This window comes from Pseudorasbora parva, chromosome 2, assembly GCF_024679245.1.
Source record: "Pseudorasbora parva isolate DD20220531a chromosome 2, ASM2467924v1, whole genome shotgun sequence".
In the NCBI taxonomy this organism is placed as follows: domain Eukaryota; kingdom Metazoa; phylum Chordata; class Actinopteri; order Cypriniformes; family Gobionidae; genus Pseudorasbora; species Pseudorasbora parva.
The window spans coordinates 10266227-10338315 of NC_090173.1; the positions used below are offsets into that span (position 1 = coordinate 10266227).

A 72089-nucleotide genomic window follows, 5' to 3' on the forward strand; every position below is an offset into this window, starting at 1 on the left:
AATGAAGTAATCAGTTTAAACTATTTGCAAATATTTTATTTTAAAAGAGTTCACTCTTATTCGTATGTCTAATATTTATGCTAGAAAATGCAAACGTTTTATGCCTCGTCGTCACATTCATTTATGAATTATGATCGCATTTTTTATTTTATTTTTTTCAATTGAAAATGGCGAAACTTCACAAAAAGTGAAAGAGTATTTTGCAGTCAGTTACTGTCGGTAGCTGAACATTTCTATCATAAAGCAGTTGTCTAAGACTTGCATCAACTTACATCTTTCCACAAACTCTTGTTGAGTTGTGACAGTGACAGTATTGGTAAGACCGGCCTTCTTTGATTTGATGGCCACTCAGGTAGAGCAGCCTACAAAATAATCAGCTAATAAATAATTATTAAAAATAATCATATGATAATTAATCAAAAATTTAACTTAAACTTTGTGTCATCTTAAAAACAATCAGTTTTACTCATTATACATTAGAATGATAAATTAAGACAAATAAAATAATACAATTATTTTATTTTATTAACACAGACAGATGTTATATATATATATATATATATATATATATATATATATATATATATATATATATATATATATATATATATATATATATATATATATATATATTATTTTTATTTATTTTTATTCATAGCTCAGACAAAATAAGTCCCCACCCCCAAACTCCGCCCATGGTCATGACGTGAAGTACTGGAAAAAGAGCAGATTCTTATTGGCTGACACTGACATGCATTTTGCATAATATTAAACAGTTATTTAAAGCCGCAATGTGGCAGCACAAACGAATATAGCAAAAGAGACCGTGGAAAGAAGACATTCTAGCAGAAAACATCAGCGGCCTTTCTGGAATCCAGATTCCCTCAGGTTTGGCTTTTATGTATAATTATAATTATTAATTTAGCAGACGCGTTTATCAAAACGAAACATTTTTGGTTCCTAGGAAATTACGAGAATGTTAATTGGGACGAAGTAGCAAAAAAAACCTAAAAACTAAAAAAACCCTTTTAGGATAGCTGAACCATTTCTTCTTACTAGAGTAGGCTAAGGGAGAATTTGCTCGGTAAAATAAAATGGATCTCTCTGAGCAAACCGTAAACCCGTAGCTTTCTTCAGTGTCCGAACAAGTGTCATGATTTTTCATTCCAAATAATATCGTTAACAAACTCGGCGGTCTGTCTTTCCTATTAATGTGTAACTTTCTGCCTGCAAGTTTCCCATTGCCTTATCTAACTTTCATCAACAATGCCCCCCCCCCCCCCCCCCCCCCCCCAGATGGTTTAACAATAACTTTAATTGCATTCTATATATCTTTGATTGTTTTAGTAATATTCTAAATTATAAGAATATTGAATTTCCATAATTTTCCAAGGAATACAACACGTTAATAAAAGCAATCCCAGAATTTTTAATCCAAATAATTAAAAATCACCTTCAATAAAGGTAACAGTGTTTATACGGCTTTATGCTTGGGTGGTACTGACATACAAATAAAAAAAGTTATGTTGTGGCAACCGGAGAAGAAAAATTCCTGGATGGTTGTCATAATGTAACTTTGTAACGTTTCCTTCTTGAAAACGTCAAGGATCAATAGTTGTGTGGTGGTAATCAGTTGGTCTTTTGTTTTTTGTTTTTCATTTGTTTTTTCAATAGGCGGACATGCTGTAGTTTATCCTATTTTATGTCCTCACCTGACCCAATCCTTAGACAAAGCAATTATGTGGCTAAAATAAATTTTAAAAAGAGGAGATCGGACAACCCTGTCTGACTCCATGATAGATGTCAAACCGTTTGGACGTGTCAATATTAATGACCACTGAGCAGTCAATACATAAAACATGGTTACAGTATCTATAAATCATTTGCCATATCCAAATAACTATAGAGTGCGGAAAATAAATCTGTGTTCTATGGAGTGGAAAGCATTGTGAAAGTCAAGAACAAGTATGAGACCATCTTTGAATCAGGGCTGGATTTCCCGATAATGTTGTCTCTTAGCGCACTACGAAGACTCTAAAGGTATAACTTAACTAAAGGTATTCAATTTCTAGGCGTGTTGCCCGAACTATACCTTAGGAGGAAGCTTGAGGTATAGGCTACCTTCTTAAGTAACATTACCAGGTGCTGTCCGTGGCAGTGGAGCTGAATTAGTTTATCAATGGCTCAAAAAACGATTATTAACTCTATGCAAGGGCTATTTAACTGCGTTGTGTGTGAAAGCGGTGTACTTTATAATAGAAGAACTTCAGAAATAGTTGCATTTGCTTTTATCGGGACTCGTGAGATCTTTTAAAGGGATAGTTCACCCAAAAATGAAAATGTGATGTTTCTCTGCTTACCCCCAGTGCATCCAAGATTTAGGTGTGTTTGTTTCTTCAGTAGAACACAAATGAAGATTTGTAACTTTGCATTCTGCCAGTCATAATGGATGTGAATGTGTAACAACTCTATGAGAGTAAAAAAAATGAGAGAAAATATAAACAAGAACCCTGCGACACATTGTTGTCTTAAAACATGAACCGATCGGTTTCTGTGAGAAACACAACAGTATTTGTAATTTTTTGTACCTCATATCCACAACGAATCTCATCTAGTGTTCACATCCACTATTAATTCCATCTCGTAAGATCAAACTGGCGCGATTATATATATATATATATATATATATATATATATATATATATATATATATATATATATATATATATATAGAGAGAGAGAGAGAGAGAGAGAGAGAGAGAGAGAGAGAGAGATAGAGAGAGAGAGAGAGAGAGAGAGGGGGGGGGGGGGAGGGAGAGAGAGAGAGAGGGAGAGAGAGACACACACACAGAGAGAGAGAGAGAGAGAGAGAGAGAGAGAGAGAGAGAGAGAGATTCCTCATTAGTGCCTGCGTGGATCAGTCGAATGAGGCATCTACATGTATATCTATGATCGCACCTAATTGACCTTACCAGAAGGAAGTAATAGCGGATGGGAACACTAGATGAGATTCGTCGTGGATATGAGGTAAAAAAAAATACCATAAATACTGTTGGGTTTCTCACAGAAACTGATCGGTTCGTGTCTTAAGACATCAATGTGTCATCACGAGCAGCAGGGTTTTTGTGCATGTTCTCTAAGCATGTTTTTTTACTCAATTGTTACCCATTCACATGCATTATGACTGGCAGACTGCAACGGCTGAAGTTAAAAATCTTCATTTGTGTTCTACTGAAGAAACAAACACACCTACATCTTGGATGCCCTGGGGGTAAGCAGATAAACATCACACTTTCATTTTTGGGTGAACTAACCCTTTAAATAGCTGTCAGCATGTGTGTATGTTATCATAATATATTTAGCCATAGACTTCATTTACTCCACCAGCAGCGTTCATTGCCCACATCCCATTATTGGTGTAAATAACTAATTTCTGTTATTGGATGACCTAATAAAAGCGCAACATGCAAAACATAATCAACAGGCCTACTATAGCGGAGAAAAAAGAAAGAAAGGGAAGAACAGCCGGTAGCTGAATTTCGGGGCTGAGCTCTGTCAGGTTTTTCTTGACCAACAAGATTTAAAAGCTGCTGAATTTGCTGCCGTGGCAGGCAAACATTTTTTAATTGCAGCTTCTGAAATGGTAGCCAGGGGAATAAAGTTTTCACAGATGAAACATAGAAATGGCGTCTTTGATTTAGCACAACTATTCGCTGAATCACTTTTGATCAACCTCCCCCCACCTGCTATTTTTTTGAACACACCCCTTTCAACTAATTGCCCAATTGCACAGCCTAAAAACCTTGATTATTCTGGTTAGTCACATTGTACTGCTATTATTTTGAACAAGACTGTATATATATATATATATATATATATATATATATATATATATATATATATATATATATATATATATATATATATATATATATATATATATATATATATATATTCGGTAGGGCGCTAACGGTCCAATACGCGCTTGTAAATTGCGTTTTTTCGGTTTTGCATTTAATTAATTATTTCTATTTCTCTTTGTTTGAAATATTCCTCTCAGTTTATTTGGCCTCTTTTTGAGTGTGCCTGTGAGTCTGCGCGCTTAAAGCCTTAAAGCCTCAAAGTAGCCGCGTTTTAAAGCCTTGCCGGTTAAACATTTCATTCGCGTTTTACATGCACCGAGCGCGCGCTTCTGTCAAACACACGTGATTACTGGTATTTGAAGTCTTACTGCGCTAATACTGTCAATTACAAACACACACACACACACACACACACACACACACACACACACACACACACACACACACACACACACACACACACACACACACACACACACACACACACACACACACACACACACAAAGAAGTTGTTTTTGAGATGCGAGCAAGTCTTAGCAGCACAGTGATCGTGAACACTGGTACTTAAAGGGACAGCTCACCTCCAAAATTATGTAAATTTACATTTCAGCCTACATTTATTCATTCAATTTCGTAGGCCTATTTAAATGCTGCTGTACATCTCTAAGCTGCCACTGTAAATCTTTATATATATTTATTTTATATTATTCAACAGCAATGTGTACAAGGTTTTTTGAGGTTAAGTTTAAGTAAGGTTTTTCAAGTCTTTTAAGTAAATTTTTAAAAAAAAGTATTAAAATAAAAACATTTTCTTCTTAACCTCTTTCTGTTCCAGTTGCCTAAGAATAGAATAGCAAAAAACCTAACCGAAAACCGTAGTTAAAAACCAAAGCATACGAATTATAGTCTACTAGAAAAATAGTATGTAGCGGGATCTTACCCAAAAATTCGCATTTGTGAAAAAAAAAAAAAAAAAAAAAAAACTAACAAGAATCATAAACAGATTAACATTGTACTGAATATGATAATTTGGATGATGATAAAGAAAAATAATACTAAAGGTGTTAATACCTATTTTGGTATTTGTTATTTTCTGAGAGATATGTACAACTCATTCCAAAAAGCTTTAACACAAACACATTCACAAAAAAGATGACCAATTCAACATCACAGAAAGTGCATTTATCTTCTGTGTTTTGGGTATATTTATTGACTATTACAGGGGTAGCATATATATATATATATATATATATATATATATATATATATATATATATATATATATATATATATATAATATTTTAAATATTACAATGATGTTACCTATATGTAATATTTACAGTTGTAAGTCGCTTTGGATAAAAACGTCTGCTAAGTGCATAAATGTAAATGTATTTTCTTCTATCTAGTTTGTGTACAAATATTTGTGTGGAAGAGACCAGAGCACACTCCAATTAATATTGTGTAATGCCTTCCATTTGAAAGATGAAGCTGGAATAGATTTTCTGTTCATAAGATTATGAACAAAATGGTTATTGAATTTTTCATCAACCAAAATCCCTTCAATTTAAATAGAAATGATATACAAAGATATTTTACTATAGGTTTACTCTCCTTTCAAGAGTTTTATACCTCTAGGAATGGCATTGAATACAATAATACATTTCCTTACCAACGCCCCCAAAAAAATATTTCTGGAGAAATCTGGAAATGAATAAAACTGACCATTGTCATCCATCAGCTGATTAACAATATATATGTTATTTGAATACCATCTCTCATTTATTTATGTAAATAATATTCTGTTTATTCCAAATAAAACAACGGTGAGGTGAAAAATTATGTTTGTAAACTATGAAAACGAAACATGAAATTTTGCTAATTTAATGGGTAGTTTACCAAGTGAGAAGGGGCACTGTAACAATAATGCAATACCTCCAATTTTCTTAAAAACAGAATGAGGAAATACGTTCCATATAGAGTTAAACACATTAAATAGGCTAAAGTCAACAACTTCAAGACCTCCATAACTAATCTTATTTCTTAGAACCTCCTTTTCATTTCGTATGATTTATTTTTCCACATGATATTGGACATCATTATAACTAATGATATAATAGGGAACATAATGACTCGGGACAATCCATTACAGAAAAGAGATTTATAGACTCTTGATAGACCTTCTGCCTTAGATAATAAAACTCGACCAGCAGAGACAAATCTCTTGCCACCCAAGAAATGAATATAATATAACCATATTTGAATTCAAGGATACTTTTACTCCCAAATAATCAATAACATATTTAATTTGAATTCCACTGATCGCTGTTTTATCAACATTTTTTAAAGACAATATTTCACATTTTGAAACATTGAGAGGCCAGAGACCGGAGAAAATTCTTGAACCTGAGAAAATTCTCTCCGATGCTTTAGGAACTTCCGATTGATCTTTTAGGGAAATTGTGCCGTTTTTTTTTTTTATTTCTTTATCATGAATTGTAATACCTTTAATCATATTATTCTGGTTGACCATTAAATTTAAAATCTGAGTAACTGTAAAAAAAGAAAGGGTGAGATAGGGCACCCCTGTCTTATTCCTCTGTGAATAGGAAATGTAGGTGTTGTTCCAGAGAAACGTTTAACACAACTACTTCCTCTTACATATAATGTTCTAACTGCATTGATAAAATACTTAAAGTAAAAAAATATGTAATACACTAAAAATGAAATTATGACTAACTGTATTGAAGGCTTTTTGGAAATCTAAAAACATAACTAAGCAGGATCCAAAACCAAATCCCAATAATCAATCAGATCAAGAACTAACCTGACATTGTTTGATGTGTGTCGTCCCTTCATAAATCCTGACTGGCACTCATCCATCAAATCATCCAGGCCGTATTTTAGTCGTTTTGCTGGAACAGATATAATTTTGTAGTCGTTATTTAACAATATGATTGTTTGATTGATAACTGGCCACCAGTTATACTCACAGTCAGCACCATCAATTTTTATTTTCTTAATCCCATTTACCTCCGCCCTTCTTTTTTCAAGTTTTTCAATTTTTTTTCCCATCTCTAACCACTTCTTTCTCAATCTAATAAAGGCCCCTTGGCTTTTTCTTTATATATTTTGTTATGTTTATTTTGGAGTTTATTCAAATGGCCTGATCCTCAACAGTTAAAGTGGCTTTCTTCATAAAATTATTAATTTCAGCTGAAATTTTTTAATTAATTCTGCCCTTCTTTCAATAGATTTTTTATTTTTATTTTACCATGGTCCTACACTGTTAAACTTACCAGGTTTTTCATAGGTAAAATACTGGCAACAATGTTGCCAGCTAGTTACTGTAAAGAATCTGTTACAGTGACTAACTGGCAACAGTGTTGCCAGTTTTATACCGTAAATCATGCATTGCAGTTGATAACTGGCAGCAGTGGTTTCAGTTAATTACTTCACTGCATATACATTCAAATAATTTATAATTTAGTACTCATTGTGGTACTCTTAAACCTATGAAGCATTCTGTCATGTTACTTCAATAAAAAAAAGAACATTTAAATCTTTACACAAATTGACTTTATTACTTAGATGTTTATCTATTGCCCAACATAACAGAATTACAAAAAACGAATGAAAAAATAATAACAATAATTATTATTTGCTCCTTCATAACAATAATATCAACAAACATAATATGAAAACACACAAATATTTTCAAGAGATGTCAAATCCTGCCTCCAACCAAATAAAAATTAACTCGGATCCAACACTACATCTCAGGCACTAATGACCCTCAGGTTATTCATGTTAACACAAATTAAATGACCTTCTTATATCCGTACAAGTAAAACATTAACAAAAATGCTTTCAGTTTGTTGTATGTTTTCCGCTCAAATTCAGAGCCACTACAAAAATGTATGTACATGTGAATTTATGTTTTGAATCTTTCTTAATAGATGACAGTTTTTACGGCTATAGTTCCAGCTTTGGAAGCACACTTTGTCCCTCAGGATTAATCCTCATTAAAAACCTGTTGAGCGAATCAGACAACAGCTAGTTCAGAAATGGAGTAACAAATCAAACAGTTCAGGAAAATAAACATACTACGAAACAATATAAATAAAAATAAAATGCACAACTGGGGCAAACTCATTTTACATTATTGCACATGTACCTTTCAATGAGTTCTAATGTGGCACTGGCTGACTCTTATTGGTATTCAATGTTAAATACATAGAAGACACTGAAAACACATGCAGTGCCACTGAGAAATCTAACTGATCATCAATGCAATGAGTGTCACTTTCATCCATTTAGATGAATTTAGAAGGCTATCTTGTGAAATTTGTTCTCACCATAAAAACTACCAAAACACATGAATTATTTACCATATATTTCATACTTACCAAGCATGATGAGCCTTGATGTGACTGGTAGATGTAGATCATTTTCCACTGACATTCGGGTTACAGTTTTCTTTGGAAAGAAATTTGCCCTATGGAGATGTTTTGTATAAAAAAGTTAGTTGGTGAAAAGGCAAATTGCAAAGTTTGCATCTGTACATTGTGGCAAATCCTGACTAACTAAGAAAAATGAAAGCAATGATAAAACAAGGTTTATCAACAAGAGTTCATTTGCTGATAAATGCAGTTACTCCAGGAAAACAAATTCTACACAAAGGGATATTACTTAGTGAGTTGTGAGGAGAGGCTAAAAAAAAAAAACTTGCTAAATCATGAAGCTATTTCAAACCATGCAAACCATCTAACTTTACATTATGTATTTTAAAAACACAAATATTTGAATTGTTTACTTACTTGTAGCTGTGCGATTAAGTTTCAGTCTAAAAACATACAAATCTACTATTGGAGTTCTCAACACAGCACGTAGCAGTAGCAAACAAACTCCAAATGTTTGACACCTGCTCGTTTAGGCTCAAACATCCAGCCCTTGTGTATGTATTTGTGTGCTCACATGCATGCATGCGTATGTGCGTGTTAATGCATTAATCCTTGTTTTCTGACTGAAGATGTAAACAGTTTGAAATAAACGGTGACGTAATGCATCATGGGAATGTAGACCAGTAATTTACCAGTAAATGTTACAGTTATTTCCCTTCATGGGTGCTAAAAGTAATGTACTGTATTTTATTATTAGTGCAGCAAAACCTCACCTCATATTACAGTAAAATACCTTCCAATGATGTTAAAGCTAAATACTGGCGATTTTACAGTTATTTACACAGAAATCTACAGCAAGGTTTAACAGTGTAACAGTACATCCTCTTTGAAATTTCAAACGTTCCCATTGTTTATTAAAAACCCCATAATTGATTTTGGATAAGTCTTTCTATATTGGATTTCAAGTCTTCAAAATTTAGCAATGAATTATTGAGCTTCCAGTAACCTCCACTAATTATATATGATCCTTACACTCAGACAATGCAACTTTAAGGCTAATACTTTTGTGGTCAGTAGGAGCAGCAGGCAATATAGATGTTTCTAAAATACAAGGTTCTAAGTCTGAGGAAACCAATCAAAGGTCAATACGTGACTGAAAATTCTTCTGAAAGCCTGTCAATACCAAGAATACCACAACGTAACAAGTTACGGAGCCACAATGAAAGTTTGGTCACCAAGTTATGTAATAGTCTCATATTTTTGTTAGCTGTGTAGAGACCGATGCGTCAAAATGAAATAAATAAATTAGAGAGATGTTTGGCAATAGTGCGGTCAACAGCAGTGCAACTGCAGGCAGCATCAGGTTACTTTTTCCCTCCTCTCTTACTATAGATCATGTAGTCTATGAACAGCACTATAGTAAAATCCAGTAGAGGCTCCTGACCATACATTTAAGTGGGGCAGATTCTGGGTCGTATTGTAGACTAAATATATACAGTTTTGACAGATGTTTAGTGTCTTTGCCGTAATTCAGCCTGAGAGTGGCGCTCAATGTTGATTAGAGAGCTCGACATCGAATGTTATCTTAGAATGCACACATTAATGTATTTATTGTGTCTGAATATGGATTAATAATGTTATGAGGGGGAAAATTCAGGAGTAGAAATCCTCAATTCTCAGAACAAATAAATAACCATGAGCCCATGGGGAATTGGGTTAATAAAAACTATTTACTGGCTTTTTTAAATCTATTTTATTTTTTTATTTTTTATTTTTTATTAAAACTTGTTTTATTGTTTTTTTTTTTGCAATCATTTCTGGATTGTAGAGATGTCGTATGCCTCATATTTATTTACACAGGCTATTTACAAGAGGACATTTAAACTGATTTATGCTTTCACTTTTTTGATGATGATTTATTTTTTGTAAACGAATTTGTAAACGAAGAGTCCACATTTAACTCAATAAAGCCCCTTTCACACTGCGATTCCGGCAAATACACGGATAATGCGACCCGGCATTTGTTCCCGTCCTGATGTGACGTATAATGGCGAGCGATCTCAGCTTCAGCGCGGATAGTAAGGAGCTCCGTGGTCTCGACTTGTGTCCAGTTTGCACACATTTCTGCTTGTTTAATTTGAGTTTCTTTTGTATACGAACACTCTCTGCGTTTAAAACACCGACTAGCTCTTCTGGCACTGCAGGGTTGTATTATTGAAAAAAACAAGCTCTAGGAGTCCCACGATAACTACGTACACATTGCGGCATTAGTTTTGGCTTTTGTTCACACAGCGCTCTTCCCGGATCGAACCCCACAATGTTACTAGGTCCCCGACCCGGGTTCAGTTCGGTAATCAATTCCGGGACGTGGTTGCTTTCACACAGAAGGCGACCCGGCAATGTACCGGGAATATTATGTGTCCGATGTGCAGTGTGAAAGGGGCTTAAATGGCAAAACAGTTGACACATCCGGATAACTCCGCTTAGTCGACTAAGATGGCTTAGTCAAACTAGTGAGTCATTGTAGCCAGGATATGGGAAAGACCGGATTTTGTTTGTCAGTATTTGCAGAGGAAGTGTGGTACTGGGGGCATTTGCTTTGAGCCACCAGAGCCCTGCTTTTCTGACCTCTGCCTCAAATCCCATGCCTTTTTTTCCACAAATCCGATTCCAAAAAAGTTGTGATGCTGTACAAATTGTGAATGAAAACAAAATGCAATGATGTGAAAGTTTCACATTTCAATATTTTATTCAGAATACAATATAGATGCCATATTAAATGTTCAAACTGAGAATGTCATATTAAATGTTCAAACTTATTTTAAATTTCATGGCATCAACACATCTCAAAAAAGTTGGGACAAGGCCAAGTTTACCACTGTGTGGCATCCCCTCTTCTTTTTATAACAGTCTGCAAACGTCTGGGGACTGAGGAGACAAGTTGCTCAAGTTTAGGAATAGGAATGTTATCCCATTCTTGTCTAATTCAGGCCTCTAGTTTCTCAACTGTCTTAGGTCTTCTTTGTCCCATCTTCCTCTTTATGATGTGCCAAATGTTTCTATGGGTGAAAGATCTGGACTGCAGGCTGGCTATTTCAGTACCCGGATCCTTCTCCAAAACAGCCATGCTGTTGTAATTGATGCAGTATGTGGTCTGGCATTGTCAAGGTCTTCCCTGAAAGAGAAGACATCTGGATGAGACCATATGTTGTTCTAGAACTTTGATATACCTTTCAGCATTGATGGTGCCTATCCAGATGTGTAAGCTGCCCATGACACACGCACTCGTGCAACCCCATACCATCAGAGATGCAGCTTCTGAACTGAGCGCTGATAACAACTTGAGATGTCATTGTCCTCTTTAGTCCAGATGACATGGCGTCTCAGTTTTACAGAAAGAACTTCAAATTTAGTTGTGTCTGACCACAGAACAGTTTTCCCACTTTGCCACAGTCCATTTTAAATGACCCTTGGCCCAGAGAAAAGAAAGCCTGGGTATCTGACTGGGAGATGATCATATTTAGACTTGTTTTCTATTTGTATCACATTCCTGTACCATGAGCTGTATGATGTATTATCTCTCTCATTGGTTAAATCTATACTACACCCCTTGTACTTTTTAAATAACATTTCTTCTCATGCTAAATAAAAGGGAGACTTTATACTCTCCCTTAACGCTGAGTAACTCTTCATTCAATTTCCAATTAAGAGGACTGGGATGAAGCACGCCTCAGGGGCAATAATCTAACAATTTGGGGGGCTTTTTCTTGGGATTTCTCCAGACAGGTAAGCAATAAAATGCTTAAGTGCATCTTACTGTCTGTTGAGTAATTGATCCTTGATTTAATTTTATATGAAGCTTGTCGGGGGCCAAGTTCTTTGATAGCATTTTCTTGCTAACTGACTATCTCTCAAACAAGTTCTGTAACAGAAACTCGACAGTATTACATGCTGGATGATCTGACAAAAAATCATATACGCTTTGCTGACGTGGAAAAATACAGCATTGTCTGGAACTACTCTCATGTAACGTAAAAACAGATTTACATTGGAAAAATGTGGGGCGCTGTTGAGCTAGGGAGGGCTCAGAGACCAGCTGCCCTACTAAGTGCAATCATTAATATAGCCAACCTATCAACCGAAGCCATAACTGTCATAACAGCACTAAATGTCTCATCTATCTATCTCACTTTACAACTTAAAATGACCTAGAAGCTCAGAAAATATTTTTTGAAATAATGATGAACACAATTATGAGTTAACAATTTAAGACTGATTAAGTTTATAAAGTTCTATGTTTTCAAATGGCTGAATATTTTAGTAGGTCTCTGCCCAACCTTCCCATACAGACAAGCTGTGGCTGGTAAAACCCCAGGACATCCCTAGTCTGAAAGTTCACTGCTCACTCCTGCATTGTCTACCGTTAATATTCCATTCATTTTTATAACAGGACAGCAGCGACTTTGACAGTTACTGAGTTAGACAGTAGAATAGGCTTAATGAAGCCAAGTGCTTGGGTTCTATGACGGTCCACGTTATGTCATTTGCATCACCACGATTGTCCGCTGACGACCACTCACACAGCCCGTGTACAGCCCATTGTGAGTGTGCAGAGTGCACTGTAAAGCTGCTTTTAAAACAACCGTTATTGCATATAACACTATATAAATTAAGGTAACTTGACTTGTCTTACTGTATATGCTGAAAATGTTACAAAATAAACCATGTTAAAAATATTCAAGCTGTTAATGCTGAGAAAAAAAATAGTAGTAAACAAGATAAACTAATAAATAATTGGATGTCATATATTGAAACATTGTCTTTTTATGTAGAATAATTGCTTTGGGGAATATGGATGGCAGGAAGAGCTGTGAACCTGACCAGGATCTGAGCACTGATGAGGAGATGAGAAGACCAGAGTCATCATGTGACGGTAATTTAATATCAATGTGTATGAACAGAAACTTACATTTGGATAACATCATCTTATATATTAATATGTGGCCATATTCAAAGATTTTTTTTTCTATGATAAAATAATTTGTATTCCTTTAACTGTTGCAGGTGCAGGAGCAGAAGCTGCAGGAGAAGGAATGGCACGTCAACAATCGCCACTACCTGCAAAACCATGGAAACGAGTAGCATTAATATCAACAGTTATAATAGCACTGATAGCTGCAGTAGTTGCAGAAGTAGTAAATAAGGCAGGAACAACAGGAGTTGATGCAGCAGTAGTGGGGGCAATAGCTGGAGGTGTAGCAGAAACAGCAGCAGCAATATTGCAATCATTACTAGGAACACACTCACACATAGGAACAGCACTAATTGGAGCAATAGCAGGAGCTGCAACATTAGCAATAGCAAGACCACGATTACAATGGTTAATAATTACAAAAAAGTGGGCAAAAGATACAGTAAAGTGCGGGGGTACTGAAGCAGCAAAAGTACTAGCAGACCAAAAAGGACTTGGCAGGAGAGGAATTAATGGATCACAACTGGATGGACAATCACAGACACCAGCAGCAGTGATGGTAAGAATTCAGATTTTTACAGAATAACTGCGCTCACATGAACTGCACTATAAAATAAATTCTGAGTCTTTAAGTTGTAGTTTGTGGAACTAAGTAAGTGATATATGAACACAATCCTAATAACAAGCTTCCTTTTCAGAGTCCTAATTAATTTTTTATTTCTAAGTCTGCAGAAAAGGTTGTAAATATTTTGTTCCCTGTCAGTCGGTCACTATGACATACATCGTGACCGACGTATTGGGATCACTTCTGGGAGCCCCTATCAGCTTCGAGATATAGAAAACGGGCCAATGAACATTGGCGTGCATGCTTTGCATATCGCACCCTGCCCCGCTGCACGGGTATAAAGCGGAAGCGATCGCCACGCACTGTTGTCATTCACTTCGGAGCCGAACAGCGTCGATGAAGCATCTGACTGCCTTCTATCTAGCAAGAGAGAGAGAGATAGCGTGTGCCAGGGGAAATCGCTCGTGTTGGCCAGACGGCACAAGACAGCGCGACCGCGATCTCACTGCTGCTGAGAGAGCTGCTGTTTTCACAGCAAACCTGAGAAACTGAGCAATTAGCACTACACACACACACACACACACACACACACACACACACACACGACACACAGTTAGTTCGGTGGGAGTGTTCCTTTTCTGGTGAGAGCAGAAACAGGCTGCACACAAAACCTGTTATTCTGCCGCGTCGATCCCTGGGTGCTTCAGCACTAAAAGAGCAGATTTCCTCACAAAAAGAGCTACACGGGTGACGTGCCGTCCTTTTCAGGATGTCTTTCCACCCGTGCGTTTCTGGATGCGGTCGTTCCCTGTCGCCCGCTGATGGTCACAAGCGCTGCATCACGTGCCTGGTCTTAGAGCACGCTGAGGCGGCGTTTGTGGATAGCTCGTGTTCTCACTGTGGGAACATGACTATTTCGGCACATAGGTCGAGACTGACCTACCTTCGGTAGGGTGGAGTCCCCCTACCCATAGCTCGATTTAGGTCTATTCCTGCCCAGCAGAATAGGCCTACTTCAATGGATGGCCGGGGTGACCTGAGGATCACGGTTAGGGCAAATCCGTTGAGTGAACCTCCGCGGGACACTAATCCTTCACAAGCGCCGCAACCGGTGGTGCTTCCGGAGGATCCCGTCGGCCCCTCTCATGGGCATCCGATGATGTCCTTTGGGGCACCCGCGGACGAACAGATGTCGATCGCTGCATCGGAGGGGGAGTTTCAGTCCTCTGGGGATGAAGATTCGGCTGTACTTCCTCCCTCTGGAAGAGTGGCAACGGTCGAGTCGGACCTGGAGTTGACCGCTATGCTTTCCCAGGCCGCCGAAAAGGTCGGGCTTGAGTGGAACCCTCCACCACGTCCCGAACCTACGAGGTTAGACGATTGGTTTCTCGGGGCGGGCCGCGTTGGCTGCCTTCTCAGCGTCCCGCCCTGGTGCCTTTCTTCCCGGAGGTGCATGGTCGTGGAAAGCACAGTTTGGTGCCCGCGGACGACCTGGTGGCTCCTCCCTCATCACTACCCTTGATGGCGGGCAGGCCAGGGGGTATGAGGGTCTCCCGCCGGTGGAGCTGGCCATCGCGATGCAACTGTGTCCGGCGACCGCTTTCAACTGGCGCGGGGACCCGAAGCACCCGTCCAGGGCCTGTAGGTTCTATTCCGGTCTGACCGCGAAGGCCTACAGGTCCTGTGGCCAGGCCGTGTCCGCCCTGCATGCCATGACGTAGCTTCAGGTGCACCAAGCACAGGCACTCATGGACATGCACAAGGGTAGTCAAGGCCCAGAGCTCCTGGTAGCTGGAGTTTGTTTATTAAGCGAGCAGGGCAACCACCCAGTAGAGCATTACAATAATCTAGCCTTGAGCTCATGAACGCATGTACTAACTGTTCAGCATTTTGCATTGAAAGCATGTGCCGTAATTTAGATATATTTTTAAGATGGTAGAATGTAGATTTACAGATGCTAGAAACGTGGCTTTCAAATGAAAGATTGGTATCAAAGAGCACACCCAGGTTCCTCACTGACGACGAGGGCTTGACAGAGCAGTCATCAAGTGTTAGACAGTATTCTAGGTTACTACTTGTGTAGCTTTTCTGTCCAATAATTAAAAATTCAGTTTTATCTGAATTAAGTTGCAGGAAATTACTATTCATCCAATTTTTTATATCAGCTATGCATTCCGTTAATCTTGTGAATTGGTAGGTTTCGTCAGGGCGTGAGGAAATATAGAGCTGAGTATTGTCAGCATAACAAAGAAAACTAACGCCATGCTTCCTAATGATATCTCCCAGTGGTAGCATATACAGGGTGAAAAGCAACGGTCCTAACACTGAGCCTTGCGGTACCCCATACTGAACTTGTGATTGGTGTGACATCTCTTCATTTACTGCTACAAACTGATAACGGTCAGATAAGTACGATTTAAACCATGCCAAAGCAGTTCCACTAATGCCAACATAATTTTCGATTCTATTCAGAAGAATATTGTGATCGATAGTATCGAATGCAGCGCTAAGATCGAGTAACACTAATAGAGAGATACAACCACGATCAGATGATAAGAGTAAATCATTTGTAATAGGAGCAGTCTCAGTACTATGATACGGTCTAAATCCTGACTGGAAATCCTCACATATACCATTTCTTTCTAAAAAGGATTATAATTGTGAAGACACAGCCTTTTCTAGTATTTGTGATAGAAACTGTAGATTCGAGATTGGCCTGTAATTGACTAATTCTTTAGGATCAAGTTGCGCTTTTTTAATAAGTGGTTTAATTATAGCCAACTTAAAAGTTTTCGGTACATATCCTAATGTCAAGGATGAATTAATAATAATAAGCAGAAGATCTATGCATCTTTTTTTGTAGCCTAGTCGGTATAGGGTCAAGCATACATGTTGTTGATTTTGATGATTTAACAAGTTTAGCCAATTCTTCTCCTCCTATAGCAGTAAATGACTGTAATTTTTCCTGAGTGACACTACAATGCTCTGTCTGAAGTGATAATATAGTAGACGGCTGCATGGTTATAATTGTATTCCTAATAATATCAATCTTACTAGTAAAAGAAGTTCATAAAGTCATTACTGTTGTGTTGATTACTAACATCAGAAGTTGAAGCTTTATTTTTTGATAATTTAGCCACTGTATCGAATAAATACTTAGGGTTGTGTTTGTTTTCTTCTAAAAGAGTTGAGTAATAAGCAGATCTAGCAGTTTTTATGGCCTTTCTATATGCCATCATGCTCTCTTTCCACAAATTGCGAAAAACCTCCTGTTTTGTTTTCTTCCAGCTGCGCTCCATTTTTCTGGCTGCTGTTTTAAGGGCCCGAGTGTGCTCATTATTTGCTTTAATTTTCTTTAAGCGCCAGGGAGCAACTATGTCTAAAGTGCTAGTAAAGAGAGAGTCAATAGTTTCTGTTGCAGCATCAAGTTCCTCTTGGCTATCTGTAATGCTGAGGAGATGGAACTGATGAGGAAGATTGTGTACAAAGCAATCTTTAGTCGCAGCGGTTATCGTCCTGCCATATTTGAAGCGAGGGGATGGCTTTGCAGCCTTAGGTAAATTAAGTATACATAATATTAGGTAATGATCTGAGATGTCATCGCTCTGCTGCAGAATTTTAACAGTATCAACATTTATTCCATGTGACATTATTAGATCTAAAGTATGATTAAGGCGATGAGTGGGTCCCGATACGTGTTGTCTAACTCCAATAGAGTTTAAAATGTCTTTAAATGCCAATCCCGATGCGTCTATTTCATTGTCTACGTGGATATTAAAATCACCAACAATTAGTACTTTATCTACAGCTAATACTAACTCTGATACAAAACCAGCAAATTCTTTGATAAAGTCTGTATTGTGCCCTGGTGGCCTGTTTACAGTAGCCAACACAAATGTCAAACGGGATTTATCATTTACACAACACAATGTTACATAAAGCACCAAAACTTCAAAGGAATTATATTTGAAACTAGACTTCTGAGTAATACTGAAAATATTATTATAAATTACAGCAACACCTCCCCCTTTACCTTTCAGATGTGGCTCGTGTGTATAACAATAATCTCGGGGGGTGCACTCATTTAAAGTAATGTAGTTGTCAGGTTTTAGCCAGGTTTCTGTCAAACACAGCACATCTAAGTTATGATCTATAATCATATCATTGACAATAAGCGTTTTTGGAAAAAGGGATTGAATATTCAGCAACCCAAGCTTTATCAATTGTTCATCCGTATTATATCTGTTGTTTATATGTTGGACATCAATTACATTTTTTTTTTTCTGTTGAATGGGTTTGATGTTTTTTTGTATTTACTAATTCGGGGAACGGACACAGTCTCTATGTGATAACAGGGTTGCCAACTCTCACGCATCTGGCGTGATTCTCACGCTTTCAGGCTCTGTCTCACGCTCTCACTCCGCCCAACTCAATCTCACGCCAAATTGCCAAACCTGCTTTTGATATTAAACAAAGCTATAAGCTTTAATTTTTTAAAATGTGTTTTAATGAAATTCAAACAATAAATAGCGTTTTGGCGCTAATGTGGCATAATGTTAAAGCCAGAGGCGTTGAAAAGCGGAGTTGCATGCTCTCGTCTCCCTGCGGCGCGCGCTGGTCACGTGGCCCATGAGCGCTCAATACTTCTAGCGCTGTGCCAATGAATTTAAATGGCTTAAGCGGATACACAGCAGTTTCACCATATAGATGTTTGCTGCAAGTTTTGGTAAACAGTACAGCATAGTGTTAGTGTTTATTGATTATTAAGTCAGCCAAATTCACTGGATCGTTTTATTATGGAGAGTGATAGAGTGATAGGTTATTCTTGTATTTAGCCCTCAGGTATTCCTTACTAATAGGTCACACTCATACTCATTAAATTATATTTATTGAATATTTTGAGGAGATCTTTTGGTTCTAAATACTATTTGTGCAACAATTATTGTCAATAAATGACCACTTAAAATATTTTTCTTCTAATATTTGTATTTCTTCTAAAACTTATATTACAATTAGTGTAGTAATTAATATTAAAATAGAGAATTCCAATTCAAAAAGGGAAATTGGAGTCATTTTGTGGCTAAAAAATATTAATGTGTATTTGTAATGCCATTAGGTGCCTTATGGCTCTTTAATAAATATACATGTATCTAATCTAGTTGCTCAAAAATATATTGCAGTCTTTGCATTCTAATAAATATTTAGATATGATGATCAAACACTAGATTTCTTTAAATGTGAAATTTCAAAACTTAAATAACTTGCATCCTAATCTTTTTAATGAATAATGATACTTATATAAGCAGTCACAAGTGAATATTAAGGAATGGCACATATAATTTGACCGAAAGAAATGTTTAAACTAGTGCCAAAACAAACATATTATTATGTACAGTATATATAGCCTACTAGATATAAACTGATACTGAATCTAGATCAAAAGCATTTTTTTTTTTTTTTTTTTTCAAATCTGTGATTTTTTTTTTTTACCACCAAAGTAATGTACTTAAATAAAAGGTAGGATTTTTCTCTGTTGGATGTTGTTTTTTTTAAAAAAGGAGAATTTTTAGAAGTCCACGACCACATCTTTAACAGGGGTGCCAATAATTGTGGAGGGCACTGTATGTTATTTAGGAATTAAGACACGATGTCATATTTAATTAATAGCAATTAATACATTATTTAATCTATTAACCATATAAAATCTTCATTAGTTGCTGATGCAGTAATCATTAATAAATGGGTTAGTTCTTCATGAGTCATACATTAATTCGTGATTATCTGTGCATCAGTTAAGCATGAATTCATGCATATTAGTGCAACCATATTGTAAAGTGTCACCAATTTGGTATTAAGCAAAGTATTATTACAACAGCATTGTAAATAATAGTAGATATACACTGCTGCTTTTTAACATATTTCCCATTATGAATTATGAAACAGCTTAGTTGGTTGCTCTGTTGGGTCGATCCAACGTGTGACTTTCCGTCTTCTGTGTAACACAAAAAGATATTGAACAGACAACATTTTCCATCTTCAAAAAATGTCTCCTTTAAAGAGACGTGGGTATCTTTATATGATTTAATTCAGGGTTTTATTTACATACAAACATAAACACATACGTATAGCATGCCAAATACGGTGACACCCTTTTCACATGTGAAATGAGATAAAATACTATATTGAATCACATATAGTTCTGAATTTTTGAGATTAAGTCTCATTGCTTTGACAGATTCATGAAACAGTCAGCTCAAAAATGTGACACTCAAACTGTTCATATCAGCAATCATAGAGACAAGTGATATTTCCAAACAGCATTATAGCTTGCTTGAACATTTCTGCTGAATTTATCACATTTGTATTCAGTTTATGAGCTGTAAAATGACATTAGATAAAGTAATGAGGTGATGAGGTAAAGGCATCAGTATAGAGGTAGACGGTTTACTCAACCCCTTTGATGTATTGCTCTTTTATCAGAAAATTTAAGTTAAAAACGAATTATTTTGTTGTTTAGTTCCAATAAAGTCTGTTTTTTTTTTTAACTGGGGAGAACGACCACACTGATCCTTCATTTTTTAGAAATGTGAAATCAGTGGCGTAAATTTGTTTTAAAAAGTGGGTGGGGCATAAATTGCGTATCATAGGCACGCGAAAAACTGCGTACTATATGCACGCCAAAGCTCATGTTGAAGTATGAGGGGCGCTCATACGTCAAAATGAGCTTCGGCGTGCATATGGTACGCAGTTTGTCACGTGCATATGATTTGCACTATATGGCCTATCAAGGGGGGTAGCATTGCTGATACAATGTTATATCAGATGTAAATTATGTACAATAACAATTGCAGAAAAATTTGTATTAAGATGTCCGGAAATCAATTAAATAGTTCATTTATTGATATAGATCTCATTTAATTATTGCCTCTAAGCACAATATAGCGTAGTGCCAAGATTTTTCACGTGAATAAAGGCATATAGATTTGCACACTTTGCTTATAATCCCTTGTCTAGTCTGTTAAATTTCTCGTTTCTAATCTGCCCACGTAGCCTATTTTATCTCTCATCAAAACCAAATATCAGTGGTTGTACATCAAGAGCAGGGACAGTTTTTGTGCATTTTGTTTCGTGATCTGACCGGAGCAAATAGAAAGTCTCTGCAACGGACTGAAGTGTTAGATTAAAGCGCTCGTCTGTGTGGAGACTGCATGAACCACGAGAGAAATCTGCAGCACTGATAACAGCGGCAACGAGCGCCAGATCGCCTCTTATTTAACAAACAAAAAAAATGATACTCTTTTAGTTAACCAGAGATGTTTTGTTTGTATTAGTTAGGTTCATCCATAAAGCAAGATGTTTTAAAAAAGTGGTGGGGACATGTACCACCCGTAAATTATTATGTTGTTTTCCTATATAATTTGTAACTTGCACCATTGTAATCATTTCGGCAGACAGGAGAACGTCCACAGTTAGAGGAACATCCACAGACAGACAAACCTCTGAAGACAGATGAACCTCCACAGACAGACAAACCTCTGAAGAGAGATGAACCTCCACAGACGGACGAACCTCTGAAGACAGACGAACCTCTGAAGACAGATGAACCTTTGAAGAAAGATGAACCTCTGAAGAGAGATGAACCTCCACAGACAGATGAACCTCCACAGACAGATGAACCTCCACAGACAGACAAACCTCTGAAGACAGATGAACCTCCACAGACAGACAAACCTCTGCAGACAGATGAACCTCCACAGACAGATGAAATTCCAAAGAAAGATGAAATTCCAAAGAAAGATGAACCTCCTCCACAGACAGATGAAATTCCAAAGAAAGATGAAATTCCAAAGAAAGATGAACCTCCAGAGACAGATGAAATTCCAAAGAAAGATGAACCTCTGCAGACAGATGGACCTCCACAGACAGACAAACCTCTGAAGACAGATGAACCTCCACAGACAGAAAAAGAGCAATCTCCTATAAAATCAGGTAAACATATTTATTTATTCATTCATTTTTAAGCAATTTATCTAGGAAAATGTAATCACTAAGACAGAATTAATCATATCATTGTTGGTGTTAGTGCAAAAACTGCTGAGTTTTAGTCCCAACTCAAGATCCTTTCCTGATTCAGTTGTCTTCACTCAGTCCATTGGGGTGATGAAGTTTCTGAAACTAAATCGGTCTGATCTCATTCTTTTCCCAATATCATGCATTCTACTTGGGCAGGTGCCCAGTGGCACCGAAAGTGGATACTCACCTTCTCTGGCTATTGGGGAATCTTAATAATCATTGGTTCTTCATCTCATAAACACTGGTTACCATGCTATCCTCTTATTCTTAATAATTTTGTAAAAGGAAAAATTGCTTTGCAAAATAATGTTTGAATGGAAGGAATTGACTTCCATTGAATGTGTGGTTATGTAATCAGAATACTTTTTTTCAAGTAATTAGTAAAGTAATGCACTGCTTTTAAAATTTACAACAAAATAGTTACTTCTTCAAATAAGTAACGGAAGTTACTTTGTTCTCTTTCGAGAGAGATCTGTGTCGGAACAACACTTTGGCCCCGTCCCAAATGGCACACTTCATGTGCACTTTCGGTCTTCTGGACTTACAATGGACATTGCCTGCGCGTGTCCGTTAAATCCACAAGACTGTAGAGTGCCCCATCCGTCATTTAAGCCAGATTAATCTCATGAAATGGCGTATGTATGACACGCCAATTCGTATGCCATTTTGGCGTGCTATGAAGACGCATAATCGCTTTTTAGCGTGTTTATCAACGCCGTTTCATTCTATCCCCCTACACTGCCCCTACCCCTAAACCTACCCATCACACACACACACACACACACACACACACACATACACACAGCCCCTAAACCTACCCATCACAAGAAACATTCTGCATTTTTACATTTTCAAAAATCATAATTTAGTCTGTTTATAAATCCATTCACCTTGTGGACACACACACATATTCAGACACACTTTGAACACGTATCTCAAACTCTTCCCTAAACCTACCCATTTGTGTATTATAAAAAACAGGATATAACACGCAGATACGACTGCAGGCACAATTTATTCAGAAAGTACAAATATCCCAAGTTTTCTGAGGCCAAACGATTGATTTGTGTGAAGAAAATCCCCAAAAGCGAGCAGAACGTCGAGTCCATCCGCCAAAGATTAATAATACATTTTAAATATTGCCGCCGGAAGAAATGTCAGGCCAGCTTTGACAGCATTGGCTGTCGTGTGTCTCGTGACCAATTGCAACATTACGTCAGCTTTGATTGTAAAATGCCATTGGCTCTCGTGTATCTCGTGTCCGATCGCGTCATTCTAAACTTGACTCGTGTGTATAATTTGAATCAGAAATATGAACGAGTGCATGTGTTCTGTTCATAAAGGGGTGTGATCATCATTTCAACGACTAAAACATTCAGATCAACTCTGTTCTTCACATGAAGATATCGTATGACTTCAGAAGACTTGGAATGCAGCATGAGTTAATACTTAACAATACATGTGACTGTACATTTATTTGCCTGTAATGTGTTTTATATTGTTGAGAGTGGGTCGGTTTAGGGTAGTAGAGTTAGTTGCTCCAAAATATAAAATTAAACTATAAAAATTAATTCGGTGAGATCAGGTTGGCGGAATCACACGGTGTAGACATAAATACGGAGATGATGGTCTGTTTAGGCGTAGACATACACGTGAAATCACACGGCGTAGACATATACGCAGAGATGATGGTCTGTTTAGGCGTAGACATTACGCAAAATCACACGGCGTAGACATGCACGCATATAGCTCAAAATGCGTACAGATAACACGCCACTTGGCTTTAGAAAGTGGCGTGTATGTTTATGCAAAGTCATGATGTCATGTTGTTTAAGCTTAAAGAAGTGTGCTTGTGAGCGCCCCCTTTACGGCTGCTATACGTGCTCTATGCGCACTTTAGCTGAGCCCGCAAGGTCGCGAGCTACCCAGAGGACTTCTACCCGGCAGTCAAAGCGGCATTACGTTGTGAAAGTACGGACCCAAAGGAAGACCGTGAGGATTTAGGGTTCCATTTGGGACAGGGCCTTTGGCGACGCTCTCTTAGCATTACTCGTTTGAAGCCTGAATGAAACTAGATCTTGATTGGTGCTACGTCATGACATATTATGGGACGGAATACCAGAAGTATAAAGGAATTCTGGATTCAAAGGCCCTGTCCCAAATCGCACACTTCATGTGCACTTTCGGTCTTGTAGACTTACAATGGCTGTAGGATGTTCCATTTGTCATTTAAGCTTAAAAAAGTGTGCTCGTGAGTGCCCCCTTTGCGGCTGTTATGCGCCCTCGATTCGCACTTCAGCTGAGCCTGAAGTTCACGAGCTACCCAGAGGACTTAAAGTGCGTACTTAGAGGAAGACCGTAAGGGTGTAGCGTGCCATTTAGGACGGGGCTAAAGACTGATTTTCTAGTTCAGTAAAGTCACTGTGTGAAATAAAATGACGAGTGAACAGTTTAAAAGATATGTGCACCCCTGCCCTCGCTACATCCCCTGTCAGGACATGCATCTTATGTGTAAACTGTTTGGGAGCGCAGCACGCTCGGTCAGCTTTCGAGGGAGCTGGCTGTGAGCACTGTGAAGCACTAAACATCAGAGTGCTGCGTTCCTGTCTGGCCGTGTTTGATGAGGCCGGCCAGGCTCACATTCCTCGCGATGCGGATCCTGCATCTGCTGAAGCTGTGCAGCGGCTCAGATTGGGGGGATCGCCAAGGCAGCTGGCACTTTCCCAGTCATCAGACAGTTCCAATGTTCTCCCTCCACGTGTGGAAACTTCTTCCCTCGGGGTGGAGAACCCGATGCTTTGAGTGTTTCAGCACTTTCATCTTGAGGGATGAAAGCCAAATATATTGTGTACGGATCAAATCTAGCATTTGCTGAGGCAGCATGTGGATGAAGAGACCGTATAAATAAATGTTAAAACAGTGTCATCTGGTGATTCAGTATATATGTATATTAAGAATATTTTGATCTAGTTATTTTTTAGGCTTTAATGTGAATGTTATCTGTATGCATCGGGGTCTGAGAGAAAAGCAATTTCGATTCTCTGTATGTATGTACTGTACATGTGGAAATTGACAATAAAGCAGACTTGAACTTGAACTTGAAGAAGAATGAAAGGCTCAATCCCCATTTATTTTCACTGAATGGAAAAAAAGATGAATACTGTGAATAAAGTGGCTGTCATGCTGCATTCCATTTTCTTTTTCTTTTTTCTTTTTTTGCATTCCAGATATAAAAGTAACTGGAACAATAAGGTTGAGTAAACAACGAAAGACAGATTTTTTTTTTTTTTTTTCTTAGTTGAACCCTAAAATCTTCATTGGTTACATTTTGAAAAGTATTGCTCTTTTCTCTTTTAGATTTACCTGAAAACACAGAGATGGGAGGAAAGCAAAGGATGGACGATGTTAAATCTAATGATTATATAAAGGTGAGCATTTAGAGAAATTCTTTATACGACTTGTTTAAAAATAATGCCATTTATCCCATGATCTGTGTCACCGCATGTAGATATCACACAAACGGTATTTAGCACGGTTTGGATCAATTGTGTAAGGTAAAATGATCTAAAGGTTAAGCAAAGGTATACACTGTAAAAAATAAATTAAAAAAAATCTGTAAAAAAACAGTAATCTACTGGCAGCTGTAGTTGCCAGCATGATACTGTAAAAATACGAAGCACTGCTGTTTTTGAAATTAACAGTTAATACCATTTTTCAGCTACATTAGAAATCTGTAATTTAACAGTTACATTACAGTTGTCTACTGTAGCTGAAAAACGGTATTTAGCTGTTAATTTCAACAACAGCAGTGCTTCGTATTTTTACAGTATCATGCTGGCAACCACAGCTGCCAGTTGATTACTGTTTTTTACAGAATGTTTTACAGTGTAGTTTTAAGTGTTTTTTTTTTTTTTACCAGTAGGTGTCCCTGTTCCCAAACTGCTCAGTGAATCTGAAATGGTGCCAAAATGCAGATTATTTGAATAAATAGATTATTTGATTATCTGACAAAATTCAAAATGGTGGAAAATCTAGTGATAATGAAACAATAGACATAATTTTGTTAATGTGATGTCCTGGTCAAAAGTTATAATCTTAAAGCTATTTGAAATTATACTATTGTGTTTACTATTGTCATGATGTGAGTTCCTGAAATTGTGACCAGGGATGTTGAAAACCTCTTCAGTCAGTGTAACAAATATTATTGTTTAATTTCAGTAATAAACAAAAAATAAAATCTATATTATTTTAATAATATCATAATTACAATCCTGAGAGACAAAGAAAACTAATGAATACAGAAATTAAACCATCTTCTAATATGGCTAAGTTTAAGATAAAAAGCAATGACACAATCAAATCAATACTGAATGAGATTCTGTGAGAATGGAACTGAATAAAATACATCTATTATTATTGTGTCTGTTAAACAGAGAGAAAAGGACAGTGGACAAAATCTACAGCAGCAAAAGACTGAGAAAGAAAACATAGAGCATCTATTTCAAAGACTTATTCACAGGAACGATAAACTAAGAGCTAGAGACATTCTTCAGATAACTGAACATTCATTGCAGTCCCATGAATCCTGTGATGAAAAAGATCTGGTGTTGAGTTTAATACAAAAACTACTGATGATGAACTACAGAGCAAGATACATTCATGTTAATATCAATGAACAGGATAAAAAAAAACAAGGAGACTCTGACCTATCTGAAGACCGTAGTGATATATTTGAAGCAATATCATTCTCTAAAGAAGGAGCAACTCAATCTGATCGAATCCACCCGATGGATGTTCAGATGGCCATGTTTCATTCTGCTGATGGTTTCCTGAAGCAGCTGATGGTCACTAAACTGTCCCAGTGTCAGTACGCTCTGCCTCTGCTTGTTCCTGATCCATTCACAAGAGAGATTGAGTTTCCTCTCTGGACATTCAGACAAATCAACAAGAGCTGGAAGATGAGAAACACCAACAATGAAATCATCAGTCAAACCCAGCCGATCTATAAGGCACAGACTCCAATGGTGTCTTTCTTCCGGTTTGGCTCTGTGTCTTCATCCAAGTCTCATCTGATGAACAGTCTGATCAATGAGAAACACAACACGTTCTTCCACAGGAACTGCCCAGGCAGCAGCAGAACCAGAGTCCTGATGGATGGGGTGGTGGAGATCGCCTGGTTCTGCCCCTCTGGGAAAAACACGGATAAATTCACTGACTGTGTTGCTTTCTGTAATCTACACGGTGATGCTGGAGACCATGAGAAACAGCTGCAGATCCTCACTGAAATGGCCTCAGTCAATGTTGTTCTTCTACCAAGACTGGACAAGAATGACAGAAGTTCAGCAATAATCCAAAACCTGTACACAAACGGAAAGCCACTCATTTGTCTTGTTACAGAAGATGAATCTACTGTAATGAAGATGAAGAAAGGGAAATTCAAGATTGGTCTGAAAGACAGAAATCAGTCAGATGTATCTGAAGAACTCGGAAGAGCAATAAATGATTGTCTCCAAGAATCATCTTCTTCTTTCAGCCTTGAAGATGTGTCCAAACACTCAGGCATCAAAGTAGATGAGGAAGATGATGATGACTGCAGGAGAGGAAGAGAAGCAGCACAGCAGATGATGAGTTTACTGGAGAAGAAACATCTGAAAGAAATCAAAGAAGCATTTCTGCCCCGTCAGGGGAAACTGTGGCATCAGTGGTGTGAGAAGAACAAAGAACTACATCGACCTCAAGGAGATGAAACAGAAATGGACATCAGTAGAACACGAACAGAGATGAACAAAATCCGTGAACAGCAGCATGAATCGGACATTTGTGAGTTTATTAAGCTCTTTATTCAAGAAATGAAGTCAGACAATGAACATGAGAGGAATTTTTTTCTGAAATATCTTAGAATCCTTCTTGATGAATATATCTCAACTGATATGTCTGATCTACTCCAAAAGTATAATGAAAAGTGGTCAACAGTTGTAAAACTGAAAGAGAGTCATGATAAATCTGACAAGCTCAAGACTGAACAAGCTGAACTTGAGAGAATATCTGAGGATCTTCAAGCTGCATCCTTTGGTTTGGAGCACATTATGAGGGAGATCGGTCAGATCTTTGAATCATGTTCATCTGTGAAGAAGAACAAGAAGAAGAAGAACAAGAAAGATCTGCAGTTTGTCTTCTCATCTTTCCCGAGACTTGCAGCAGAGATGATGATCTCTGGATTTCCACTCGAGCTGATGGATGGAGATGCTGCTCATGTTCCTCTGGTCTGGATCTCTGCTGTTCTAGATCAACTCATCCAGAAACTGGGAGACCAGAGAGTCTTTGTGCTGTCAGTTTTAGGGCTTCAGAGCTCTGGGAAATCCACCATGCTCAATGCCATGTTTGGACTCCAGTTTGCCGTCAGTTCTGGCAGGTGCACCAGAGGAGCTTTCATGCAGCTGGTCAAAGTGTCAGAGGAGATGAAAGTACAGATGAACTTTGACTATATTCTGGTTGTTGATACGGAGGGGCTTCGTGCTCTAGAACTGGCTGGAAGATCAACAAGACATCATGACAATGAATTGGCCACATTTGTTGTTGGTCTTGGAAATCTGACTTTGATCAACATCTTTGGAGAAAACCCATCTGAAATTCAGGACATTCTTCAGATTGTTGTTCAGGCCCTCATGAGGATGAAGAAGACCAGACTGAAACCCAGCTGTGTGTTTATGCATCAGAACGTTTCAGACATCACAGCTGGAGAGAAAAACATGGAGGGAAGGAGACGACTGCAGAAGACACTTGATGAGATGACAAAACTCACTGCTAAAGAGGAAGACAGTGATGCTGAATGTTTCAGAGATATTATTAAATTTGATGTTCAGAATGATGTGAAGTATTTCGCTCAGCTCTGGGAGGGCAGCCCACCCATGGCACCACCAAACCCAAACTACTGTGAGAATATTCAAGAACTAAAAAAATCGATTATGTCTCATGCCTCAATATCACATGAAATGATGCTAACACATTTAAAAGTTCGTATTAAAGATCTCTGGGAGGCTTTACTGAATGAACGATTCATCTTCAGCTTCAGAAATTCTTTGGAGATTTCAGCCTACAGGAAACTGGAGACAGAATACAGCAAATGGTCCTGGAGTCTTCGCAGTGCCATGATGGAAACTGAGAACAAACTACACAACAAAATAGAAAATGAAACAATTCATGAGGTTGGGACAACTGATCTTCAAAGAGAACTGAAGAAGACAAGTGAAGAAGTGGAGAAATCGATGTCTGAATTCTTTGAAAAAGACAAAGATAAAGATATACTGATTCAGTGGAAAAGACCATTTAAAAAAAAAATCAAAGATGTTGAGGAAAACATTGTGAAAGAAACAAAGAGGAAATTAAATGAGTTTCTTCAGCAGCGAGACATGAAGAAAGAGATTGATGCTCAGAGGACAAATCATGAAAACACTCTCTTTGAAAAGAGCAGAGAACTTGCCTTAAAACTCAAAGACAAAGCGAATAATGAAGAAACTCTGAAGAAAGAGTTTGATTTGTTTTGGGAAAAGAGCGTGATGAAGATCATCTCAGCCACTCCTAAAATCAAAGACATTGACATAATGAGAGATGTGAGAGAGATCCTCAGTGACACCTGTGGAAGTGTTTCTGTAGACCACCAGAAGAGCAGGGATATCTTTACTGTGCAGAGTTATTCAGATTATGTAAAGGTAAAGAAGTCCAGTGGATTTACAGGAGCTTTCAAAAATGTCTACAGATCAACTAAGCAGACGTTTGGTTTCATTCTATCTAAAGAGAATGAAGCCCAAATAAGATCATTAGTCACAGATATTGCTCAGCATACAGACACAATGATCATGTCATTTAACATTTCTAAGATGGGCTACAACATCAGCTGCATTCAACAACTCATAGATTACATCAAGGCAAGAGTAATGGAACATGAGGAAGTGTCAGTGAAATATGTGTTCAAGACTGAATTCTTCATGGATTTGGTTCTTTCCATCTGTAAGAGAGCAAACAAGACTATTACTGACCAACACAGACTGTTCAGGGAAGCCAATGATCCTGTAATATATGTTGAGAAGAAGAGAGAAGAGTACTATAGTATTTCTAAAAAATATGTCAATGGAGCAACATCAGCTGCCATTTTTGGTGAGATCATCTGTCAGAAACTGAAAGAGCCCATTGAGCAGAGCATCTACAAGAAGACTGCCAGAGATTTGTCTGGTGAAATGAGATCAAACTGTGAATCACTGAATGGAAACAGATCTAATATGGAGAAACACATCCTGAAGACACTGGCAGAAGAGGAGAATTTCGACAAATACATGAACTACATCAGAACTCCCAGAGATCACTTCATGGATTTCATCAGAGATAAAGTGAGTTGGTACATCACTGATAAGTTCAGCATCAGTGTTTTACCAAAGATGAAGGAGAACATTAAACTCCTGAAGCAGAAGATCATGAAGGCAGCTCATGATTCTACTGAACATACTATAGAGAACAGAGGAGATGCTGGTTTGTGGTTGAAGAGTTTCACACAGCAGCTCTCCGATATGCTGATCTTCTCTGAAAAAGACCTCAGTGGAGTGAAACGTGATGATGTTAATGATTTCAACCTCCTAGAAGATGTGATAAGACAAGAAATTCCTGCTATTATGTCTGATATCAACGATAAATTCAACACAGAGACATTTGACCAAAAACTGGACCTCAAGTTCAGGCCAGATAAGCTTCTTATTGATCACTTCTGTCAGTGCTGTTGGGTTCAGTGTCCGTTCTGTGCAGCCATCTGCACCAACACCATAGAAAACCATCCTGGAGATCACAGCGTTCCTTTCCACAGAGTGGATGGAATTAATGGATGGCATTATGATCAAACAAAAAAGCTCTGTTCAGATATCTGCACAAATTTAGTGGTGAGTGATGGAATCTTTTTATCAAAGGATGTATCGTTTCCATACAAAGAATACAGAAAAGCAGGAGGAGTTTATGCCGACTGGAGCATCACCCCTGACTGCTCTGAGCTGCCGTACTGGAAGTGGTTTGTGTGCAGATTCCAGAAAGATCTGGAAGAGCTCTATGAAACAACATTTGATGGCACAATTCCAGATGAATGGCGAAAGCTCACAAATCAGGATGCCATTGAGAGTTTGAATAATTACATTTAAACATATATAAACTAACAGAGCTCAATAAAACTTAATCTAAGCCACTTATCAGCAGAACACAATATAAAATATAAACATGCACTTTCAAACAAAGTTTTTTTTTTCAAGTTTTTATCCAGTTTACGTTTTTTTCTGTTGAATCATTACTCAAAACATTATAGCAAGGAAAGCTGTATTTATAATAAAACAGCACTTTTTATTTAAAATACATTTACTGGAAGACCTTAACACTGAATCAATTTACAATAAATTCCCCAGTGTTAAATTAACACAGCTCATTGTTCATATGGGAACCACCAGCAGGGTGTTAAAGTAGCTTTTTTTAAAATTAGATTCTTAAGTGATTAATTGAGTGATAATTGCTTGATTTTTTTAAGATATACCTGATGATAATGATCAGAATCACTGAAGGAAAGAGAAACACAAGAACTACATCTGACTTCAGCCACAGCCTTAGATTAAATCACCTGAAGATACATTAAATCGCTCTCAATACAAAATGTATTTCTTTAATTTGTCCACGGTTCTTTTTGAGAATTAACAAGTTTATATGTTGATGTTTTATAGAAAATATTTGGTCACCATTATATAGACCTGAATATAGAGAGAATATTTAGGAATATGGCTTGATGAGAAGTTATCTTTTGATGTTATTGCATATTGGTGTTCATACTTGGTGAAAAGACTTGGGTCTTTGGGTTTTCTTTTTCGGCAAAAAATGGTGGTTTTAATATCAAAGAAGGAAATCTTGTTTGTTAGTATATATTATAAAGACATTGTTAGAGATGGTTCCAAATTACATTACCATATTCCTTATGTCTAAAGATCTATAGCACCAGACTATCAAATGGGATTAAATTAGTACCATAGGGTACGGTACACTCAGAGCATGGAAAAACATCTTTCTCTTATTATGCTCCATGGCTGTGGAATGAATTTCAAGCTACTACTCCGCTAGAAACAATACAATTCCTCCTTTGAATATGTAAAAAAATGTATTGCAGTGTAAAATGAATGAAACGTGGCCATTTTAATTAATTTGTTGATTTATGATGAATGTTTTAGCTTTGACTGTTGTAGGATTACCCATGAACAGGCATTGATTAACCAGAGACCTGGAGACTGGAGACTCTTTCAGCACGGTGTTTATCATGTGTACCTGTGTGTGTGTGTTTCGTGAGATTAGTTTTTGTGTATTGGAATAGTTCAATAAAGCCTTGTATTAATGTTTCCTCTATACAAGTGTCTTGTACTTTGTGTTTAAGTTATTGCCTTAAACAGATCGATTTTGTTACCGTGCTCATATCAATGAACATAAAATTAATGATATTATTACCATTGGCCACAAAGTAATATCCTGATCAGAACTGGTAAAATACTCCAATGTCAACATATCGGTGGATGAATAGTTGATGAGGAGTTAAAGATTAATTCTGAATTATTTATGTAATTCGGTTCTCTTTCATTGTAATTTAATTCCCAGTTGAGTTATTTGATCAGAAACTTACCCTGTCTTACTGAAAATCACGTGTGTTGTATGTTTATTGTGAATTTTTATTATGGCCATCTTGGCCAGGACTCCCTGGAAGAAGAGATTTATTTTAATCGCAATAAGACATTCCTGGAAAAATAAAGGATAAAAAAAAAAAAAAAAATCTGTATTTCCTTTGGATGGGCAGTTTGATTAGTAACGTTTTATGTATTTGTCTGAGCGATGCACCCCTTCTTTCAAAAAAGAAGAAGAGTATTGTTTGTTTTGTCACATCTAGTGTAAAAAGCATGTGTTAAAAACTCATTTAAATGTAAATTCTTTCACATCATTGTGTGAGTTTTGGGACAATACTTGTGTTAATTTTGACATATTAATTGTGTTAATGATTTAAAATATCAGGAAGGTTATCTGCTGTTAGAGTTTTTCTTGATTGCTAACAATTTATGAAACAATTCACCATTTTTTCACAACTATAAACACAATTTCAAAACTACACACCAGTGTGTACAAACCAAACTTTGCTTACTTTACTTAATTTATAAAAAGGACCATGTACAAGTTTTAACATAAATGTTTCCATTCCATGTATTGTACCAGATTTAGCTCAAAGCTCATTTTCACCCGCAGTCCTCTGGCAGGTCAACATAAACAATAAAGTAACATACACAATACATATATACACAATAAAGACATGCGCATACTGTCACTACAAACAATTAAACAGCAACCATGTCAATCTCTGCAAAGCTGATTACATTTTAAAAAAGATTTTAACTGCATTTTAACCCTCTGGGGTATTTCATTTCTGGGTCACACTCAGGACTTTCGGGTCAAAAATGATCCGGGGGACCTAATTAAGATTATATAAAAAAAAAAAAAAAAAAAATGAGTATATTATTTATATTATTTGTTCAATAATATTTTTTCTTTTCTTTTTTGGTTTTTTGAAATAATTTTATGATTTATAATTAATATTTATGCAATAATTAGGACCCATTTTTTCCCCATTGAATACAATAGAAAATGTATATATTGCATCTCCCTCACTTAGTGTGTGGGTGTGTGTGTGTGGTGTGATTGTTTTGAGTGGAGCCATACTTGGCGAGTGGTGTGCCCTAAGATACTCACTGTGCAGCTAGCCACTCTACTGGTAAGCCTAAGCCTGAAAAGTGTTTGATTCTCTTGATTTCATTTCTGCTTGGTCAACCGTTTTTCTACATTTTAACTATTATTATTATTGTGAGATAAAAGTTTTTTGTATTTATACTCCCGTCTCTTGTGTTTAGTGGAAACCAACCTGCTGTGTGCTTTATTTTTGGGTCTAAATTTCCCCGTTCATAGAAACGGGATGGCATAGTCTGCTTTGTTCTGGTTGTACACTAGTGTCACTCTTTACCAATTACCGCCCGCAAGTGTGTCTTCAATAGTCCTGTGGAAGTCAAAACCTGGAAATGGAGAAATCTCCCCTTATTTGTGTTATGGGGGATTTTTTTTTTTTTTTCAGGGAGTGTGTCATTTTTAGACATCGTTGCTTTTAAATGATCTCACCTTAAAATGTTTACTCAGGCAATACATTCGTTTTTACAATGGTATCATTTTCTTGCACAATTACTTGCAGCACAAGGAAGTTTTAAGCATAAATGTATGTTATTTATGTGAATCCTTGCCAAGATGGATGTTTTGTCATTATTTTGTGCAGGATTCAAGAAATGATGTGTGCATGTTATGGAGGAATGGACAGTGCATGCAGGGTGTGTGGCCTCAATAGACTGCAGGAAGTGCTGTGTGCATGTGTTGAGGGATATGCAGGAGGAAACAATTCAACTGAAATTGCATTATATCGGGTTGTTTTAACCAAGATTATGAAAGATTTTTTTCAACTACATTTAAGTTCCTTGATATAGGCTAACCAGCAATTTTTCAACATGTATTCCCATGGAAAGTTTCTAGCCTTAAAAAATCTGGGAATTTTTCAACCCTTCAGACATATCCAACAACACGAATGGCTGTAATAAAAGTAAAAGGTGGCTCTACAACATTTTAAAACAGGGGACTGGTGACTTTCTAATCCTGCTATCCTAGTTTTTTGTTGTTGTTGTTGTTGTTTTTTCAGGATGTACTGCAAATAAAATGAATATTTCAAAGGGGTGTGATGATTTTCTGTGGGCACTGTATATCTGTAGTCTTTGGTAATATTGACAGCTAGTGGTTGGCAATGGGTACTGCAGGCCCAAAAAAATATATACACTGTTTAAACTCATCAAAATAAGTTCAGAAATGTTCAACTTTTTTTATATAAGTTAAACAAGATGCAACTCATTTTTAAAAGTCAGTTTAACAATTTAAGTTGAAATAAACATCCAAGGCGATTGTCCTTAATTTCAGGCTGTAACTCTTTTTTTTTACAGTGTCGTCTTTATTGACAGCTAGTGGTTGCAATGGGTACTGCAGGACAAATTCAACATTTGGGAGAGTTATCTCTCCCGCCCCCTCCTCCTTAGACTCACACTGGTTGCCAAATTGAGGACACGAAGGCGAGGAGGAGTCTTAAACTGCAAGTCGGTTTATTCTGGTTTTAATACGCCTCTAGTCACAGAGCTTTTAAGATGGAGGCTTTTTAGGTTGGGAAGAATCTGTGATCTCTGACCCAGTTTGATTGCAATACATTGTGTTTTCCACCAACTGGCAAGCCGGAGTGACAAAATAATATTGGGTAAACTGGCAGACGGCGGGATCACAGACCAAAACAAAAAGAGACATTCTGACACAGAAAGCACATTTCAAAGTAGAACAGCTTTGTTTTTCAGGGGGGGGAAAAACAAGTATTTGAACTCGGCATATTTCTTAAATCTCTGCAAACACACAGTATTTTTATGCTTTAGTACAGTCGAATAAAGTACATACAGCACCTTTAAATTCCACTCTAGACTTAAACAATGAGTATATGAACAGCAAACTCTCTCGCACATCAGAATAGCAAAGAAAGTTCATTGTAAAACACAACCGTTTAGAAATATACTGAACATTAAAGGCCTTATCATCAGCTGATCGAGATTGACATTATTACACACAGGATGGATAAAGAGAGAGACAGTTCTGTGTGAATGCACTTAAGTCTCAAATGACAGAATGAGAGTATATTATAACCGACCACTTGCTTCTGAACAAAACACAAAAGCAGATTCACGCGTTTAAAGCATTTCCTTCAACTGGAACGGTGAATGTTTCCGGGTAATAAAAAACATTAGTGCTCCATTCGAGACTGCCATGGCAAAGGGATAAGATGAACCCCACCACCACATTCAATTGTTCTCTTGACTATAGGCGTCACTTAATCCCATTTGTGTTAAACTTTTACACATTTATTATTTACACATTTACACCCTCTATACACCAGATGTGAGCACATCAGAAACAATTCCTCATTGGTCAACCGATATTGTTTTTTTTTGATGGTCGATATTATCAGAGCACAGGGCGACATAAAACCGATACGTCACACTATTTATAAATTGCTGCAATTCATAATTTATATAATATTCTGTAAATTAGAGATAAATTGAAAATAAACTGAAAAAATGAAATGGGAAAAAAAACTTGACTCATCCTTTAGATAGCAACTTCTTGATGTACCCCTTTAATGGTATTTTCACCATTATTGGGATGGGGGGGGGGCAGTGCCTTCATATCATTCAGTGCACTTACTATTGAAATAATAAAACACTATTTCTGTAGTTGTTTCCATACACCTATTTTTGATGCATATTTCAGGATATTGCATACAAACACGATGGATGGCAAGATGTGCGTAAATTCAACAAAAATGCACATTAAAAAATGCATGTGCTTAAATGAATCGGCTAAAGAAGAAACCATGTTAAACTACAATAAAAACACATTTACCGAATAAAATCCTTGATGCGCGTTGGAGAGGGAAGGAGACTACTAGGCTCTGGGTCTACTTATGAGCAGTATACAACCCTGTGTGTCGGTCAGGACACAAATAATGAGGAGACTGGTGCTTCTTTCCAAAGTGTATTGAAGATTAAGTTTTATGTTCATTTACTAACACTTTGGACACCGAAACGCCAACGAACACCCAAATAACAGGCAGGAAGAAACTTCTAGGGTGCGCAGCTGGCTTTCTCTCAGTACTATATAATGACGCAGCAGGCAGTGAATGACAACTGGAAGTATCATGAATTGCACTCTACATTACTAATTATCAAAATAGAAGTCCCCCATTAAAAGTCCCCTTTTCCAGAAGCCTTTTATACAGCCGCCCCAAAGGTGTTAGGCAACTTTGCTTCTTCTAAAAGGCGACTTAACTTAGTGGGAGTTTGCCAGACACTGTCCATGATCTGGTAGAGCTGGGAGGATCACCAGACGTGCTACAGGTCGAGTATAGACATGTCCCTTGATTTTTACATGAGCAGACCTGACATGTCCATCCGGACTGCGGTGCGTCTTGATGACATGTCCAACAGGCCAGAGGGCCCTAGGCAACTGCGGATCTACAATCATGACAACCATTTTCTCAGTTACATCCGAGGTAGATGACTGCCACTTTTGCCGGGTCTGGAGGCCTGGAAGGTAGTTTCAGATAAACCTGGACCAGAAGTTTTCGGCTAAGACTTGAGAATGCCTCCAGTGTCTGCGACTCAATAATTCAGACTCTGGGTAGATTACCTGTGGCAAGGAACCATCCAGCCGACCCATGAGCAAACTGTTAGGTGTCACAGGATCAATGTCTGCAACATCAGAGGACACGTACCCTAAAGGCTTTGAAGTAAGAATAGCTTCCACCTCTAGAAGGATTGTCAGCAGGACTTCTTCTGGGACTGATTGAGCTCCCACTGTAGTATAAAGAGCAGTTTTCACAGATTGTATCTCTCTCTCCCACACTCCTCCAAAATGTGGAGCTGCTGGAGGATTGAAGTGAAATTGGATTCTTTGTCGAGCAAGCTGTTTCTGTAAGTCAGGAGCCATTTCAGCAAAGGCTTCTCTCAGCTCTATTTCGCCCCCTTTGAAGTTCGTTCCCTGGTCTGACCACAATTCTGCTGGTGTTCCCTTTCGGGCAACAAACCGCCAAAAGGCCATTAGGAACGAATCAGCATTCATGGTACTGAGTAGGTCCAAGTGAACCGCTCTCGTGGTTAGACACTTGAAGATTATTCCCAGCGTTTTTCTGTGCGTCTCCCAATTTTAATCAGCATTGGCCCAAAGCAGTCTACTCCACATGAGTAATAAGCAGGTTTGTGGAGACGAAGATGGGAAGAAAGTAAGTCTGCCATCTTTGGAATACTTGGCTTGGCCATCCAACGCTGACACTCTAGACACCCATGCTGGTACCTGTCATGACCCTGGGCTGATCTGTCCGTTCATGTCCTGTCTCTGTCATGTGTTTGTGTTTTGGAGCACTTGGGCTTGCTTTTAGTCACCTTGTGCTTTGCTGTCACTGTGGTGTCTGGTCCCACCCCCTTGTTATTCCACTCATTACCTCGTTATTGTTTCACTCTTTCCACCTGTGCTGTACCTATTAGATCTCCTATTTAAGTCCCTCTTGTGTGTTGTCTTGTGCCAGTTCGTTGTTTGGTGTGGCTGTGCAAGCACTCCTCTAGTCTGGTTGTCTGGTAGTCTGGTATTCTCTGATTCTGGATTTCTGTCCTGTCTTTGTGAGACCAAGCTTTAAGGACTGTTTGCCTTTGGATCTTCTTCTTTTAGTTTTGTTTTTTTCTGCTACGCTTCTGTTTTCTTTAGGTGGATTCCCTCTGCATCTGGCCCTGGTCTCGCTTTCTAACGCTGCCCACAGATCTCCTTTGCTGCCCTGCTTCACGTGCCATCTGAGCGCCGCCAGCCCTGCCTACTCTGTGCCTCGTGCTGCGCTTCTCCGCCTGGTTGATAGTCCTAATATTCTTCGGCAGAAGGCTCTGCTATTGACTCTTGTGTTGCCTTTTTGGATTTTTTTGTTTTGATAAGACTTGTGACTCCTCTGTTCTGCTGTATCTATCTGGACTATTGTTAGCCCGTTTGGGTTGTTCCTGTTATTTCAATAAACTGTATTTTGGTGCCTGCAGACTGAGTCAGTGTCCCGATCTGACAGGTACCGACGAATGGCTTCCCGTCCACGAATGATCCAAAAATAGCGCCGCATTTCCGCAAACACCCACTCAGGTCCTGGATGACGCAGCTGGCAATCATAATGCTTAATCAGTAGCCGGGTGACTGAATGATGAGCATCCAATACGATGGGGTGTAAGGTAGATTCTTCAATGGATTCAGCTCTCCTCAATCGCCCTCCCACTCGGATTAAACCATTAAATTGGTCTAATTCAGGTGCTAAGGTTAGAGGGCGACTGTCCGAGGACAGGGGTTTCCCAGTCACCAAACTTTGATAGTCATTAGGGAAAGACTCCTGCTAAACTCGCTTAAGAATAAGGATCTCAGGTTGGCGATAATCTTCTGCATCAGGAAAGGAATCGGAAGTAGAGGTGATCTGCATTTCCTTAGCAGTGGCATCCAAAAGTTCCTGCCAGGCATTGTGGTTCCAGTGATCAGAAATTAGGCAAGGCAAGGCAAGTTTATTTATATAGCACATTTCATACACGATGGCAATTCAAAGTGCTTTACGTAGAAAGGAATTAAAATAGGGATAAAAATGCATAAGAAAAAGAATACAATGTAAAGAGAATTAAAAATAATAAAATGATGATAACCAAAGAAAAGAACAAAGGTACTAAAACAGTTATAAAAAGAATTAAAAAGATGATGCATAGATAAGGTGCAATCAGTGGGACATACAGTGGCACAGTGCTCATTCAGTAAATGCACAGCTAAACAGATGTGTTTTGAGTCTGGATTTGAATGTGGCTACTGTTGGAGCACATCTGATCTGTTCAGGAAGCTGGTTCCAACTGCGGCTGCCATAATAGCTAAAAGCAGACTCTCCTTGCTTTGAGTGAACTCTTGGTATTTCTAACTGATTTGATCCTGCTGATCTGAGTGATCTGTTGGGTTTGTATTTAATCAGCATATCTGGAATGTATTTAGGTCCTAGCTCATTGAGAGATTTATAAAAAAGTAGTAGTACTTTAAAATCAATCCTAGATGTAACTGGAAGCCAGTGTAAAGACCTGAGGACTGATGTGATATGGTCATATTTTCTGGTTCTGCTCAGAATCCTGGCAGCAGCGTTCTGTATGAGCTGCAGCTGTCTAATGGTCTTTTTGGGAGGGCCAGTGAGAAGGCCATTACAATAGTCCACCCTACTAGTGAGTCTTGCCTGGAGACAAAGCATCTAATTCTTGCAATATTTTTCAGATGATAGTATGCTGATTTAGTTATTGCTTTGACATGACTGCTGAAACTCAGGTCTGACTCCAAAATCACTCCAAGATTCCTGACTTGATTTTTTGTTATCAGACCTTTCGCCTCAAGATATGCGTTCACCTTGAGAATTTAATCTTTGTTTCCAAATGTAGTGATTTCACTTTTGTCTTTGTTTAACTGAAGATAGTTTTGGCACATCCAGTTGTTTACTACTTCAATGCATTTGCACAGGGAGTCAATGGGGCTGCAGTCATTCGGTGATAGTGCTAGGTAGATCTGGGTATCGTCAGCATAGCTGTGGTAAGCAATATTGTTATTTTTCATTATTTGGCTCAGTGGTAGCATATACAGGTTGAAAAGAAGTGGTGCCAGAATTGACCCTTGTGGGACTCCGCATGTCATGGATGTCCACTCAGACTTATGGTCTCCTATACTCACATAATAACCTCTCCCTTCTAAGTATGACCTGAACAATTTGAGGACCATCCCAGAAAGCCCAACCCAGTTTTCCAGCCTGTCAAGAAGTATGTTGTGGTCATCAGTATCGAATGCAGCACTGAGGTCGAGTAGAACCAGAATTGATGTTTTACCTGTATCAGTATTTAAGCGAATATCATTTATAATCTTTATGAGCGCTGTCTCTGTGCTGTGATGCAGTCGGAAACCAGAAAATTGTCAAAGAATCCGTTTGAGTTTAAGAATTTGTTCAGCTGATTGAAAAATACTTTTTCAATGATCTTGCCAATGAAGGGGAGATTTGAGATTGGTCTGTAGTTGCTCAATATGGAGTTATCCAGATTTCTCTTTTTTCAGAAGAGGCTTAACTTTTGCAGTTTTAAGGGCAGTTGGAAAAGTCCCAGAGAGAAGTGAGGAGTTTACCACTTTTAGGAGATCTGCTTCCAAACAGTTAAACACACTTTTGAAAAAAGAAGTGGGGAGTGCGTCAAGGGCGCAGGTTGATGTTTTACGGTGCTGTACTACAGGCCCACATCTCCAACTCTAACATTACTTTTGTAGACAAAATATCCCTCAGGGAAGCATAGAGTCCAAACATACGGCATTGAAAGAAGAATGTTTGCCCTTAAAAGGGGACTCACCTGCTGTCTTCAGTGCCTCATCGCTTCATGTAACATGCATGCTTCGGCGCACTAACCTGAGGGTGGGGCGCTCTCACACACCGCTCGCTCATCATCGCCGCGCGCGGCCTGGTGTAAAGCGTGCCCGGGGAGAGAAACAGAACAAAGGAGGGGACACAACCTCATGTTCTCAGCGCCCTCGGGGGCGGAGACTCACCAACTCGCTTCCGGCGCTGGAAGCGATTCTTCTTCCCGATGCCTCCTCCTGTTGCGGGTGTCCCGCCTCTTTCACATCCTACTCCTCTACGGAGGGGGCGCACGAGAGGCCACGCTACTCTACTGCGTTGGCCCATTTTTTCTTCTTTGTTGATGATCCTCGGATCTTGCTGGGCCAGGGACACCCTCCTGCCTGGGCGCCACCCCGGACCTCGGCGCAACTCAGCCATCGCATCAGGGGGTAGACCCTCCCCCTGATTGAGGTCCCTCAGCAGATCAGTTTGATAAGCCTTCAGCACAGACATCGTGTGCAAGGCCGCCGCCGCCTGACCCGCCGATGTGTATGCCCTGCCATTGAGACTTGAAGTCGTCTTTTAATGGTTTCGATGGCATGGCTGGAGCTCTTAGTGTCGATGGCCGTCCGGACGCGAGATAGTTCGCGAACGTTTCGTCGATGGGCGGCATCGACACATACCCTGCCTCGGCCAATCCCCCGACATCAGCAAAATTAAAACGCTGATGTCGATGGACTCGCGCCGAGTAGGGTTTCTTCCATGCCCCCCCCAGACCTGCTCGTGAAGGTCGGGGAGGAATGGAAGGCTCCTGGGAGCTGGGCGGCTATGGTCGGGGAGAAACCAATCGCCCAATCTGTCAGGGCGGGCGGTCTCTCCCCTGGCTCTCTGCCACGGCAGCTGAAGTCTCAGCGCCGCGCGCCCCATTGCATCCAGCAGCTCCCCATACACGGGGCAGGATGGCTGGGAGGATTTGGCCTCAGCCTCATTTTCCTCCTCATCCACAGGCATCCTCTGGTCGACTGGAAAAGCACGGGCTGACGAAGAGGAGGAGTCTCCATCCGACTCCTCCTCCGTCAGCCTGCTCTCTCGACCTGGCTGATCGTCTGCGAGCACTGTGTTCTCCAGACAATGAGCCAGATCCATCTGGGAGCCCCAGGACAAACGGCGCCGCTCAGCCTCGGCATGAGCGGGACCGCTCCCAGATGCTGGCTCTTCTTCCCTCGAGAAGAAGGCCAAGCGAGAGTGGAGCGTCCTCAGCGGAAAACGCTCGCAGTTTGCGCAGGAAGCCCCCTCGAGAACCTCCCGCGCGTGCTCTTCCCCCAGGCAGAGTACACAAAGGGTGTGCATGTCCTCAGGCGTGAGAAACCTGGGACACGAATCAGCGCATTTCCTGTACGCTCCCTTGGATTTACGTGTGCACTTCATTTCACTTTAGAAAGACTTTCTAGCTGTAGTGAACATCAGTTAGGGTGGCATTCCAGAGACCAGTTTATGCCCCTCCCTAACTACCAGTGTGGAAGAAGATGTGCCACACTATGATTGGACCATTGGTGAATGAACATAAACAAATGTTCAGCAACATCAGATAAGATGCCAAGACAACTGCCAGACACCTCTTACATGGCAGGAAGGGGGGACCTTCTGCACCCACCACCACCAAAGAGAGGACTTCTCATTGGTCTACAAGTGGATTTTAACCTCCAAACTCATTCCTAAGGTTTAGGCAAGTGCTGCCATAAAAATTCAAACATGTGTATGAATGCCCGCCCTGACATTCATACACATGTTTGGAGGTCTTAAATGTATATGAACTGCAACTCATCCACCTCATCTTTACACAAAGTGCAGTTTATGTTAATGGTTATTGACTGTAAAAACAACAGTCCACGGGACAGGTCCATTAACCAATAAACGAATGTGTGGACGATGACTTAGCCGTTTCTTATCATGTTTGGTCTCTATCTGTTCCATACGATGCCTTTTATATTTTAAAAGAGGTTTGGTAAAGAAATAATGCATGGGTAAAACATTTAAGACATTGTTTTAACATGCCACTTTATGCTATGCAAATGAGTTCCACACTAGGGTGGGCAACACCGTGCCTACTTCAGAATCCAGTGGCCAATCACACTCCAGGACTGGAAAGGCGCCGGATTTCAATCTCCTCCTCCTCGGAAAGGGATAAATATGTCCCCCGGGTAGACACACCCTCGTTCTGCGTTTCTAACCCGATGGGGAAGGAGACACTAACAGACACACCACGTTCTGCGTTTCTAACCCGACGGGGAAGGAGACACTAACAGACACACCACGTCCTGAGCTTCTGACCTGACGAGGAAAGAGACTACAAGACAGTGGAGGTTAAGCTTTTGCGAGCAAAACCTTTATATTGCTTTCGGCAAACTATAGCTGGAAAAGGGCTCTCTCCTTGAGAGATCTTATCTGACCTTTACAACTCCTCCAGCAGCACATCCAGTCCACCAAGGACCTCTGCATCGGCAGACATTGCCGGTCCCACGCGGCTCCTCAGTGACGCAGCCAGCCTGCAAAGGACCCTGTGAAGATTCGACTGACCCAGCTGCCTGGTCCGCGTTTAAGGACCCTCTTGGCGCATCCAGGAGTTCTGCATCCTTCAGCCCAGCGTGGCAACGGCTTCTCGCCACTCTGCGCCCTTCCCACTGCACGCTACCCGCATAACCAGTGGAAGACGAATCTACTGCCAGGACTGATCACCCGACTGTGTGGAACGTAAATATAAACTTACCAAACCTCTTTCTAGAGACCTTGGCATTAGTTTATACATGCAGCATATGTTTTCTAACCTGTTTAGATAACAGTTACTTGAGGTCAGGTTGTTACAGATAATAGGTTTATTATTTGTTTAATGATAAATAAACATTTATTTATCACCATGTGCCAGAACCATTAGGTGGTTCCCATAAGAAGCATTCCCATACAATTCTCTTCTATTGCTACATTCTGTTCAACAGCATTGCATTTATCCATTCTGTGCTCACATCATTTATTGGTTTTATTGTTTCGTTCATTACTTTTTGGTTATTAGTTTACTATCCTTTAGAAGTATATATCCATTACTAGCATTATTAATCATTTAAGTATTTACACTTGCATATCTATTGTTAATAAATTTCATTCATTTTATTACACTGTGTCTTCATTGTGTTGATGATCAAAGACTCTACTGGTTGTCCAGACTCACAAATCCTTCAGATAAATCAGCTGACCAACTCCCTCTAATTTACATTAATTCTGAATTACTGAACAACTCTTTTGCGAGTGTTCTTACTTATATTGTTAAGATATTATTCTTAGCTGGTGCCCCGTATCAAAGAGGGAGGGGTCATCTGATACACTCATAACCACACCTTAAGTGACACGTGATCTGAAAATCACTACGTCATCGGTGAACTGAGTAAAAATCACATAGCGAACCAGACAAAACAGTCCCTGAAGACGAAAGGATATTGTCATGTTGGCACGGTGCCCTTTTATACTTCCTGGTCGCACAGTGATGACATCACCAGCTGCCGACGGTCAGTAGGATTGTGATTTGATAGCGATTTCAGACACCTGTCACGCTGAAGGCGTTCCCCATAGCGTCAGCTGACGCAGAGCGAGTTCCCTTTCGAAAGAGAACTTGGATTATTATAAATAAATGGAACAGATGTTTGATAATTAGTACAATTGTAATATTTGCCAAGTTCATTAACTGCCCTTGTCAAAAAATCCTTAAGGATTTTTAATGGAAATCTGTACAGGATTCCATTAAAAATTTCTATCATATTTTGGAACCGTTCCTATAGGATTCCTTTAGAAATAATCTTATAGGATAATTTATGTCTTGTCCTTTAAGATTCTTATCTGATTCCTATAGGATTCCGTTAGAAATAATCTTATAGGATAATTTATGTCTTGTCCTTTAAGATTCTTATCTGATTCCTATAGGATTCCGTTAGAGAATTGTCTTATAAGATAATACATAAATATCCCGTAGGATAAATCCTAAAGGATTCCAATAAGATTCCAAATGTAATCTGATTCCTATTGGATTCTGTGAGAATTGTCTTATAAGACAATACATACATATTCTGTAGGACAATTTAACTGTAGTAACTGGTATTTTTAACAACCATGGTTTTAATACCATGGTTTTACTACAGTTATATTGTAGTAATACTATAGTAAAACTGTAGTTTGAATTACTGTAGTAACCGGTATTTAAAAAAAAAACCATGGTTTTAATACCATGGTTTTACTACAGTTATATTGTAGTAATACTATAGTAAAACTGTAGTTTGAATTACTGTAGTAACCGGTATTTTAAAAAAAACATGGTTTTAATACCATGGTTTTACTACAGTTATATTGTAGTAATACTACAGTAAAACCATTGTAACCATGACTGCAGCAACCATGGTTTTTGCAGTAAACATGGTTTTAAAAAACATGGATCATGTACCATAAATTGGCTGTATTACCACAGTGCAGCTATGGTTTTACTAAATTATCTTGAAGTACATTTAAGTAATTAAGTTACAACAAACATCTACAAAATAACAACAGAAAGAAGTTACCATTCTATGATACAAACTTTATTACAGAAATTACATAATCTGAAAAAAAATATAACCTTTCATGTGTTCTCATGTGACATAAAAACAAGTTGTAAATTATTGGTGATAAAGTGGTGCTGTGCAATGGTTAAAAAATTCAGTTGCTAATTTACAAATAAAAAAATAGCAATTTGTTCCACTGTAATAATGATTTATAAACAAAAATGACTTAAAGCACCTTTAAATACACAGCATCTCCCTCCTCTAAAATGTCTATAAGCTGTAAACATGTGCCCAAAACAAGCATACGTTTGCAATTTATACTGTACATAAATTAACAGGATTATAACAACATTACTTAACAATTAATTACTTTATTACTTAAAAACATTACTAAAATTTTATTTTCTTTTTACGAAAAAATACATATACTACACAATAAAAATTAGAAGAAATTAGTGTTTTTTTTAAAATAATGTTTAAAATGATATCCACTCACAATAGATGAAGACATGAAGTCTCCTGGTGGGGGACGTATACATTCTAGGTGGAAAAGTGTTCAAAAACACGTGATGCAGCATCCATGCCAGCAGCTGTCAGTGTGAAGTCTGTCGTATAGGCCGGCAGGTTACAGGCCAGCTTTGGTTTGGTTCTGTCTTGACCTTCAGCCCAAAAGGATGTAGGAGCTAAAATGAGAAGAACACACACCACATTAACACACGGCTAGCTAGAATTCTTAACTTTACTATAGAGTAGCCATTTAATAATGTCCAAGTACAATGATGTCTATTCATTCAGTGTTTTCACAACCCATAAATTATTATGGCTCCAAAAGTAAAGCAGAAAGAATGTACATTAAAGGACTAGTGCACCCCAAAATGATAATTCCTGATCTTTTACTCACCCCAATGCCATCCAAGATGTTCATGTCTTTCATTCTTCAGTAGAAAATAAATAAACATGTATATACTATTTAACCTCAAATGCTCGACTTTGATGATGTAAGGCTTTGTGGCGTCATTACGTTGGAAAGGTCACGCGTGTGACGTATGTGGAAGTACCGTCCCAGTGTTAAAACCAACGTGCAAAGACTAAATCAAACACCCTTTACAAAAATAAAAGGTAAAACAACGATGTCGGACAATTTTAAAGTTAGAGGAGAACATGAGATGGAGTTTTTCGGCACTGGGTCAGCACTGACCTTTCCGGCGTAATACGCAGTGGGAAAACAACATCAAAGTCGAGCATTTGAGGTAAAAGGTATATAAATGCTTTTTTTATTTTTTTTAGAAAATGACCGATGGAAATTATCAGGAGATTTGAATTTTGGGGTGAACTCATTCTTTAACAATACAGAACACAATTTTAGATTCAAATTCAGTTTCTATTTGTTATTAATCTGCCAGGTTCTCACACCAGCCAATCACAGCACACTCCCTCTCCCGAATACTGATTACTCACACCTGAACCTCATCACACTCATCTCCACTATAGATAATACCAGTAAAACTCAATAGTTTTGTGACCTGTTTTAATATAAACAGGGTTTGTGTTTTTAGGTTTACTTGTTAATTTAATATTGCTCATACAGTGTCACTTATGTTTTGAATGTCAAAGCCTTCTTAATATGTATAATTTTGCTAAAGAAAATAACTAAAATCATGCTGATATTATGTCAAATATTATGTGAAATACATGCATATAAAATGACCTTCCTCGGTTCACCTGTTTCTTACAGCTCTGTCAGCAGCTTTCTCCAGAAATGTTGGAATCTTCCCCTCTGTTGTAGATGGGTTATTTTGTCCCTCCTGAAATCACAGAACATTTTTACAATATTTGTTTACCAGTTTGCAGCTAATTTTCACGCTCCATATAACTGACATCATCGATGAACAGCAATGTTACAGTGTATACTTTTAGATTTTTGATACGTACCATTGACAAATTAGCAGCAAAACCTTAACAAAACTATCAAAACATTTAAGTTATACATAAAGATTTATTTAAAAGCTCAAGCTTTCATAAACAAGGGCTCAATCGATCAAATCGATAGAGTTAGGTTAAGTTAGCCTCTTGTGAAAACGGATGCTGCACTTTTCCCGAAGACACTAAATCATTTCTATCAAGTAAATATTCAACAGAAGTGTGTCAGTTAACGTAAGAAAGGTGTCAGGAACAGTTGTGTGTATAATTTGTGTGGTTTTAGGAACTAAACTCACCTCAAACTAGTGAAAACAGCGTCTGAGGAAGTGCTGCTCGTTTGACTCCGAGTCTCCGTTTCCATGGCAACTCTGCTTCAGTGTGGTTTGAAGAACGCGATTCGAATATCCAACGCGCATGCGCATTAAAACGCCACAGTCACATTATTTACATGATAAATAACCATCTAGATTTAAAACATTACATAAATAAAAATCTCATTGATATTAAATCATGAATTTAAAATTAATTTAGTCATATGAGCCATTCATAGCTGCAAAATGCCACCCCTGCACTAGATAGTGAGACAAAATGGCACTTTTATATATATATTATATTAATGTATTTTGTATTATTATAGGAACACTCAACCTAATTATTTAATTTGAAAGTGTGATTGTTTTTCTATGCAAACGCTTTGCTTTGGTTATATAACAATATTAAGCCAATCTCTGTGTTTTTTCATTGAAAAGTGAAATTCCATTAAAATAAATCAGAATGTCCTATAGGATTCTAAGAATCCAATAAGATCCAACAGGACAAAGTGAAATTCCATTAAAATAAATCAGAATGTCCTATAGGATTCTAAGAATCCAATAAGATCCAACAGGACAAAGTGAAATTCCATTAAAATAAATCAGAATGTCCTATAGGATTCTAACAATCCAATAAGATCCTACAGGACAAAGTGAAATTCCAATAAAATAAATCAGATTGTCCTATAGGATTCTAAGAATCCAATAAGATCCTATAGGACAAAGTGAAATTCCAATAGGATTTTTTGACAAGGGTGATTCTATAAAATAATTGTTGAAATAATTTGCAACTATTTGTGGATCGTTTTCAAGATTTTCATTTATATTAATTTCCATTTTCTGGCATTTAAAATGTTTTTGTCCAGTGACTTTATCAACGGCTTTCCAAAGTTTTTTAGTATCACCTTTTGCTTGTTCAATCAAATTCATATAAAAGTTTGCTTTCATCTCTTTTAACAACCCTATTACCTTATTTCTAAGCTCCTTATATAAAAGTCGATCAGTCATGGGACCTGTTTTCAAGGACTTTTTAGGTGCTGTATCTCTTGACTTCATTAGATTCCATATGGACTCATTTATCCAAGGCAACGACTGACAATTTTTTACCAGATGTTAATTTTTTCCATTCAATTTTTTGTATTTCATTATGAAACATTTCTATATCTTTCTTGGAAATATAAGAAGCCACTGAATCACGGTCAATTGAATTAAAATGTTTATATCTCATTTTTGATAATTTCCTAACCATTAAAGTAAGATTATGGTCAGACAAGCCTGTTATCAAATTATAGGTTTTGGTAATTCGTTCTGCGTGATTAGTAAAGATTAAGTCTATTAAAGTTTGGGACGATTTTGTTATTCGTGTAGGATGTTTTATCATTTGTGCCATCTGAAACTTGTTACTAATTTGTTTGAACTTTTTCTTGATACTCTTGTTCAGCCAATTTATATTAAAATCACCTAACAAAATGGTTTCCTTATTATCACATTTTTTAGTATCTCAATTTAAAAAAATGTCTTTTGCTGTAGGTGGTCTATACAACACAATGACCTTAAAAGACATTTCAGATGATAGTCTGATTGTTACTCCCACACATTCCAACGACTCAGTGAGATTTTCAATCAATTTACAATCCAAATGTTCCTTCACATATATCATTACTCCACCACCCTTTCCCTGTTTCCGGTCACATCTAAAAACATTGTAGCCAGATACATGAAACACAGTTTCAGGAGTAGAGGGTTTTAGCCAAGTCTCAGACAAACACAAAAAATCCAGATTTGAGTCCATTAGCAGATGTTCCAACTGTTCAGTCTTTGACATGACACTTCTAATATTCAAATGTCCACCAAGGATTCCCCTCGGCTTTGCAAATGGCTCCCAGAGATTTTTTGCATGATTAACAGTCTGGAACAATCTAAATCTTTGTTGTTTCAAAGTCACTCTGTCTTTGCACGTATACTCCGAACACGAGGGAAAGCGCGGCGTTAAAAGGCCAACAGCGGAAATTTCAACTTTCCTTTTCACTGTGCGCGATATTAAGTTGGTTTGCAAAGACGACACACACATGTCCGCGGCTCTAGAAGGAGCTGAACTCACCGCTATGGAAGTTGTAGAACCATAAGCAGCAATCGAAGATTTGACACTGTGTTCCGTAGTTAGCCGACCGCCCACAGGACCCGGGTTTAGATGGATATCTCCACACAGTAGTAGAAGCATACACAGTAAATTTGACGCTTTCTTTTGGGCCGATGTTTGAGATCCATCATTACGGTCCTGTTGATGAACGTCAGCACGTCCGTAGTTTAAAATCACAGAATAAGCGATGTACTGGCACCAAGAAACGGCAGGGGAGAAAGCGATATGCTTCACAGAGCGTGACGAAAAGTGATAGGAAGTTGACCAGGTGTTCCATGCTTCAGCGCAGATTGCAACAAATTGAAGAATCAAAATTACGCGTTGTACCTGAGTGCTCGTATTCCTTACGTGCAGACGTTGTGATATCGGTTTTATACCTTTATTGTTGTAAGATAAATTTGGCGGTATCCTAGATTGTTTTAAACTAAGTGGAGTCGCAGTACCTGCCAGCCTGCGAGCACCCACCGCCATTCTCTTAAATAAGTTTAAAAGGTCATGTTGTCATGTTCATTGTAAAGTTTCTTAGTTTGTCATGTTCACTGTCTTGGACATGTGATTGTATGCATTTCTTTATTGTCTTTTTGCAATGAGTCAATCTGTGATTGACTGAACTCAAGGCTGGTTTTAAGATCTTTGATGTCTTGATGGAGCAGTTCAAGAATTGCCAGTTTATTGTTTATGGATTCTAGAAGTCCCACCTCTATTGTTGTAGTAGTTCCATCCTCGGACTCTGCTGAGTTGTCCCAGCGCGGTTCGTTCTGTTTTGTTTTAGCTGAGTTCAGGGCACCGTCATGTTAGATCGTACCTGATATCTCGCGAGACCGTCACAGGCACATCATCCGTCACCCGGATCACCTGGATCTTCCGTTCCGTCTGCCCGTTCGTCTTCGGATGGTATCCAGACGAGAGACTGACGGTCACACCTAGGAGCGAGAGAAAGGCTTTCCATACCCGGGAAATTAATTGTGGTCCTCGGTCTGACACAATATCCTCTGGGATTGGGGTTCAATATCCTCTGGGGTTCAACGTCACCTGAAGATGACGTTGAACATAATCTCTGCTGTTTCAAGTGCAGTGGGCAGACCTTTCAAGGGGATGAGGTGACAGGACTTGGAGAATCTATCCACTACCACCAGGATGCAGGTGAAACCATCAGACGGAGGCAGATCCGTGATAAAGTCGACTCCTAGATGTGACCAGGGTCGAGTTGGAAAGGGCAGCGGAAGGAGTTTGCCGGCAGGGAGGTGCCGGGGACTCTTGCTGATGGCACACTCCCGGCACCCTCTCACGTACCTTCTGACGTCGGCTGCCATGTTGGGCCACCAGAAGCGGTCTCGAGAGGGTTTCATTGGTCCCTGAGTGGCCAGTGCCCAATGATGAGTGTGCGGAGTGAATCAAGGGTGTGTGCTGTGCCCGTGGGATGTACTTGTGGTCTGGAGGGCAACCCGGCGGAGCGGCAAGGAGATAGAGTTCATGAAGACTTTCTCAGGAAGAACTGGTGCGGGTTTCTCAGGGGGTCCTTCAGGGGCATGTAGGCGGGAGAGAGCGTCGGCCTTTACATTCTTGGACCTAGGGCGGTAGGCGATCTGGAAGTTGAACCTCGTAAAGGAAAAGAGTACCCATCTGGCCTGGCGAAGGTTGAGTCTCTTGGCATCCCTTAGATATTGGAGGTTCTTATGGTCAGTTAGGACGAGGAACGGGTGCTTAGCTCCCTCCAACCAATGCCTCCACTCTTCTAGGGCGAGCTTGATGGAGAGGAGCTCCCGGTTGCCGATGTCGTAATTCACCTCTGTCGGGTTGAACTTCCGAGAGAAGAAGGCGCATGGGTGGAGGCGGCTGGGCGTCCCCTGCTGCTGTGATAGGACCGCTCCCGCTCGGGTGGTGGAGGCGTCCACTTCCACGACGAAAGGGAGGTCAAGATCCGGGTGTACCAGGAGGGGAGCAGTGCAGAAGGCTTCTTTCAGCTCGTCGAATGCTTGCGTGGCCGCTGGGGTCCAGGACAGAGACTTGGGCTGGCATCGCAGGAGATTTGGAAGGGGACCGGAGATGATACTGTAATTCTTGATGAAACAGCGATAGAAGCCCAGAAAACATTGGAGTTCCTTTATGGTGGAAGGGAGTGCCCAGGACTTGATGGCTTCCACCTTCCCCTTGTCCATTGGATGCCACTGTGATCGATGTTATACCCAAGGAACTGCACTGAGGGCTGGTGGAAGGAACACTTCTCGGCTTTGAGGAAGAGCTGGAATTCCCTCAGGCGTTTCAGGACCTCCGCAACGTGGTGGCGATGTTCGGTCAGGCTCCGGAAGTAGATGAGGATGTTGTCAATGTATACCAAGACCGTCTTATGGAGGAACTCCCGGAGCATCTCGTGTATGAAATCCTGGAATACGGAGGGGGCGTTGGCGAGTCCATAGGGCATGACGAGGTACTCGTAGTGGCCAGTAGGTGTCACGAATGCTGTCTTCCACTCGTCCCCCTCACGTATCCGAATGAGGTTGTAGGCGCTGCAGAGGTCCAACTTGGTGAACACAGTGGCACCTCGAAGATGTTCCAGCGCTGTCGGGACGAGAGGAAGGGGGTAACGGAAATTTACCGTGATCTTATTGAGTGCTCTGTAGTCGATGCAGGGCCGCAAGCCTCCGTCCTTTTTCGCCACGAAGAAGAAACTCGAGGCAGCAGGGGACGTTGATGGTCTGATGTAGCCCTGGTCGAGCGCCTCCCGGATGTACTCTTCCATGGCCTTCTCCTCCAGAAGGGATAGGGGATAAATCTTCCCCTTGAATCGATGGCACAGTCCCATGGCCGATGAGGAGGCAGCTTGGAAGCCCGGTGAGGGCAGAACACGCCGCTAAAGGGTGTAAAAGGAGGGGATCTGGACAGAACATTGATCGATGGGGCTCTCGATGGAGGTGGCACAGACAGGAATCTTCCTAGAAGATAACACAGGAGGGACAGGCAGTGCAGACAGACCACTGGAGAAGCATTGATCGCCCCACTTTAGTACCTCACCGGACTTCCAGGAGATGATGGGGTGCTCGTGAGGTGCAGGTGCGTGGGAGCCTGGGCGTGTCTGTGACAAAAATCTGAAACTGAGTCAACAATATGCAAGTTGGATTTTTTACAGTGAGTTCTCTTTGTAACTGTTTTAATTATCCTTGTTTTTATTTTTAATTCTTACACATGATAATCTTATTTTTATTTATTTATATATAAAGCACTTTGAGTTGCCATTGGGTATAAAATATGTGCTATTTAAAAAAACTTGCCTTGCCGTGCAAGTCACCCATTGTTGTGTTTCATTATTTATGCCTGTGAGTGTCTATATGACACTGTGATTTATAACTTCATGCTCACAATGTTTCATTATTTTTCAGAAAACCACATTATCACTAGCACAATATATAAACAAACTAATAACAATACATAATCCAGTGGTTAGACTGAAGTGATGTGATCCTGTATCTAAATGTGCAGTTGTAAAAAAAATTTTTTTTAAAAAACCCTTGGCTTACTGTGAGTTTACCGTTTTTAAAAACACATTACTTTAAACAAACAACATCATACTGTGTTTCTACAGTGTATGTGTGCTATGAAAGTATCCAGCGTGCAGTGTGGCATGAATAGATAATGCTGTGGAGTTTCTTGATTCTTGTTGTTTTTATCTAGACTGTTTAACTTGTTTTTGCCTCACTTTTAGCAGTTTGTGTTTTTGGTTTATTTTGTAATGTTGGTTTGTGTTGTAAGTGTTTTTTATTACTTGAGTGTCACCAATGTTGTGTTTTGATGCATACCTAATGTCAAATCATAAACGTCTCCACACGGAGCTGTCATTGATTTATGACAATTCCAAATTCAGAGCATGCGGAGGTGCTGCCACATTTCCAACGTTTCACATTTTTAATACAGAAAGAATTTGAACAATGTGTTCACGGAAGCACTGAACTCCTAAACATCAAGGAAGCCCTAAACGGCTATGGGTTACTTCCTGATCTTGAGATAAGTTGTTTAAATACCCACTTTATTTTCCTCATTCTTCTAAAATAAAATTACATTACATAATGTGTTATTATAGTATACCTACTATCATGTAGGATAGGCTGTGACTGGTATTGTGCGTTCCATCTAGCCATGCTATTCCATTAAAAAGAGGTGCAATATTCCAGATTTCTATAAAAAAATAAAAATAAATTTATTACAGTTGTTGTAGACCTAAATACAAACTTGGGATGCTGTTTAAGAAGAGTTTATGTATGTGTGTGGTTTGCTACTAAGAAATGTACAAAATACAATAGTTTCAGTTACACAGTATCACTGAATGAAATAATTAGCTGCACACATCTTTACAAAGGCTATAAATCATGTTTCTTATGTTTTCTACTTGTGAATCCCCCCCCCCCCCCCCCCAAATAACATTCGAAATCCATATTCAAACATACACACTTTGGTGAAGACCAACATGTCTCATGTCCTCAAAACCAAAGTAAACAGCCTGTTGGAAAAAGGGGCCATAGAGGCAGTACCTCCAACCTAGGCCTAGACCTCAGACATCTGTCCTTTTTAAACAGCCTTTCAGAATGTTAATGCTGAGTCAGATCATCATGCAGATTCACCTGTTGGACTGTTTTTTTCTCAGTGGATCTGAAAGATGCTTGCTTTCATATTCAAGTTATTCCCTGTCACAGACTGTTCTTGAGATTTGCGTTTGACGCAGGGCTGGACTGGGGCCAAAATTCAGCCCTGGCAAACCCAGCCCAACCGGCCCATGAGATTCCTGTGAATGTTTTTGCCGGGGTTAGGGCCTTAAATTCGAGCAAAAAACATAAAACTAGGACAGGGACAAATAATGATGGATATTATCGAATTTACTGCAAATGCAGATAACAAACTTGATATTGTACTTTTGTCACAGAAATGCACTTGACAGTAACACGCTGATTTTGAGCTAGGATGCAGTGAATTTACTGCTTTTAAATGCTGTCATCATTTACTCAATCTCATGTCCTTCCAAACCTGTATGACTTTCTTCTGTGAAACACAAGATATTTTGAAGAATGTTGGCAACCAAGCCATTTTGGTTAGGCTACCATTGAATATTGTTTTATTTTTGATGTTACACAGAAATAAATTCATTTAGGTTTGGAATGACATTAGGGTGAGTAAATGAGTAATTTTGGGGTTGAACTACCCCTTTAAAAACAATCATATTTTTCAAGAGTAAACACCTAATTTATGTAAGATAATGACATGTATCTTTCATGAGGTTCATATTTAAAAAGATCCATAGATCCAAAATTAGATCCATTAAAAGTTCATAAAACATTCAAAGAGAAAAAAGCTTTGCCCTTAATTTGTAGGTTCCAGGCTTTAAAGCTCTTTTATTGAATTAGAATGACATTTTAACTGAGTTTAACTGTTGGGCAGTTTTATTTAACTGTAAGAGCATAGTAGTCGCAGGTAGAACCATGTTCCTCATTACCATGGGTATATTGGTTCTAAAATATATAGGGATGTCCCGATCCGATCACGTGATCGGAAATCGGGCCCGATCACGCGATTTCAGACTTGAAATCGGAATCGGACGTTACATCCCGATCAGGACATATCGGATATATATGTATATTCTGGGGTGAGAGACAAAGTGAGCACTTGCACCGCGGTTCATCTCACATCTGATGACGCAATAATATAGGTTGTAACTTGAAAATAATGCTTTATGTAGGCGGCTATGTTTCTGTAGCTGGATACACGTGCTGGCTCCTCAGTGATACATTACAACAGCGCTAATAAAAGAAAACCGTGGGCAAAACGGTCTATCTGTGTAAACTTTGTTCAATTCATGCGAGTGCTGCCGTATTGTCATTGAATATGAGCAGTCATTTTCACTGTCATGTGTAGAGAAGACGCGAATGAGAGCGCGCGCTGATCTGTCTCTGTACATCATCCGAAAGCGCGCACTCGTCTCACAGAACGCAAATATTGAGTTCTCTTTCAAGTCTTGTGGTTAAACGGACCAACTCACACAAGAAGTATGTCAACATGTCCATCTTGATAAGTATCCAAGCAGACATATAGTCTGAATATGCTTTAAGAGGACTTTATGCAGCTGAGAAAGACGACGCAGAGCCTTCCATTAGGTCTTAAAGGGGCAGTAGCCGTGCTGTCTGTTTAATGTCAAACCAAAGATAAGGAATCAAATCACCCACTGCTCTTGATTGAATAGCTTTTGTAAGGATTAGTCTTTAATTTAAACAGTTAAATATGCATTTTACATTTGATTAGCCTACTATATTAAATTTCTCTACCTAAAAACTAATGTTACACCTATAAAAACCTGAAAAGCATTGTTAATTACACTTCAGTCAAATTACACTTCAAATATTTTTTCCCCAAAGGTAATTTATGTCATTGTAGGCAGTTATCATCACGATGATTTCATTTCAAGTGTTCATTTTTTAAATAAGTTTAGTTTTAGTTAGTTATTTGATGCTATAAAAACGGCTGTGTGATGTCATGGTTGACAGCTGAGATCGACATCATCTCTGAATGAAGAAATTGTCACTAAGGCACTAACAGACTTTTTTCGGGATTATTGGGAGCAGATTATTTAATTTAATTTCCATAACTGTTTATTTCACACCAACATAATTAATTGTTCTGCATCTGCAACTCCGGTCCAGGAATTTTTTTATTTTAATGTTGCACTAAAACCCAAAAGTGAAGAATTTATGTTATTTATTACTTGATTGTTCAAGCTACCTCACAGAAGTGCTCTGTTTGTTAGAGTTGTTGAGTGTTAAAATAAGGTGAATAAAATAAAAAATAAGGAACATCCTGGTTTGTTTTTTCGCTCTTCTTTATTCTTTTTTTATGTATTATAGAAGTATTGGATCGGGACTCGGTATCGGCAGATACTCAAAATCAAATGGGCTCTATATAAACCATATATAATAAACTATTGAATTTTGTGCTTGGTAAGCCAAGGTGATGGCATCCACTATCCAGCAGGCCATCCTCTGCTTGGAGACAGCCTTTCCCTTCTGCTGGCCTCCGTGACAGACAAAGAGCTGATCTGAGGTCCTGAAGCTCTGAGTTCTATCCACGTAGATCTGCAGAGAGCGGACAGGACAGAGCAAAGCTAGGGCTGGATCTGCCTCCTTCAGGGGCAGCTCTAGCAGGTTAACCACCTGGTCCCTGAAGGCAGTGGTGGGAAGCTTGGGCACGTAGCCAGGTTGGGGTCCCAGTACCACCACGGGGGCGTTGCCCGGCCCGAACTCCAGGCAGGATTGGTCGACCAAAAATGCCTGCAGGTCCCCTACCCTCTTGATGGAGGCCAATGCACCAAACAGCAAATTCTTCATGGGCAGAATCTTAAGCTCTACTGACTGCAAAGGCTCAAATGGGGCATTCTGAAGTGCTCAGAGCACCAGAGCAGGATCTCAAGAGATTATGGAGGGGAGGATTTAACCGTATGCCCCCCCTACGGAATCTGATAGCAGGGTGTGCTTCCCAACCGACTCACCATCTACATGGTCATGATAGGCAGAAAAAGCAGCAGCGTAAACCTTAAGGGTGGAGGGCGACAGCCTACACTCCAACCTGTAGACTTAAAAATTAAGCTTTTTTCCCCGTGGTAGTTTAATTCACAGGACCAGACACCAGTTATTTTGCCAAGAGATTTATTTTATATACTTTTATATCAGACATAGGAGAGAAAGACAATTTTCCTAGGAGATGATCTTCATTCCAGCTTTCTCTGTCTTCCTGGACACCCAGTTTGGATTTTATAGGTTGCTCAGACAGAGAAATCAATTGTATTACTATATAAACAGGTTGTTTGCGCTATACCTCATGCTTTCACGCGGCATAATATACCCTAGAACATATGCATAGAGAAACTTGTTGTTCATTGTTCAAAATATGTCTTATACAGAACTTGTGACATGTGTCATATGCATTGGTAGGAAAACAACATCATGCTACACAATACTTCCTTACAGAGAATTACAGTCACATGTGCATAATTGGAAAACTTATGCTACATATTCCTGTGTTCAAAATTATCTCCTCTCCATGTCCCTCACACTCCTGTGCTCAGACTCATTCTGACTAAATAATAATGATTATACAAATGATAATGAATATTAGTAAAGAATAATAATACAAATACATGATATTAACTGATGATATATACTAATAATACAAAATAATATTAAACAGTAAAATTGCGATCTACAAACCCCTGCTGCAGGATGGAAAGCACGGACGTGATCGAACATCTTCGGGGGTCTTCTCGGTGGGAAGAACACTAATCGATGAACAGGTTTCACTTCAAGGCATAGGCTTTTCTTGTAGATGGTGCTCTAGCCAGAGGTCTGGACGCGGGTGCCAGAGGGTGCCCCATCTCATGATTGAGCATGAGTTCCGTATTGGCCCCACCAGGTCCACCAACAGGACCTGTTCCTCGTCCTCCCTGACCTTGCACAGTGTCTGTGCAAGTAGGCTCACTAGGGAAAACGCATATTTGCGCAGGCTCTGGGGCCAGCTGTGCACAAGTGCATCTGTGCCAACTATGTCCTCAGTCAGCGAATAAAACCACTGGCAGTGGGATATTTCTGGGGAGGCAAACAGGTCAAAATTTGCAGCAACAAACTAAACCCAGATCAGCTGGACCACCTGGGGGGTCAAGTTGCCACTTTCCCAGGAGCACAGCTCATGACAACTCATCAGTCACACGGTTGTCGCACACCAGGGACAGGAATGGCCCGAAGCAACCTCAAACACTTCTAACTCCAGAGGAGGAGGTGGCAGGCGAGTTGCGGCATGCGACGGGAGCATAGAGTTGCGACACAACGATCGCAGTGTTGTCCGTATGGACCAATAAATCTTTGCCCCATAACCTGCCTTTGAGGCGGCTCAGTGCAAGATGTACCTTGCACTCTTCCATGAGGCGCTGTCCGCTCGACCAAATCAAACTCTATACCGAAAAAAGAGATCCTCTGCACAGGGGCGAGTTTGCTTTTTTTCCCAGTTGACCCAAAGACCCAACTGGCTGAGGTGTCTGAGCACCAGGTCCCTGTGTTCGCACAGCTGCTCCCAGAACTGTGCTAGGATGAGCCAGTCGTCAAGATAGTTGAGAATGCAAATGCCCTGTTTTCTCATGGGTACAAGGGCCTCCTCCATGACTTTCGTGAAGACACAGGGGGACAGGGCCAGCCCGATGGGTAGGACTTTGTACTGATATGCTCGCCCCTCGAACGCAAAGCGCAGGAATGGCCTGTGTAGGGGGAGAATCGAGACATGAAAGTACGTGTCCTATAGGTCAATCGCTGCAAACCAATCTTGGGGATGGCTGCACTCAAAAATGCATTTCTGTGTGAGCATTAACTTGTGAAGGCTCCGATTCAGTACTCGCAGGTCCAAGATCGGACGTAACCCACCGGTTTTCTTGGGTACAATGAAGTACGGGCTGTAGAAGCCTGTCTTCATATCGGCTGGAGGGACCGGCTCTATTGCGTCCTTCGCCAGTAGGACAGCGATCTCCGTATGCACGACAGTGATCTCCGTATACAGGACATGGGCATCTGCAGCTTGCACCGAAGTGAAGGGGACGCCCGTGAACCTAGGGGGATGCCGGGTGAACTGATATAGCCTAGCCTGATGGTCTGAATGAGCCAGCGAGATGGACTGGGGAGCTCTAACCAGGCCTGGGGCGCCTGTCTCGTGGAGGCGGCCTTCAGTGAGGTGTGAGTATGCTGTGTAACACATACCTGATTTCACGGGTGGGCCGAGGGTCTGCAAGGAGGCTGTGATGCGTCCACTGGTCATCCGCTGCTGCCCGCTGGCGACACAGGAGGTGAATGAGTGTGGTCCGGTGTTTGACGGGCCACAACCCTCCGAGGCCTTGAGGACCCAGAGATGTAAGAAACTGCTCTTTTATTGAAGAACCAGAACCAAAATAAAATGGAACAAAAGATCCTACGCCCGGCCTTTTCTCCTGGGGATGTAGCAGTGCGGTCACCATCTCCTGAAGAGCAGTCCTCTCCATCTCCGGGTTGCCTGTCTCAGGGCCACTTGCCTTTATTCGGAGCGTGCTGGATGGGCTGGGCGGCCAGCTTGTGCCCGGCTCCACAACATTGCTTGGGTGGAGGCTGCTGCTGTGACAAGGGAGCGGAGGCAGACACAGGCAGTCGCCCTCGGTGACGAGCAGGCTGACAGCAGCTGACCGCCGTGGCATGATGTGATTGATGGCCTCAGTCTGCTTCTGTGCGGCTGAGAACTGTTGGGCGATGTTTTGGAACGTGTCACCAAAAGAGACAGGTCTGGGACACGGGGGCATTAAGGAACCTGATCTTATCGGTATCCCTCATGTCAGCGAGACACAGCCAGAGATGGGGAACCTGCCTCTCCACAAGCCTGGTAGGCCTTCCCGGTCAAATCGGAGGAGTACCTACAGGCCCGGGAGGGGAGACACGGGTTCTCCCTGGAAGTGGAGTTAGGGCACAGTTGCATAGCAATGGCCCGTTCCACAGGAGGAACCTGTGTGTAACCCTTTGCAGGTCTGCCATGGAGAGTGGTGAGGGAGAAGGAGCCAACAGACCGATTTCAGGCAGTAAAAGGTGTCTTCCATGATCTAGTGAGCTCCTCGTGCACCTCTTGGAAGAAAGGAACTGGGGTGGGTCGCTGAGAACCAGCAGGGGCCATCCTGAGAAGCCAATCATCCAGCCTCGACAGTTCAGGACATTGTGGAGGGTTCCACATAAGCCCGACCTTCTTGGTGGCCCGGGAAAGCATAGCCATCATTTCCGGATCAGTATCGGGCACAGCAGATCTTCCCGAGGGAGCCGCCTGCGTCGAAACGTCATCTCTGAAAGACTCTGACCCTCCCTCCGATGCAGCGACGGACATCTCCATCATGGGGAGCCCCGAAGGATACGAGTTGTACACATCTCGAGGATGGACCACCGCGTTCCAATGGCAACTCTACTGGCTGCGGAGTGCGGGAGGAGTGAGGGTTATCCGGGGGTGGGTTCCCTGGGGGAAGCATGCTCACCGTCACCCTCAGATCCCCCACGATACTGCCGGAAGTAACCCTTTGTGGGGGATTAGATCGCGGCAGAGGCACGGAGACTAGACGGAGTCTAGTCGAGACAGAGACAGAGTCTAGACTCTGAAACTCGCAACTCTGAAATGGTCATGTTCCCGCAGTAAGAACATGAGTCATCCACCAGCGCTGCCTCAGTATGCTGAACGCCCAAACATGAGATACAGCGCTGGTGACCATCTCGCGGTGAAAGGTAACCAGCGCACCCAGAAACACAGATAGAATGTAATCTTGAAAAAGATGCATCCTCTATCTGTGTTTCTCTTTTCGAGCAACGCTCTCCTTGGTGCTGAAACACGCAGGGGGCTCTCTCTCACAGGATGCTCTCAACAGCAGTGAGAACGGCTTTTTAGCGCTCTCCACCTAGCGCAGCGAACCCATCCATCCATTCCATCCATTATCTTCCGCTTATCCGGGGCCGGGTCGCGGCGTCAACAGTCTAAGCATAGACGCCCAGACTTCCTTCTTCCTAGCCACTTCCTCCAGCTCCTCCAGGGGAACCTCGAGGCGTTCCCAGGCCAGGCGGGAGACATAATCCCTCCAGACATAATCCTCCCCGTGTCCTGGGTCTTCCCCGGGGCCTCCTCCCGGTGGGACGTGCCCGGAACACCTCCCTGGGAAGGCGTCCAGGAGGCATCCGAAATAGATGCCCGAGCCACCTCAGCTGGCTCCTCTCGATGTGAAAGAGCAACGGCTCTACTCTGAGCTCCTCCCGAGTGACCGAGCTTCTCACCCTATCTCTAAGGGAGCGCCCGGCCACCCTGCTGAGAAAGCTCATTTCAGCCGCCTGTATCTGGGATCTTGTCCTTTCATAGGTGACCACCAGCTGTGAAAACAGCCTTTGTGGTTTCTCTTACAAACAACGAAGAGAGATGATCCGTAGAACACGCGACCCACTGCTGTGTCATCACAAAAACACAGACTGAAGAGATTGCTTCCAAAAGGCAGGCTTCTTACAGTCAAACTAAAAAGTGAGGAGTGATATCTGGCATAACCACTCGGCTCCAAAGTAAAAGGATAATCTGATGCAATCATCTGTCTCATTTATACCTGCACGGCATGGCATGAGCACCTGGTGCAATCATTGCATGCCAATGTGCATTGGCTCGTTCAGTTGTACTTGAAGTAGATTGGCTCTTGCGAGTGAGATTCCTATTCGTCGGTACTCCGACGTGGCAACGAGAGTGACTGACTGAACGGGAACTTTACCTTTTGTACATTCTTCAGCCGGCCAGCAGCTGTGTAGTGCGGATATTCTGATGCGGATATACTTTTGCAGTTCCATGCATTTAAATAAAAATAAAATGGGAAAAAAGCGCCATATATGGAGGGGAAGTCTTTCTCACTTTGGCCTGTCAATTCAGAAGACAAACCAATGGGCCACTATCTCTGTATGATGGACCAGTCAGTGACAAAAAATAAAAATAACCTTGTATCTGCCCCAAAGTTTCTGAAAATACTGGGAAGCATCGGAAACTGCACGGAAGGTCTACCAGTACAAAGTCATACCATTCGGTCTGTCCCTGGCCCCCCGCACGTTCACAAAGTGCATGGATGCAGTCCTCTCCCCTTTCAGACAAATGGGAATGCTAATTTTTAACATCCACGACGATGTCAGAGGGGGAATTAGAATCTCACAAATCTGGGCTACTCAGCTATCTAGAATGCCTGGGCCTCAGAATAAATACAGCCAAGAGCTTGTTGCTTTCGAGGCAGAGAATATCTTTCCTGGGGTGATTTTAGACTCAACCCAGATGAGGGTGTATCTGTTGAACGAGTGCACTCTGATTATCCATTAGCTTGTACACTCGTAATGGCATCAGCTTCTCCAGTACTTCTGCTGGGTATGCTGCACATGCGCCCACTGCAGTACTGGCTGAAACCACAGGTTCCTCCCCAAGCTTGGTGTTCAGGCCAACTACGGATTAATGTGGGCCACTATTGTGTCAAAGCCCTGGCCCCTTGGTTGAAACCCCACCTCGACGAGTCAGGGAGACGAATTTGGATTAATGGGGGTCACTATGGGTGCCTCCAACAGGAGTTGGGGAGCTGCGCATGAGGGCAAACTGGCCTTTGGCTCATGGTCGAGCACAGAGTCACGGATGCACATAAACTGCCAAGAAATGCTGCCAGTCGTTTTAGCCCTCAAGACCTTCCTACCACATCTTACAGGTCACCATGTCCTATTCTGCATGGATACACAACATTGGTTTCCTACATAAACCAACAGGGTGGACTCAGGTTGAGACTGGTCAGAAGTCTCCTCCTATGGGTAGAGGGCAACCTGCACTCGATAAAAGCAGTGCACGTGCCAGGAAAGCCGAATCAGGGAACAGACATACTCTCCTGGGGTCTGGTGGCCACAGGGGAATCTCTCCACATTCAGATGGTTCAGATAATATGGGAAGTTTTTTTAACGAAAGCAGAGGTCAACCTATTTGTCTCCGAAGACAACAACTCTCATTGCCCAATATATTTTTTTAAAAAGCACAAATGGCCCAGCCTATTGCTTTATGCTTTTCCTCCAGTCCCCCACCTTCCCCATGGCTTGAAAAGAAGCAGGGAGAGTGAGCCCACAGTCCTTTTAGTGGCCCCACTCTGGCAGACCAATCTTTGGTTTCCCGAGTTGATTCAGCTGCTATCAGCAGCCCCATGGCTAATTCCCCTAAGGAAGGACCTCCTTTCCCAGGGGAACGGGACAATCTGGCATGTTTAAACCCAGTAATGTCACAAATTGTGGGCGCTACATGTGTGGCCCCTCAAAGGGGGCTCAGTGACCTCCCAGCGTGTGTCCTGAGCACTAAGTGAGGCTAGAGCTCTGTCCACTAGGTGTCTCTATGCCCTAAAATGGTCAGCGTTCTCTAGATGGTGTTCAACCAGAAACCAGAAACCAGGACCATTACCATGCGATAAATTACAGATACTTGACGCTTTCCACACGAAGATAGCTGGTCAGTCAGTAGGCAGAAACGACATGATTGTCCATTTCCTAAAGGGAGCCAGAAGGCTTAACCCCCTTAGGCCCCCTAAGGTGCCCTCCTGGGACCTTTCTCTGGTCGTACGGGCACTGAAAGAGCCTCCATTTGAACCGTTACAGGCGGCCGAAATAAAACCACTCATGTTAAAAACTACCCTGTTGTTAGCACTGGCATAGGTTAAGCATGTTAGGTGATATACAAGCACTCTCCATGAGCACTTCCTGTCTGGAGTTTGGCCCAGGTGACTCTACGGTCATCCTCAAACCAAGACATGATTATGTGGTCAGGTGATCAACCTCTCTGCTCCTCTTTTACCCCTTTTCCACCAAGGCAGTGCTGGTGCTGGTTCAGAGCCAGAGCCTAGTTTCAAATTGGTTCTTTGTCTTTCCACACCCAAAGCAACAGCTCCGAACCAGGAAAAGTTGTTCTTAAGTAGCACAAAAACATTGCTGGGCTAGAAGTAAAAACTGCCCAGTTTTATCATGACCAACAAGACGAACACAAACTTGTGACCGCCAGTTTTTAAATATTAGCTAATCAGCTAAAAGCTGCTCGATTGTAATCTCCATCTACTATACAAATCATGGTGAGCTGCATAAATGCGTTGGATTTGCGGTGTTTTAATGCTGATGTAGGATCACAAAGCCATGAGCATCAACAGTAACGCAACTTTTGCCATTGTTGATGGAAGGCTTGGTCGAGATGCATCGGCTGTGCAGACCGATCCCCGTATCAAACTACAATGAGAGCATACGACTACTTTTGCTTTTGAATCGCTCATGCAGTATTTTGATATCATACGTGGATCGATTCACGCAGCGCCGATGCATCTCAAACAAGCCTGGTGTGTTTGTGTTTTCCGCTGTCTCGCTAGCGTTGCTGAGAAAGACTAGACGTATACCGTGACTCTCTAGCCTGTGGAAAGCCATGCTGGTTCTTAGAAAGCTCATCAGTCGAACCAACTTAATAGTGATGGGAAGTTCGGTTCTTTTCCGCGAACCGGTTCTTTTGGACAGTTCGTTTCCATGATCCGGTTAAAAAAAACGGATCACCGGTGTTTAGGAGAAAGGACCACAGGTGCTTAGTAGGTTATAGTTTTCGCCTTGGAGCGTCGGTCAGAACGCAAGACAGGAGTCAGGAATGAGTTTGAACACTTTACTGAAGTTTCTTCAGCAGCAAAGACATACATTAGACCACAATGTTGTCACACTTTAGATTACAGGTGCAGATTTGGATGCAGAGGATGCAGTTGGTTTGCATTATACTTGACTTTATATGTGTATGGCTGCAAATAGACAAAATAAATGTTACATCCAACACTATTATTGATGCAATCTTTCAGTTTAACATCATGTCCAACTATTTATCCAGGCAAAATAACTTTTGAATCCCTGTTCTTTAACATGTTAATCTGTACAGAACAAATAATGATATATGTGTCTAAATATTACAAGAACAACACTTATATTACTTCTAAACGACGTGAATATGAATTAAACGATGACGTTCATCCTTTGTCAACAACATGGCATGACTCATTTTGTCCCGAGTGGATTTATGATCCATATACTCGATTATTCCTAGAAACTCACATATATAATCAATCTTAAACAAGTAAGGAATATAATGAAACTCACTTTCTTCAAATGGACGCACACAGTCATTAATAATCAGCGCAAACACTGCACCGCGACTTCGGAAACGGTCTTCTTGGGGAGAGCGCAGCTGTTTCTCGTCATGCACATTTCTCGTGCGCAGTCACTTCCGCCGCTCCGCCACAGGCCACTAGATGGCGCCTCAGCGCTACCTTTGCAACAGCGCTACCGCCCCCACATTTGCAATGTAAATGTGCTCAAATTGAACTTTAGTCATCATTAGGTAATTCAGGCAGCTCAATTAACTTTACCACAGGTCCGGTGAAGCTCTTGTTCTTGACTTTTACCTCCGCTGCTCTCACATGTCCATCAGCACTTGGAAACACCTTTACCACTTTGCCTACTAACCACAGAGCCCTTGGCAATTAGGTGTCAACCATCATCACAACAGAACCCTCAGTAAGGTCCGCAGTAGTCCCTTTCCACTTTTGCCTCAGCTGAAGACTAGGTAGGTAGTAACTTATGAACTTGGCCCAAAAATGATCTACCAGTATCTGACTTTGTCTCCACCGTCTGCGACTGAGGCGTTCAGAATCTTGGTAGACCACTTGCGGCAATGAACTACTGGGCCGCTCCATCAAAAGATGATTTGGTGTTATGCGGTCAACATCTGAGATACTGGCTGACACCTATCCCAACGGTTTAGAATTGAGGATAGCCTCCACTTCAATTAGAACTGTTGAGAGTACTTCTTCCGGAACGCTTTGTGCTCCAATCGTGGTGCTGAGTGCTGTTTTCACAGAGCGAATTTCTTGCTCCCACACTCCTCCAAAGTGTGGAGCTGCTGGTTGATCTGATGTTTCGCCAACAACACTTGCAGGTCAGGACTCATGGCTCTGAAGGCCTCTCTCAACTCTTTCTCTCCCCCTCTGAAATTTGTCCCCAGATCAGAGTAAAGCTCAACAGAGGTACCACGTAGTGCAGTAAACCTCCGTACGGCCATTAAGAAGGCATCTGTATCGATAGAGGTAAGTACATCCAGATGCACTGCTCGTGTGGTAAGACATTTGAATATAATGCCCCATCTTTTTTCTGTACGCCTACCAATCTTCACTTGGAATGGGCCGAAGCAGTCCATGCCAGTGGAATAGAACGCTGGCTTGAACAAACGAAGTCTGGCAGGAGGCAAGTCTGCCATCTTCGGTACAACAGGTCTGGATCTGAACTTCCGGCACTCCAGACAAGCATATTGATGCTTCCGAACTGCCTTACGCCCTCTCAATATCCAATATGACCGTCTGAGTTCAGCGAAGACCCGCTCTTGTCCAGGGTGGCATAATTTCTGGTCAAAATCCTGAATTAACAGTTTGGTGATGCAGTGGCTTGGATCCAGCACAATAGGGTGTTTGAAATTCGGATCCAAATCCTCTGCTCGTCGAAGATGCCCACCAACTCGGATCACCCCATCTCTTGCGTCAAACTCGGGAGCTAGAACAAGAAGGCGGCTACTGGAAGGGACTGGTCTGTTGGCTTTGAGAAGGTGATACTCCTCTGGGAAACTCTCAAGCTGGGACTGTCTGATTAGAAAGGAAACTGCCTGCTGGTAAGTACTTGCGGTAGGTAGATCAGCTGGCTCTGCTTCATCACACGGAAGCATGTGCACTGTGGCCTCCACTAGTTCACTCCAGGTGGCATACTGGCTTTGATCAGGGACAGCCCGTTCAGAAGTAGTGAAATGACAGAACAGGGAACGCCATAACTCTGCGGGGTCTTCTGCATGTGGCCCTGCTGGAGCTTCAGGCCACTCATGAGGTGGTTGTAATAGAAAGGATGGGCCTTGACACCACCTATTTGGCTGTGCTAGTTCCACCAAGGATTTGCCCCTGGTCAGATAATCTGCTGGGTTTAGTGTTGAGCTCACATACTTTCATGACTGGTGATCTGTAAGCTCTTGGATTTCAGCAAAAACCTTGAATCGACACGAGTCTGACCGGAGCCACGTCAGGACAGTAGTGGAATCAGACCACAGGATGGTATTCCTAACGGGTAAGGTGAGCTCACTGACTATCAGCTTTGCAAGTTGAGCTCCAGTGACTGCTGCACATAGCTCCAGTCTTGGGATGGATTGTTGTCTTTTTGGTGCGACTCGAGATCTGGCTAGCAGGAAAGCCAAGTGGACACCACCTTCAGCATCCTCACAGCGCAGATAGGCCACTGATCCATACGCTCTTTCAGATGCATCACAGAATACGTGGACATCTCTCATCACATCTGGCTGGTCCATAGTGGTGGGAACATAGCAGCGAGGTAATGTGATGTGAGATAATTCAGGCAGTTCTGCTACCCATGTATTCCATGCTTGAAGCAGTTCCTCAGGCAGTCATGGGTCATCCCATTCTCGCTGTTTATCCCAGAGTCGCTGTACTATAACCTTAGCCCGAGTTGTATATGGCAATATCAGCCCCAAAGGGTCATATTGTCTGGCCAATGTACGGTACACTGTGCGCATTGTGGTTGGGCCATAATCCTCCAGTCGATTATGTAGCGACTCAGGCGAATCAAACACACAATCGCCAGTTACATTTAACAAATCTGTTGTGAAAGCTGTGTGCTGGGTGGCAGACCTTCCCCCAACACAACAGAGGGAGATTCTTCAGTCACCCTGGAAACCATCTGATAAGACTGTTTTATGGCCCCGAAAGGAATTTAGCCACATGAAGTTTCAGACACAAAGAGTTTAAGACACAGAGCTTTTGCCTCAAATTATAGACAAACCATCTATAAATGAACATGCACCCCAGGACATTATATGTAAACACATAACTGTCTTGTAAAATGTTTATTCTGTATGGTATCTTGCATCTTTTTGTCTTTGTCTTAACAAAGTACTAGTTCAGATAACCTCATATATGTCATGTCTCCTATCAAATTAATGCTCACTTCACGACTTACACTTCCATGTATATCACTTATTCAGAAAATGCAGTGTGTGTTTGTTGCATTAATTATAGTATGAAGACTCAGAGACCCACTGAGTCGAACTTTCAAACAAAGGGCAATAAAATCTGCTGAGGAATTTCCCGCCGGGAAATCCCAACACTCTCATTGGTTAAGTCTAACCCTGGAGGGTGGGACTATTTCCAGACCTTAAAAGACCAGTGAAGACAGCCTCTCTTTTTGTTCTCTTACTCCGCTCTGTTCACTTCTCCTCTCTCTCCTGTGGGAGCCAACACCCACGGGGGGGGGGGGGGGGGGGGCTGGCACTCAAGCCAGGCCACCAATGCAGGCCCTCCAAGCAGGCCTCATCTCTTCCAAAAATCTTCTCTTCTACAATCCGATCTTCAAGAACACGAAGCATCGCTAAAGCAAACAGCCGCTTCCCTCCCAACCTCGGAAAGGACCGCCGGACCGCCGGACCACCGGACACGCAGACACACATGCACACAAGCGAGAAGCCAAAACGAAACCAAAAAGAATGCAAGTATTCTATTTCTTACTGCTGTAAAGAGGGTGTGTTATTCTCCCGTTGGGATAAATTAACTCCGTGAAGGTCGTATTTGGTTGAACTGAAGGAAAGCTGTTTCTTACCCTCCCCCACTCTCTTTGTCTCTCTCTCTCACTCTCTTTGTCTCTCTCTCTCTCTCTTTTATCTCTCTCTAACTTCAGTCTATTCATTATTCTCTTTTATGTATTCTTTCGTTAATATCTATACTTCTACTCTCTTGTTGCATATTTAGTATGTACTTTCTGTGTGAATTGTAGTGTTATTTTTAGTCTGTGTTTATTAAACCTCCGAAAGACATTTAATGAGTTGAATCTGTTATTCTGCCACATACACAAAGTCAATGAAACTTGCGATCTAAACGTTACCTAACTGCTTATGCTACTATGTTAGTAAAGTAAACTGTATGACCATTTGAAATATTGAACTTATCCTGATCAGTAAAGTTAATGTTTCTTATGCGCTCGTAAAGCAGTAATCCCTTTATTGAGAATTGATTTGAAAAGTCTATAACTAATTTGCAGGACAAACTTAGTAGGATAATTTCAGGCAATTTCATAAAGGGTTACTTGTATTTAATTAAACAATTTTCCCTATCGGAAAATTTTAATACGTAATGAACAACTGGCAAATCATATTCATAAATTCCTGAATATTGAATATTAAATCCCTTTTGAGTTAATTATTCCCCGAGACATTAAACTCATTAGTCGTTGTTGTTACATTTATATGGTGGAGAATAATGCGGGCAAGTTTCAAACGTTTGTGTATGTGTGAATGATATTCATATTCTATTCATTGTGTATTTTTGGAGTATTAATAACCTGCACGCGCGTTTTTGTTTCGTTTTTGTTTTGTTGTTGTTTGGTGAATTATGAACGGTACGCGCAAAGCGAACCCAAGCATAAACAGATGCTGAGAAATGTTGAAGTAGCCGGATTATATTAATAAAAATATGAACGGTACGAAAATCCGCGTGATCTCCGAAACCCCCTGCAGCCGTAGGCGCAATAGGTTTTATCCGCGTGATTTCCAAACAAATGTATTGTAGGAAACCCATACATTTGACTCGAGCAATATATTATGTGTTCCATCAAAATAATGAGATTTTGATGATGTCTGTAGACACGTACGTTGCGTTATCCCGCTTGATCTGAACTACGGAAAGTTTCTATCATTGCGGAAGATTGGGACAGGGCGAGACTCTCCTGTACAATATAAGGGGCCTCAGAATAATTATTATATCGTTAAGATAAACGATAACTCCTGGTTTAAGTCTGGCTTAGCTAACCAAAGACTTGAGACCTAAAACATTTGAATCAGAGATGCTGAAAACCGTCAGCCATATTGATAAATGTCTATTGGAGTCCATGTAAAATGCGTGAATAAGCAGACGGAAAATTCCTGCATTCACCCGTCTTGTTACGCGTGCATCTAGAGCACCAGTCATTTGTAAATGATTTGCAAGAGCCAGTAAAGCGCAGAACGCCAGGGCGACCCAGAAATTGCAACGCCGCTTGCAAACCGCCAGAGGGCGACTCAAGAATTGCAACACCGCTTGCAAAACGCGAAGGCGACTCAGAAATTGCAACGCCGCTTGCAAACCGCCAGAGGGCGACTCAAGAATTGCAACGCCGCTTGCAACCCGCCAGAGGGCGACTCTAGAACCAGACAAAGCCATCTGGTGAGCATTTCCGCCTAACTAACTCTAGTCTAGGGCGGGCGCAATAGCGCCATCGTGTGGATAAATTCGGATAGTTTCACTCTCCGTCATTTGATTCTGCCTTAACAAAATAAGTTTGAGCCTATAAATTGTTTATTGCTTACTGTTGTACACAGTTTCATTTATACAATTTTTCTAGCAACAACCAAGTCTCCTTTCTCGCTGATTAAACACCCTTATTCGAATTTGAAGTTTAAAAACAAACATAACTTCCTCTAACTCAAAGTGAAATTAGGTTTAAGTCACAGACAGTCCAATTGGAAGGAAGGACGCCACCGTGTGGCTATACCCTGTTAAGTCAGCGCAACACTAAATCCCTACTCCCTTTCTGATTAATTCTTTTATTTGGATAACTCCCACTTAGAGATTAATCATTATAGGATAAGATTTTTGATTGGCTTTCTTTTATTTGATTTTCCTTACAGGCTTATTTAAATTTCATTTAAACTTGCTTTGAATTTAATTTGAATTAAGTTGAGCTTCTAATTTTTTTATTTTATTTTATTTTATTTATAATTTTATTTTAATTTTTAATTTTTAATTTTAATTTTTAATTTTAATTTTTAATTTTAATTAATTTTTTTAATTAAAAATTATTATTATTATTTTATTTTTATTTTTATTTTATTTTTTATTTTATTTTTTTTCTCTCTGCAAAAGTTTTCTTTTCCCCTCCCATTGGGAATAAAGCTCAGTCTGGTAATTACAAACGGTATCAAAAGTGCCTTTTGTTTTATCATTACTTGACAGAAACTTTTGCCTTTTTCTAAATTGCTCTTGATATTTAATCTTCCACTTAAGCGACCTCAATTCACCCCGGATGAGCTAAATGGGACAACCCATAGTACAAGCCGAATTTTAGTATATCTTGAGCATTAAGCCTATTAATTTTCCCTAACACTCCCGGCGCGCACGCTGACATTCCTTTCATTACAGACCAATTCATCTTGTGTTTGTTTCCACTGTGCTCTTTCCTATCCTCACTGTTGGACTATCACGATTGTGTTTCTTTCAGTTCACCAAGAGACCCCAAGGAGAATTAAATAGTCCCGGGACGACCGAGCAGCAGTTCACCAAGTGACCCCCCAGGGCTACCGCCCACCTAATTGTCTGAATTGTCTAATTATCTAACTGTCTAGATCAGTTAGCCAAAATTCCCAGCTATCCGTACGATAGCTCATTAGCTTAGAACAAGCTTGCATTGGCTCTCTCTCTGTGTGTGTGTGTGTGCTGTGTTTCTTTCGTCCGCAGTAATGTTCCGTGCACCCAGTTCCGCCG

General features: G+C 40.5%; 2 protein-coding genes across 2 annotated transcripts; both read left to right on the forward strand.

The window, feature by feature from the left end:
• Nucleotides 1–832: 832 nt before the first annotated feature.
• LOC137089396 (putative uncharacterized protein DDB_G0290521) lies at nt 833–24679 on the forward strand. Its single transcript, XM_067452978.1, has 5 exons — nt 833–888; nt 13100–13200; nt 13332–13798; nt 21256–21793; nt 24405–24679. Exons 2-5 carry the CDS (start codon nt 13119–13121, stop codon nt 24677–24679), a joined length of 1362 nt encoding a protein of 453 aa, XP_067309079.1. The 5' UTR covers nt 833–888; nt 13100–13118.
• Nucleotides 24680–26420: 1741 nt separating this feature from the next.
• Nucleotides 26421–31135, forward strand: LOC137050093 (interferon-induced very large GTPase 1-like). Its single transcript, XM_067428740.1, has one exon. The coding sequence runs from the start codon at nt 26509–26511 to the stop codon at nt 31051–31053; it is 4545 nt and encodes a 1514-aa protein (XP_067284841.1). The 5' UTR covers nt 26421–26508; the 3' UTR covers nt 31054–31135.
• The last annotated feature ends 40954 nt before the right edge of the window (nt 31136–72089 follow it).

Excerpts from the sequence above, each read along its gene's own strand:
- LOC137089396 (XM_067452978.1), top strand. The coding sequence starts at position 13,119 with ATGGATGGCAGGAAGAGCTGTGAACCTGACCAGGATCTGAGCACTGAT. Across the intron at positions 13,201-13,331 it reads ACCAGAGTCATCATGTGACG|GTGCAGGAGCAGAAGCTGCA; the intron begins GTAATTTAATAT and ends TAACTGTTGCAG. Across the intron at positions 13,799-21,255 it reads AGACACCAGCAGCAGTGATG|ACAGGAGAACGTCCACAGTT; the intron begins GTAAGAATTCAG and ends TCATTTCGGCAG.
- LOC137050093 (XM_067428740.1), top strand. The coding sequence starts at position 26,509 with ATGATGAACTACAGAGCAAGATACATTCATGTTAATATCAATGAACAG.